The sequence below is a fragment of the Vitis riparia genome, chromosome 17, assembly GCF_004353265.1.
Source record: "Vitis riparia cultivar Riparia Gloire de Montpellier isolate 1030 chromosome 17, EGFV_Vit.rip_1.0, whole genome shotgun sequence".
In the NCBI taxonomy this organism is placed as follows: domain Eukaryota; kingdom Viridiplantae; phylum Streptophyta; class Magnoliopsida; order Vitales; family Vitaceae; genus Vitis; species Vitis riparia.
In genome coordinates, this window is record NC_048447.1 from 6,292,782 (window position 1) to 6,363,324 (window position 70,543).

The 70,543-nt window shown below is 34.0% G+C and overlaps 6 protein-coding genes across 10 annotated transcripts; 2 read left to right on the forward strand and 4 right to left on the reverse strand.

Moving 5' to 3' along the window:
• The first annotated feature begins 8,920 nt into the window (after positions 1-8,920).
• Positions 8,921-11,217, forward strand: LOC117903978 (nucleoside diphosphate kinase 2, chloroplastic). The gene is made up of 7 exons (XM_034816507.1): positions 8,921-9,180; positions 9,389-9,445; positions 9,758-9,844; positions 10,268-10,348; positions 10,465-10,577; positions 10,690-10,739; positions 10,946-11,217. The coding sequence occupies exons 1-7, from the start codon at positions 8,944-8,946 to the stop codon at positions 11,011-11,013; spliced, it is 693 nt and encodes a 230-aa protein (XP_034672398.1). The 5' UTR covers positions 8,921-8,943; the 3' UTR covers positions 11,014-11,217.
• Positions 11,218-11,443: 226 nt separating this feature from the next.
• LOC117904875 lies at positions 11,444-14,405 on the reverse strand. Its single transcript, XM_034817682.1, has 2 exons — positions 14,097-14,405; positions 11,444-12,154 (listed from the first exon to the last, which is right to left on the reverse strand). The coding sequence occupies exons 1-2, from the start codon at positions 14,200-14,202 to the stop codon at positions 11,754-11,756; spliced, it is 507 nt and encodes a 168-aa protein (XP_034673573.1). The 5' UTR covers positions 14,203-14,405; the 3' UTR covers positions 11,444-11,753.
• An 11,088-nt stretch (positions 14,406-25,493) lies between these two features.
• LOC117904984 (protein ACTIVITY OF BC1 COMPLEX KINASE 8, chloroplastic) lies at positions 25,494-33,590 on the reverse strand. 2 transcript variants are annotated; one of them, XM_034817830.1, is made up of 13 exons: positions 33,227-33,590; positions 32,994-33,122; positions 32,262-32,456; positions 31,217-31,264; positions 31,006-31,134; positions 29,941-30,065; positions 28,665-28,775; positions 28,129-28,237; positions 27,674-27,792; positions 27,146-27,299; positions 26,375-26,519; positions 26,024-26,105; positions 25,494-25,912 (listed from the first exon to the last, which is right to left on the reverse strand). In XM_034817830.1, exons 1-12 carry the CDS (start codon positions 33,338-33,340, stop codon positions 26,041-26,043), a joined length of 1,443 nt encoding a protein of 480 aa, XP_034673721.1. In that variant the 5' UTR covers positions 33,341-33,590; the 3' UTR covers positions 25,494-25,912; positions 26,024-26,040. The 2 variants fall into 2 exon arrangements, with proteins under 2 accessions (XP_034673721.1, XP_034673722.1); XM_034817831.1 differs by lacking the exon at positions 33,227-33,590 and having other exon boundaries at positions 33,011-33,115.
• Positions 33,591-34,874: 1,284 nt separating this feature from the next.
• Positions 34,875-40,258, reverse strand: LOC117905054 (26S proteasome non-ATPase regulatory subunit 6). Its single transcript, XM_034817930.1, has 8 exons — positions 40,026-40,258; positions 39,817-39,931; positions 36,788-36,878; positions 36,553-36,698; positions 36,006-36,225; positions 35,821-35,929; positions 35,455-35,623; positions 34,875-35,365 (listed from the first exon to the last, which is right to left on the reverse strand). The coding sequence occupies exons 1-8, from the start codon at positions 40,159-40,161 to the stop codon at positions 35,191-35,193; spliced, it is 1,161 nt and encodes a 386-aa protein (XP_034673821.1). The 5' UTR covers positions 40,162-40,258; the 3' UTR covers positions 34,875-35,190.
• A 3,174-nt stretch (positions 40,259-43,432) lies between these two features.
• Positions 43,433-47,083, forward strand: LOC117904275 (probable ubiquitin-like-specific protease 2A). 3 transcript variants are annotated; one of them, XM_034816798.1, is made up of 7 exons: positions 43,433-43,619; positions 44,900-45,137; positions 45,227-45,394; positions 45,485-45,616; positions 46,326-46,407; positions 46,492-46,605; positions 46,696-47,083. In XM_034816798.1, exons 1-7 carry the CDS (start codon positions 43,559-43,561, stop codon positions 46,774-46,776), a joined length of 876 nt encoding a protein of 291 aa, XP_034672689.1. In that variant the 5' UTR covers positions 43,433-43,558; the 3' UTR covers positions 46,777-47,083. The 3 variants fall into 3 exon arrangements, with proteins under 3 accessions (XP_034672689.1, XP_034672688.1, XP_034672690.1); XM_034816797.1 differs by having other exon boundaries at positions 43,435-43,619; positions 44,888-45,137; XM_034816799.1 differs by lacking the exon at positions 43,433-43,619 and adding an exon at positions 43,704-43,859 and having other exon boundaries at positions 44,888-45,137.
• A 390-nt stretch (positions 47,084-47,473) lies between these two features.
• LOC117904670 (telomere length regulation protein TEL2 homolog) lies at positions 47,474-57,419 on the reverse strand. 2 transcript variants are annotated; one of them, XM_034817394.1, is made up of 13 exons: positions 57,206-57,419; positions 56,802-56,830; positions 56,613-56,715; positions 55,984-56,155; positions 55,047-55,232; positions 53,609-53,769; positions 52,991-53,267; positions 52,170-52,384; positions 51,798-51,896; positions 51,186-51,715; positions 50,073-50,842; positions 49,598-49,796; positions 47,474-47,866 (listed from the first exon to the last, which is right to left on the reverse strand). In XM_034817394.1, exons 1-13 carry the CDS (start codon positions 57,372-57,374, stop codon positions 47,708-47,710), a joined length of 3,069 nt encoding a protein of 1,022 aa, XP_034673285.1. In that variant the 5' UTR covers positions 57,375-57,419; the 3' UTR covers positions 47,474-47,707. The 2 variants fall into 2 exon arrangements, with proteins under 2 accessions (XP_034673285.1, XP_034673286.1); XM_034817395.1 differs by lacking the exons at positions 51,798-51,896; positions 52,170-52,384 and having other exon boundaries at positions 51,186-51,711.
• Between the last annotated feature and the right edge of the window lie 13,124 nt (positions 57,420-70,543).

Consider the following 70,543-nt stretch of genomic DNA (forward strand, 5'->3'; position numbering starts at 1 on the left):
CTTAGGATTTTCCTACGTTTCATGCACCTTAGAAAACTCGTTTTATTCTTTAAAATGTCGATTTCATTAAAACCCGAGTTTTTAACTAATTTACCTTAGGCAAAATGTTTCAAAATTGGCTTAATAATTTACCTAAAGACCTTGCCTAAGTGTTAGAAAAGAAATGAATCAAAAAATAGGTTTTTCAGGGCCAAAAAAGGCTCAACCGGTTGAGGTCATCCGGTCGAGGACCGGTCGAGGAAGGTCAAAAACCTTCTCTCTCTCCCAGTAGCCTTCTCTTCCCAGTCGAGGTGATTCCTTTACCGATCGAGGTCTGGTCGAGGACCGGTCGAGGTCCGGTTGAGGCAACGGTAACCTGTCATGCATTAAATGCTCCAACGGCTAGTGAACCAGTCAACCCCTAGCTCGACCGGACGAAGTTGCCTTTTTCTGTTTTTCATTCCCGAGCTTAGAAACCTATAAATTGAGAGCTCCACTTCATTTATTAAAAAGAGAACACTTGAATTCAAAGTTCACCTACCTGTTCTTGATCAAAAAACTCTCATTTCTTTCATAAGTGCATTAAATCACCACTTGCATATCCATTAGTGTACTCTTGTTTGTCATCCTAGCTTTGTCTTGTATTTGAGCCATCTTTAAGCTAGGATTGAGTGATTATATCTTGTAACAATCTGAGTGTTAAAGCCTTTAAGAGGGTTAAATCTTGAAGAGGTTGTGTAAGAGCCCATTGGAGCCGGAATCCAAGTGTAAGGAGATTGGAAGCTTGGTTGAAGCTTCAAGTTAGTGGAACCCTCACTCGGTTAGAAGGTTGAGGAGAGTGGACGTAGGCAAGAAAGTGTCGAACCACTATAAACCCGAGTTTGAATTTTCTAAACTCTATCTCTTTACTTTGCTTATATTTTGTTTAATTTTTTTGTTATCGAAAAGATTTGAAAAACCCAATTCACTCCCCCTTTTGGGTGTTTTTCTTAACTAAACTTAGCCTTTGTTTTCTCAATATATATAAGAACAACTATAAAAACCTAATTCTAATAAAATCTAAAGTCCAAATATAATTGGGATTGAAAATTGCAGAAGAACCAAACTCAAATATTAATAATTTTAATACATTAAAGAAATACAAACTTGGCTTAATTAGGGTTTCTACATTGCCTCCCTTAAACTAAGCTCTTCAAATTTCATCATATCCACTATCTTCTTTGTTAGAAAAATTAAGCTAATCCAACCTATGGTAATCACCCTAAAGGGGGGGTGAATAGGGTGATGATCTCTTTTTGCAAATTTAAACTATGTGAATATAAGAGACAATTATATGCAAGTATATAATAAGCAATATAAATACAATTGCATATAAATTAAAATAGTAGGGAAGAGAGAATGCAAACACAAGATTTTATAGTGGTTCAGCGCAACTCGGCCTACATCCACTCTCCTCTAGCTTCAATCCCAAGCTTGAGGTTCCACTAATTCAAGGCTTCCAAACCAAGCCTTCAAGCAATACAAATGGATTATGGTTCCAATTCACCATCTTGGACTTTTGGCTCCAAGCACCCTTTACACTTCTCAAGAGATATCCCACTCTTGAACAACCCCTCAAGTGATATCCCACACTTGAGAAACTTCCACTCAAAGATTTACAAATAAATGATCTCACAAAATCCTAGTACAAAAACTTTAATCTCAAATGATACAAGAAAACTAGGATTGAAAGGTGCACTAAAGATATGCAAGTTTTAGAACAGGTGCACTCAAAAGCACTCTTCCAATGCTCAAATATATTCAAGAAATGTTTGGGAAGGTTAAGCTCTTTAAACAATGAAAATTGGAGCCTTTTTTATAGAAAATAAAAGTCAAATTAGCCGTTTGGGGGTTCGACTGGTCGAGCTAGGGGTCGACCAGTTGACTAGCCGTTAGCATTAAATGCTTGGCAGGTGATCGTTGGGCCTCAACCAGACCTCGACCGGTCCTCAACCGGACCTCGACCGGGAAGAGAATGACCTCGACCGAGAAGAGAATGCCACTGGGAAAGAGAGAAACTTTTTGGCATCCCTCGACCAGTCCTCAACCGATCAATCATTCCTCAACCAGTTGAGCCATCTTTTGGCTCAACAACCAACTTTTTTAACTTAAAACCTTTTAAAATAAGTTTGAAAAACATTTAACACAAGGTTTTAGTTGAAAAACATGAAATCATTCAATTCTTAAAATATTTAAAACAAAATAACTCTTGGATGATTTTGGTGCATAAGTAAATAATGTAATGCATGAAAATCCTAGTGCACCAACAACTTTGCAAAGAGATCTTATGAAACTTGGGTCTTGAAAAACACTTCTCTTTGAGGTAGTCTTCTTCTTCATGATTTCTCCTTGGCTTGATTTGTCTTTGTGATTGCCACTTTGGAAATCGTCTTGCCTAATCACACTTGAAATATAATCATTAGTTCTAAACCTTGTTTTGTTTTCATCAAAATCAAGATTAACCAAACCTTGGTTTCACATTCTTTAACTTGAGCAATGCTTCCACCTTGATTGGCTTTGTAAAAAATGTTTGCAACTTGATTTTTAGAAGAACAAAACTCAAGTAAAATTTCTGTCTTTCAACAAATCACAAATGTTGTGAAATTTGATATTAATATGTTTGCTTTTTCCATGAAAAACCGAATTCTTAGTCAATGCAATTGCTAATTTATTGTCACAAAAAAATTTTGTGGGAACTTCTTAAGCAAGCTTTAAGTTAAAAAGAATTTGATGCAACCATATTGCTTGAGTAGCACACTAGTACGTAGCTACAATATACTCAACTTTTGTTGCTAACAAAGCAACTACCTATTATTATTTTGATGGCCAAGAAAAAACTCCCGAACCAATAATAAATGCAAACTCGAAGTACTTTTTTGCTTCTCCGTAGTACTTGTCCAATCACTATCTATGTATCTAACAAACTCAATCATTTTACCATATGCATAAAAATTACCATCAATTTGTGTACTTTTAATGTATCATAAGATATGTTTTTCTACTTGTAAGTGAGACTACCATAGAGACTTCATGAATCTACTTATAAATCTAACTCTAAATACGATATTTGGTCTTTAATAGTCAAATATGAAAAATTCCAAACATTCTTCTAAAAATTGTAGGATCAACCAACTCAATTGAGTTGTATTTTCCTATTTCAATCTTTCTTAAACTGGAGTTAGAATAGGATTGCATGATTCCAACTTTATTTTTTTAAGAATTGTTGGGATAGAGCTTTTAAAAGCATGACATGATGTAACAATAAATAGAATTCGTTAATATTTATATTTCTCATTCTGATTCTTTCCTTTATCTCGTTTATGCATTGTATATATTAAGCATTCAAGTTGAAATTTCTTGCATTGTACATAACTTAGGTGTATTAGGAATTACAAAAAATATCCAAGTCATTGGTTTCTTGCAAGTATATGCATGATTTATTCATAACCGGTTCATGAACTTAGGCAATCCATTTGAGATTGTAGTGTACAATCTTCTAATTGAATAGATGATTGGTCTTAATCATCAAGATAGGTTTCCTATGGTGAGTGCACCAATGTGTATGGTTACAAACTAAACAAGACCTACAATTAATCATGACATTGACTATGAGGTAGACATGATTCAGCAAGCTACTATACTGCATGGACTCTCAACCTTAGAGGATATTAAGTCTGTGGTGAATTCATTACGAGGCTTTGATCTATGGGTGAGACCCTAAGGTGGTCATATATACCCTACGAATTAGGTCACTCTTGATAGAGATTAGTGACAATAAGTATTCTTAATAAAGGCATCACAATATCTCATGGGATAGAGACAATGTGTCCACTTAGGTGATTCTAAAGGCATGTGATCATGAAATATGTGATGGTAATAATTCCTTAAGTGAAATTTGACATATACTTTTATGAGTTAGAGTATGTTAATTGATCACATAATAAAAAAATTTGTAAATTAAGGACTAGAGATGTAATCTGAAGAGGTTGATAGCATATACCTCATTAGATAACAAACACTAATTCATAAGGAGTCTGCATGTGATAAATAGTAGGTCACAAACCCGTGTTTTATGTCATTATAATTTCATAGGATACTATAGTGTAGTTGCCTTTATATAATGGGATGTTGAGTCAACTTTGGGATTGTATTATGAGGAAGACAGTATTTTTTCTATGGGTCCCAATGGTCCTTATTCATTCTACTAATTCATGGTGGAAGGTTTTTAAGAGTATTTTTAGGTTTCTAATTCATATGTGTGCATAAGAACGTTTTTTTAAAAGTGTAAGGTTGCACTTAATCATATAAATGATCTTTTTGGACTAGGTTAATTAATTAATTAAGGCCCAAATAGGCTATTTTAAGTTACACAAGCCCAAGTGGACTCAAGTCACTTAAGCTTATAGGGAAGTCTATATAAACCCCCTTAAGGCTTCGATTTTTTACTCTTTACTTTGAGATTCCAAATAGAAACCCTAGTCTTCCCCTCTATAAAGAAGACCATTTTTTCTCTAATGCTTAGATCTATGAGAGAGGGTGATTAGGTGAAATGATGCTTGGTTGGCCAGGCTTTCAATTCACTCTTATGACTTCATCAAATTCAAATTGATTTGGAAACATTCAAATCTAAGGTAAGGCATCCCTAATTTCTAAATCTAGGTTTTTAAATGCCCATAGTTTCCACCGAAATTAGTTTTAGAGAGCCCCAAGAATAGATTTTATGTACCCTAAAAGATCCTAGGTTGGGAATGGAGATATCCAAGTTTCCCAACAAGAACATCACTTGCATACTTCTTATGAAAAACAAAGATATCATTATCTACTTGAATTACTTTAACCCCAAGAAAATAAGACATCCATCCCATATATGTCATCTCATACTAACCAATCTTCAATTCTTTGAATTCTACAATCATTTCCAAATTAGTACCAATCATAATTAAATCATCCACATGCAAACACACAATTAGAACATCACCTTGGAAATTAGATTTAACATTTAAAGTGTGTTTGTAAGGACATCTTTGAAATCCGTTCCTAACAAAATAGATATCAATACATGGGTACCATGCTTTTTGTGCATGTTTCAATCCACATAGACCTTTTGTAGCTTATAGACCTTTTCTTCATCCTCTTTTATCACATATCATTGAGGTTGTTCAACATATACCTCTTCTTCTAATTTGCCATTCAAGAAGGTAATTTACATGTATTTGAAATTTTTTCCAATTATTTTGTACAACACGAGAGATAATCATATGAACAATGTCAAGTCTAACAATAGGTGCAAAAATTCAACATGATCAATACTTGGATTTTGCTTATAACATTTTGCCACCAATCTTGCCTTGAAGCGATCAACTTCACCATTTTTTTATTTTTATTTTTTTGTACTTGGTTTTTATACAACCATTTGATACTAATTGGATTTTTAGAATTAGGGAGATTAATAAACTCCCTTGTATTATTTTTCTCAATTGCATAAATTTTTTCATCCATAACTTTAAGCCAACAATCATCTTGAGCAACTTCCTCAAAACTTAATGGATCACAATCTGCAAATAAAGCAAAATGCATCAATTGTTGACTTGTTGGGTCATTGTCATTACCAACCAAATAATTTTGCAAGCATGCAAGTAAAACATGTTAATGTTGTGAACATCTTAATGACTCTATTGAACATAGAGTCATAAATGGTGCAATAGTAAGTTGCATACTTTGATCTTCACTTACCCTTCAAGATAAATGTGAAAACTTGATGGTTCTTTCTTCATTCAAGGACCAATTCTATCCTACTTGCTTATCAAAATCACATCTCGACTTATAATAGCCTTCTTGGTTTGTGGATTGCATAATTTATAGTTGTTTTTCACTTATCTATAACTAATAAAAATTCACTTTTCACCTTTATCATAAAGTTTTTTTCCATAATGCATCAAACACATGAGCATATGATATGAAACCAAACATACTTAGATAATCAATGTTAGGCCTCCTATGACTCCAACCTTCTTGTAGGGTCTTTTCATAAACACTTTTAGTAGGGCACTTAATAAATAAGTTGTACAAGAAACTACTTCAACCCAAAAAAATTTAGGCAATTGTTTTAAGCGCAACATGCACCTCACCATATACATAATTGTTCTATTTTTTCTATCTTCAATGCTATTTTGTTATAGAGTGTACCTTACAGTAGTTGATATTCAAAACCACATTTTTTCAAAAATTCATCACAAAATAATATATTCAATACCCTTATATGTTTTCAAAAATTTGATAGTATGTCTACTTTATTTTTCCACATAAACTTTAAAAAAATTTAAATTTTTGCATCCATATGTCTTTTGCTTTAAAAAAAAATAAACCAAAGCCTTCAAACTAAAATCATCAATAAAAGGTATAAAATGCTTATGATCTCAATTTGAGGGAAGCTCCACTGAACATAGATATGAATGAATCAACTTGAGAGGCTTCCTAACTCTCCATGATTTGCCTATAGAAAAAAAAATAATCTTTATGTTTTTTCTCCAAGCACATGTTTCACAAACTTCATTTGAAGAATTAATAAAAAGCAACCTAAAAACCCTCTTCTTAGTAGCAAGTAATTTTAGATTTCTAAAATTTAAATGTCCAAAATGTGAGTTTCATAACCAATTTTTATCATCAATTATATAACTAAAACAATGTATAGATGCCCTTGTAGATCTACATATCATACCCTTTTCCTCAAAGTTAACACATACTTTATAGATTTTGATGAAGACTTTAAATATACAACACAGCAGAGATAAAATTTTGGGATTCATCCTTGAATTTAATGAAAATTTTATATCTACCCTTAATTGATACTATTGTGTCATTCCCAAATTTTACCTCTAAATTAAAAGCGTCATCCAACTCGAAAAACATCTCTTTCCTACCTCACATATGATTACTACAACATGTATCCAAAATCCATCTACTTTTATTTTCGTCCTTTCTAGCACTACAAGCTAATAACAAGGTCTCAGAATTTTCACCTTTACCTTCTATAACATTAGCCTAAAAATTCCTCTCACTTGGTCTCCTAACTCGACATTCTAACTTGTAATGGTTGTATTTTTCGTGATTATAAAATTGGATATGAGATTTATTATTTCTTTGAGTTGAAGTATTATCTCTTCTTCCTTTTTGGCTTGATCAAGAATTTCTTTATCCTATGTTTTGCTAATTTTGACCTTTCTTCATTTAGAATTATTTTGAGACTCCTCTCTTTTTCTTTTTTAAGACATAGTTAGCTTTATAAGGTCTCTTCCGCCTCAATTTGGGACCTTTCATCAAAGCTTTATTCATGAGCTTGCAAGGAACCTATCAATTCATCCAACGTCATGGTACTAAGGTCTTTCGATTCTTCAATTATTGTAATTACCTTGTACTAAAATCTCATGGTTAAAATTCAAAAAAAATTCTCCATAACTTGGAGATTTTAAATGTTTTTGCCATTAGATTTCATCTTATTAACAAGATTTTATGTCCACAAAAAATAGTCGAAGGCTCTTTTTTCTATTTCTCCATCTAAAGAAACTTGAATTATCATCTCAAAATCTATAATTGGACCTTCTACACATTCTCTACGCTTTTGTAAGTGTTCACAAGGATATCTCTACCTTTTTGTCATGGTTGCATTTGCAATCTTCTCAAAAATAGAACCTTCAATTTTTATTTTTTTTTTAATTCACCAAATTATCCTTTTGTACTTGTGTGAGTTGTACTTGATTTACTCATACCACAAATCCTTAACCTACTACTTAAATATCTTGATATTCAAACAATAATCGCATCTAGATCCTTTAAAATTCAAAATTATTTTTTTCATTGAACTTTGGAAACTGTGGTTGGATCATATTATTATTGGTTGTTTGTGTCTTTAATGGTGAGGCTCTGATACCAAATGGGAGCAATAAAAAATAAAAAATCATCCACATGAAAAGGGTGAAAAACAATGAAAAAAATGATAAATAATTATATAAAATTTTAATACATTATATTTTCTATATATTTATAGGATGAAGTATAACAGCCTACTTGTAATAAAAATTAAACTCCTAATAGAATTATGATTAAAAATCCTAAGAGAACCGAACTCAAATATTAATAATTCTAATATATTAAGGAAAATCAATCTTGGTTTTATTAAGATTCCTATATAACGCCCAAATTCATTCCCACTCCTACTTGAGAAGACATATTAAAGGAAATAATTAAAGAGATATACAAAATGATAGAATGAAAATAATGAGGTGATGAAATAGTAGAATGATATACAAACTTAAGCCAGGCTAAAGGTCTATCACCCCAACTCTCGCCAGTCACCAATCTGTGTTTGAGCTCTATAAACAAGGGTTCAAATTCATGGCATTCACATAACCACCACCATGTAATCTAAAAGTTTAGACTGTTGGGTAATAGGTCAATAATGAATATCAGTTCAACAGCTACTACATAAGTCAGGAAATCAAATATAGAAGCTTAGAGGGAATGTCAGAATCATAACTACAAATCTCAAAGTGCTTGAGAACAGTGACCAACTTCAAATGGAACAACAGCAACTTTTCATATGATTTTCCACTGAATTTTTCTCAGATTTCAGAGCAGAGTAGAATTGCAATTAGTGAAAATAATCATAGAGCTTTGCTGACCACTAATTACCTCTCCTTTGAGCACTTCTGCAACCCACAGAAAATTTTATGGATTCCAAAAGCATAATTAGCTGTTTTCAGTTGATTCCATTGTTTGGAATATGGCATCATACAGGAGGGAAAAAAAATGGAACAGAAAAAGAAAAAGAAAACGATAGATGGGTACTTTTGTAATTCACCCATATCCGGTAGCAATTTATAATCTCTAACTCTCAAGTAGAAAGCGCAAAACGAGAGAGGAGAGAAAATGGAGGCCGCTGCAGTGTTGGGAGCGAGACCATCTGTTTCATCATTTTATCTTCATTCACAAACTCAGAGGCATTGCAGCTTATACGTCGTCTCCCAGAAGCCTACCCTGCGCTCCGACTACCGCCGCCTAGCAGCTTTCCACTCACCGTCCAATCTTTTCTCATATTCGCCATTTCGTCCTCATGCTCGCAGCACCAAACCCCGCATCTTCCTTCCCCACTTGGTTGCTTCCATGGTTGTTGTTCTCTCACTTGCTCTTGCTCCAATTGCCTGCAAATTTTGGGAAACCCCGTTTGAAAAATCGTGAAAACCCATTTGAATTCACCCCTCGTTAACTTAATTTGTTGTGTATCTCTCGCTTTCTTTTCAATTTTCGAAACGGATTTGGAAATTTGTGAAAGTCCATTTGAGTTTGCCTCTTATTTTCTTCATTTGTTGTACAGGAGCAGGTTGAAGAAACTTACATCATGGTCAAACCCGACGGCGTTCAACGGGGCCTCGTGAGTAGCTTCTAGAACTGCTACATTCCGTTGGTTGCCGAGAAAATTTAGGAAAAGAAAATTTTAATACTAGATTTTTCATTATTAACGCACAAGGCTCACACTCAATTGAACCTCACACAACTTTAGCTTAATTGAGCTGTGTTTCTTTCAGAACCCCACTGTGTAGAAAACAAGATTCAAGATTCAAAATTTAATCTTCTTTTCGTTTTCAGAGCATTTTTTGGCAACCAAACGGTGGCTTAGTAGGGGAAAAAAGCATTGAAGTTTGGCCCTTTTGTTCTGAATTTATCTATCTTGTTGGGTTTTTAGGTTGGAGAGATCATTTCTAGGTTTGAGAAGAAGGGTTTCAAGTTAACTGGCTTGAAGCTATTCCAATGCCCCAAACAATTGGCTGAGGTTTGTATCAATATATGCCCAATTATTCACTATTTGTCTTTGTGAAAAAAAAAAAAATTCAGAATTTTGATATCTTGCTTGTAATCACATAGAATTTATGTGATTTTGATGTTTGATTAAAATAAAGGAAAATTATATCATGTCTGTGGTGTGGACAAGGCCATACTTTATTTTGTTTGATTGCAGAGAAATAGTAGGAAATGAAAATAAAACTTGAGATCTTGCAACATTCACTCCAAGTTGTTATAATATTGTTTCTGACAATCCACAAGGAACAAATGCATTTCACTTGATTCATGCCTCCTGCTTGGGAATTATTTTGATTTGATCTGTGTTTAGTACTGTCACCAAATCATAATCTTTTATATCCTCTTTCAGAGGCTTCAAATAATGTACTTGGGTTTTATTGTTTTACCGTTGCAGGAGCATTATAAGGATCTCAAGGAAAAGTCATTCTTCCCGAAACTAATTCAATACATTACTTCTGGTCCGGTTGTTTGTATGGTATGCTTTTGGGTTTTTATCTTTTCTATCCGAACTCTTAAGGGATTGCTGAATCTATGGTATTAGAAAATTCCAAGTTTTTCTCAAGATACCAATCATGATTTTACCTTTGCAAGGCTTGGGAAGGTGTTGGTGTTGTTGCTTCAGCACGTAAGCTAATAGGGTCAACAAATCCCCTTCAGGCAGAACCAGGCACAATCAGAGGAGATCTTGCAGTTCAAACAGGAAGGTTGGGCCCCTCAGACTTCGATGCTAATTGTCGATGTTGCATTTTATGTCATTTGAGCCCTTTAGTTTTAAACTGCTGAGAGCCATGGACTTATGCTGAACCTTTTTGGCAGGAATGTGGTTCACGGGAGTGATAGCCCTGAGAATGGAAAACGTGAAATATGTAAGCCCGTTTGTTCTCTGATTTCAATTATTTGTAGCAAATATGTTATACTTTCGGCTGCTTTGCAGTAGTCACCGTTTGTTTTGAGGTATCACTTCAAATTTTTATGGTGTTGTGGTTTGGACTGCTTGAGTCATGTCCAAAGGGATTTTACAAGGTTACCTTTTTCTCATGTTGATCCCACTGATAATTTGTTTTCTCTACAGCTCTCTGGTTTAAAGAAGGTGAATTATGTGAATGGGCACCTGTACAAGCACCATGGCTGAGGGAGTGACCTTTTGACAGGAACAGTTATCTTGAGCCTTCCAGTTTTGAATGAGTTCTCTCTTCCAATCACTTATATTTTATCAGATAAATTCTTCATTTGTGTGGCCCCTAACAATTCAATTGAGGCCATGTGAAATTGCCATTTTTCCATCAGTGATGTTGTATGAGAAATGTTTGGAAATTTTAAGCTTTAATGCTTTCTTGTCCTTGATTTCTTACTCTTACACCAATTCACATGATTATCTAACTACCCCGCAGGCCTCAGTTAATAAGGAAAAAAAGAGGATCATTCTATTATGTTTCTGTTAAGAAACCCCTTTTTGGGTCACTAAAACCAAAAATGAATCCTGCCAACCCAACTTGGCTTTTTGGAACATGAATGAAGGCCTCAAAAAGATGCAATGAAATAAAAACCAGAAACTAACGAAAAAGAAAAATGGAAAAGAAAAGAATTGACGTATTTCCATGGTCAAACCAAATGCTTATTTGTTTTATAAGCTGATGAACTTGAAATCAGGGGACAAACACCTACCAGTATGGTGGAAACTACAACAAAGAATAGGTGTCCCACTTTTCAGTGTTGTGGTCAGTGGGCAGTGCCCTCTGTTTTTATGACTAATTAAGATCACAGACACAAATTCTAATCTTACATTGCAAAAGCTGATAAAGAATTGATAAGACTCCTGGCTCCAGTTGTTGTCACACGCTGCCCATAGATGGACCATCATTAGAAGAACCACCGCTATCTTACATTGTCTCCTCATATGCTGAGCTTTGAGCATGTTGAGAACTCTTATACTTGGAAAACAGGTCTGCAATTGATAAATTCCTGTTTCTTTGCTGCTTCACCGAGTTGATCATAGACTGACAATCACTACAACCTGGTGAAAGGCCAGTTGCGTCTATTGTCATTGCCTCCTCATAGGATGAGCTTGGGTAGTGTTGATAACTCTTGGAGACACTAGCAGAACAATTTGTCTGCTTGCTTGTTTCCATTTCAATTGCCTCCATAGAGGGTAAGCTTAATTCATTCTGGGAACTTGCTGAAACACTTGCAGAAGTAGCATCAGTTTCGATTGTCATTGCCTCCTCCTGGATTGAGCTTATGTCACGCTGAGAAGCTAGTTTAAGCTTCATTATTGTAGCCTCTACAACAAAGAAAAAGGAACTTCATAAACACAACTCAATTCTTCTGCCTTCTAAAACTATAGGCTTGTCATAGACTCGTAGCAACAGTCATAGTTGTTAAAAATCTACAATAAAACACATTTTTTATGAAAAAAAATGGAGACATATCACAATTTGTATCATATCATAAGTACATCTTAAGATACATATATGATATTCGATTTGATACAAATATAACAACACAATGATACATACAACTTTAATTATTTTTTATAATTTTAGAACAAGAATCAAATTCAATTTTTTTAAATAATTGTTATATTAATTGTTTAAAATACATTATAAAAGTTAGAAATTGATCATAAAAGGAAAAGATAAGTAAAATAATCCTATATAAAAAAAAAACTACGTTCTTATTATCAAAGATCATGTTGGAAGCTAAATAAATTTATTCTTATGATGAATACAGGAGAATTTTCCATTTGAATTTTGACATTGAAAATGATAGTACCCAATGAATAAAAACTTTTATTTAATATATTTGTTCTGTAAATATAAAAAGTTGGAACTTCATAGATGACATATAATATCATAGATATCAATAATAAAAATCACGTACATATGTCTAGTAAAATTTAGATCTAAAAATTTAAAAACTTTGTTTTTGTGAGTTTTGTAATGGATTTATATATTAATCTCACATTTTGTTAAATTTAACTTTTCAAAATTCTAGTATTCAATGTTTTCATATCATACAATACAGTTTAAAGTCTTTAAATTCCAAAATGTGATTATAGATTGTTCTATATTTCATGCTTCTAATATATATGTAAACAAATACATATTTTCTTCTACTTAATTTTTCACCATATAAAAAACTTACGAGACTCGATATGAGATGATACATGATAAAAAAATAAAATTAAAATTAAAATAAAAATAAAAAACAACATATAGAAAAACAATACACAATACGTTCTATGAGTTAACAACTATGGCAATGATACCTTGACATTCTCTGTAATGGTGAAACAGAGAATATCAAAACACAATTAGCAAATAAAAGATGGCTACAAGATACCAAACAATCCCATGTCATAACCAAGATGTGGGATGGAAGATATGGAATTTAAGTGTAAGATCAAATATATAAGTGAAGGAACCCGACGAAATGAACTGATGTAACAACCAAGTGGTAGGCTATTAGTGAAGAAGCAACACCTAAGAAATAAAAACATCTTCATGGCATGAATTCAAGGAAGTTTTAATGAGCCACTTATACCATTTGGACAGGGCATCGATTGATCCTTCTGGGTAATAAATTTTCTTTCCCATTCTTTTCAACCGTCCAGGGCACGGTTCCTAACTAGTGTATTCATTATAGGTTCCGGTTAACTTGTGCGTATCAAGTATCAATCCATTCATTATTCCTCCTCCCTCCGCCCTTGTGATTCGAATGGATAAATCAGTAGAAATTATACAATTGCACCTTATTAAGGCCTTTTTTTTTCTCAACAAAAAGAGTGGCAAACATATGAAATTACATTTTAGGCAAATTATCAAATACGTGGTGAACAAAAAGAATGAGGTCTCAACAAGTCATGGGTTGGGACAATCAAAATCCTCACAACAACCCAACCAAGGAGGAAGTTGCAGATTTGTTGAACAATTCATGAATTATTACCAATAAATTATTATAATGATTCCATGTCCTACTGTTTTTCCCCTAACCTCCGTTTTTATGCCCCAATCCTAAAATTGTGGATGAATTTCAGTAATACAACAAGATCTCCAACTAGATCAACTCTCTATTTCCCATAATTTTGAACAGCACAAGGGAATCACAACAAACCCACATCCATTTTCAAGTTTCCGCACTAAAAACAAAAACCCCAGTTGAAGGAGAAAGCGAAGAAGCAAACAGTATAACACTATAAAATACAAGGAAAAGAAGAAGAATACCGTAAATAGAGAGAGAATCATGCTTGATTATCTTCGGAGATGGCCTCTCCAAGCTGTCCAAGGACGACGATGAAGAAGAAGATAAGGGTCTCACCCTCCCCAGCATCTCTCTTCCACCTCCACAGACTGGCAGAGAGAGATTGAGAGATTTTTAATTTTTTACGCGTGGTTCTCGGCGCGGGAACGATTGGAAAAAAGAGCGGGAACAGGGAGTGCAAATTGGGCAATTCAGCGTGCTTCGCATGTACACTTTTGAAAAGGATGCTCAAACGACGTGGTTTACCGGGTGACTTCGTTTTGAAAATCTCGGCGGCCTGGACAAATTACTATGTGTCGGACGTAAATTGTTATTATGGGTGGCTCTCCGGATCGCACGACGCCTAGGAAATCAACTTAATAACTTAATTTAAGTTATTAAATAAATTAAATATATTTGATAAAATAACTTAATGATATTGTAGATATAAAAAAATTAGTGGACTAAATTACCACTAATTTGGTCTTCAAAATGAATAAATTAAAAAAAAAATCCTTTTATGGATAAGTTTCCCTAATCTCCAACTATAAAAAAATGATAATAATAATAAATAAAATTATTATTATTATTATTATTATTATTATTATGTAAAACTTCCTTGGAAAATAAAATTTGCTAAAATTAAGAAACTAAATCCCTTGAATTAAGCAACTAAAATTCAGAAATTTGAAATTTAAATTCCCTATCTTCTCTTATAAATAGAGTTGTCTTCTATCAAAAAGGGGGAGAAAATCAGAAATCAGAAAAATCCAAAAGGAAATCTTAAGGAGAAAAACCCAAAGGCGACTTCATACAAAAGAAAAAGTATCATCAAATCTCCCTACAAGTTCGATAAACTACTACACATGTTCTTCGTCATTCAACGAGTTCATTCAAGAGTAAGCCAATTGTTGCCCTCGATTGATCTTTGAAATCCAGAAAACGTCATCGTCGTCTTCTAAATTGTTATCAAGGTAAAAGAATCAGAGAGAAAATATTCTTTTGGAAAGAATATTATTTTTGAGATTGTACCCATAATATTTTCAATTTTAATAAATATTTTGTTCATATTATTTTTCTATTTGTTTTACTAATTTTGCATGACCAAATTAACGAAATTTGTGCGTACAAATTTCTGACACGCCTGGTGGGACCTCTTTATCTTTCATCTATTTTCTTAGAAGATTGATCTCTACTACGTCGATGACACCCAAAAAAACTCAAGTTGTGCATGTCAACAAGGGCAATGACAAGATCGTCATTGCACGATCGACACATGACACCGCTACAGGCCCCATGACTCATAGCAAAGAAAAATCAACATCTTCAATCTCAACAAAACAAATAAGTGAGTCTGCTTGTTTGCTAAAACCGGTAAGAACACATGATGAGCACAAACCACTCATCACCTTGGTCTCTTTGGGGGTAAAGAACCATAGTCCTCGTAACGGGGGAAAACTCCCTTTAACACTACAGGACTTTGGGGATAAATCTCCTTACTCTGTTACCGATGCCAACTCTAGCACCGGCTCATGCTCTGGATCGCCAACTGGAATGTCAAATGAAGAAAACTATTCCAATCGCTCCAACTCTTTTACTTCTCCCTTTCGATGACTATGCCGGTAATGGAAACCAACACTACATCCATAGAGGAACAATTAGCAGAGATGGCTCGCGTCGTCGCCAAACTCACCAAGACAGTCGAGGAGAAGAATATGCAAATAGCCTCCCACATAAACAAGGTTGAGGCACAAGTACAAAATATGGGTGAGTCAAATCAAGGACTCAACCACCTTCCGAATGTTGCATTTTCTCTCGATGATGCACCACATATATATAGGACAATACAAGTTGAGAAACAAAACGGCGGAATCTGCATCAGTGGCATCATTATCTGTCCAACAACTTCAAGACATGATAACTAACACCATTAGAGCACGGTACAGTGGACCCTCATAGAGTACGCTCATGTACTCTAAACCTTACACTAAGAGGATTGATAACTTACGTATGCCTGTGGGTTATCAACCTTCAAAATTTCAATCATTTGAAGGGAAAGGAAATCCAAAACAACATGTTACCCATTTCGTTGAAACCTGTAATAATGCAGGTACAAATGGTGAGTTATTAGTTAAACAATTTGTTTGTTCTCTCCGAGGGAATGCTTTCGATTGGTACATAAACCTTACACTTGAGTGTATCGATAGTTAGGACTAAATGAAACGTGCATTCCTCAATCGTTTCTATAGCACCCGACGAACTGTAAGCATGATGGAGCTTACTAACACTAAGCAATGGAAAAACGAGCCGGTTGTAGACTATATCAACCGTTGGCATTCCTTAACCCTTGACTACAAAAATAGATTATCTGAGGTATCAGCCGTGGAAATGTGCATACAAGGAAGGCATTGGAGTCTCCTATACATCCTCCAAGGGATATGACCCTGTACATTTGAAGAATTAGCTACTTGAGCACATGACATGGAGCTCAACATAGCCAACCATGGTGCTAAAAAAGACCTTATCATTGACCAACAAAGAGAAATACACAATGGGAAAGCAAGTGATAAAAATTCAATAAAACCCATCCAGGACTCAATGATGGTAAATACGACTCCTATAAAAATCTCAGTGCGAGATAAAAATAAAGAAGTAAAAGAGGTTAGACCAACCCAGGAAAATAAGAGGTATTGGTTCACCTTGAAGGAATTAGAGGAGAAGAAGTATCATTTTCCTAACTCTAATGTGCCTAGCATGTTGGAAGACTTGCTCTAGAAAAAGGTTATTGAGCTACCTGAGTGAAAACGTCCAGAAAAAATGGGTCGTGTTAATGATCCGAACTATTGTCATTACCATTGAATTATCAGTCACCCGGTGGAGAAATGTTTCATCTTAAAAGATCTCATAATGAAACTTGCAAAACAAGGAAGAATTCATCTGGATCTAGATGAAGTAGTAGAGTCAAATCATGCTACAGTCACATTTGGGTCCCTCGATCCTGTTTCATAACATGTTCCACCTAAGACCCTGGAGGCATGAATCGGTACTATCCAATGTGAGTCATCGAAACCAAAGCAACCACAAGTGTCATGTCAAGACACCCTTCTTCACTTCTATTTTGATAATGAATCAATGTTATATAACAAAGAAGGTTGGACATTAGTGACACGGAGAAGACCTCACAAGAAGCAAGAATCTCATCTATACCCAAAGAAACAACATAAGCAAAATTTCATCGATATCCGAAAAAGAAAGAAGAAAAGAAACCCAAAAGAAAACAAGATATCGTACAGGTTGATAACCTTTTGGTATAGAAGCTCATCACCCTTGTCACCTTAGGAGAATACTTTCCTCTAGAGTTCCTCAATAGAAGGATAATGACATCAACCCATATAGTCTCTTGTCATGAAAATTTGGATGAAGATGAACTAAGTGAAGATGAAGAAAACACTCTTGGTATAGAGTAGAGCAAAACCAAGGAAGTGGATGAGGTAGTAGTAAATCTACAATGCTTACTCTCATTCTTTGGTATCTATGAAATGTTGCAACTTTCTAAGGAAACACAAATTGCATTGATCCAGATACATAGGAATCCATCACTCTATGCTACAAAAATAAAGGGGGCAAAACAATTTGAGAACAAATGCTACAATTGTGCAACATGTTGTGCAACCATCACTTTCACTAATGATGATGAAGAGAGCATGACATCAAATTTTACCACAATTGTTTTCAAACCTCAGTATTCCGGTGATGCTCCTTAAAGCATGAGCCTAAACTGCATATTACTCCTATCCTACAAAAGCTTAAACTATAGTAAAAAAATAAAAAATAATAATAATTATTATTATTGGCAAACTTCTTAAACTGGGGAACAAACTCTTTGTATTAAATAAGTCAAATTCGGAGATTCCAAACTAAAATCTTCAACTTCTCTACATACAAGTGTTCTTTTCTTTCAACATGACGCATTCTCAAAAGGGTGATGCAACCCAAAAGCTAAATCCAAAAATAAAGCTTTAAAAGTCAAAATCAAACTTCAAACATTCTTCAACAAGCTCATGGAAGAATATCAAACACAAACAAAAGTGTCATTCATCCACCTTCAAAGCTAAAGAAAACAAGGTTGGGTTTTTCAAAACACTTGAGGAAATTGTTGATAAGTTTACTTGAGATCAAGTCATCATTGACCCCCAATTAAATTTTGCTCCAAAAACACATGTTTACCACTCTTGGATTAAAACCAAGTCCAAGCTTGACACATTCTTCAACAAGCTCGTGGAAGAATATCAAACACAATACAAAAGTGTCATTCATCCACTTTTAAGGCTGAAAAAATCAAGACGAATTCAAAGGATTTCTTTTGTTCTCCAAAATGCTTAAGAAAGGTCTTCACAAGTTTGGTTGAGAATAAGTCGTCTTTGACCCTCAATTAAACTTTGTTCCAAGGACGTGAATTTATCCTTCTTCGATCAAACTCAAGACAAGTGACGCTCCTAACCCGTATGATGCATACGACATACAAAAAAAAAAAAAGTCCGCTAAGTTGAAAACCTGAAAAGGCGACTTAGGCAAAAGTTAGGACATATGCTCGCAAGATTAAATATTTCTTTGTCTTGGCAAAAGTTAAAGCGTAAAAAAAATAAAATAAAAATGGAACTACGTTTGACTTGATCCCCTCTCTTTGAAGGGTACATAGGCAATTTGGGGAAACCACTTGAGTTCAGTCACTACCAAAAAAAAAAGTCTCATTTTTATTAATAAATAAATCTGACTAACAAATGCTTGACTTTTTTACATCTTAATTAAAAAAATGAATGAAAGAAAAGAATGAGAGCTAAAACTAAGTAAAAAGTTACAACGATCACATCCACACCAAGTATGCAAGCTTGTGACATTGAGTCCTTAAATCTTCTTGAAGTGTCTCTAAAGTCTTGACATTGACATCAGAAAGCATGTGGGTTTGGGCGATAATGACATATTCTTTCCTCAAGCGAGAAACATCATTCTGTTTATTAGCTATAATCTCATCAATCTCCAAGATTGAGTTATGAAGGCGCTCTTTTTGTATACCTAATTGCTCCAATTCCTTCTTAAGTGCTTCATGTTTAGCATCGAGATTAGCTAAGTCAACCTTTAATGACTGACGACGGTTTGCCTATACACCCTCAGAGTTTAGAGCATTCACAATTTGAGACACAACAATAGCTAAACGTTCATTTTGTACTTCCAGAGATATCTTCATAGAATGGGTGCGTTGCACTGCATCGAGGTGATCTACACTTTCCATGTACTTCTCAATCTGAGACTTCAATGGTGAAGGGTCCACTCCACTCTTCGCAATAGCATTGAAAAGCTCATCAATTTTTCTTCCCAATAATGGCAGACACTCATTGGAAGTTTTGATAATTATCTCCTTAATGTCTTCTCCTATCATAAGTGTTGCTTAGCGTTGGGCATTAAGGATGATTTGTTCGACGTCGAATCTGTGAATGGAAATAGAAGGAGCAACCACAGTAGTGCACAGAGATTGTTGTTCAACAATTAAACCTGCAACTGCTAAAAGTGTCAATTCATCATATGTTGTATCTCCAATTGTGGTCTTTTGACCTTGAGATTCAATCAGAACATCACTTAAGATGTTAGTAAAACCTTCATCACCCAAACGAGAATGAGCCAAAGGTAATGGGATGATAGAGTGATTATCTCATTGCATAATCAAGGTAAAGGGCGCTGACTCCCTAGTAGCAACAACATTTTCAAACCAATCCTTAGGAGATGACTCATCCCCTTCATCGAAAAATTGGTTGTCACCCGCCACCTAAGGCAAATATTTATTTTTTCAGTATTAATGCAAAATAAATAAATAAATTACCTCTTCATCATCAAGTTCCATCGGTTGAATAGAAATTGTGACGACAGCAAAGAAGACATCTGCATCAAGAGGATGAGAGTTAGTCTCATCATAGTACATAGGGTTGGGTCTAATCTTTCGACATTTGAAATGACATTCACTTGTATTTTCAAAGTCGTCGTCTAATACACAAAGACCTTGTGCATTGTTATGTTGCTTAAAAGTCTTGTGACATGAGTACTACCACCATCGAAAATAGTTTCCTCATGCTCTGAGTGTGTGGAGGTATTAGTTTGATGTCCACCCATTGAGCGCTTAGAAGAAGCTCTTGAATCATCAGGTAAATCATCAAAATCATTCTCAACATTGTCTTTAACATTCTCCTTAGTAGAAACACTTGAGTCATCTTTGCGCGTTCTATTCTCTAAAGATTTTGAGGGTATTTACAGAGAAGAATCAGGAGGGGGCTCTATACAAGCAGCAGTAAGAATTTCCTTATTAGGATTACGCACTTTGACCCACCAATCCGCATAAGCCTTGGTGACTAAAAACTCTTCAAGACTATGATAATCTGGTATAATAACTTTGGAGTAGGTACCAAGCCTAGTGCATAACTCCCAATGTTGATACATCACCTCTAAAGTTCCAATGCAAAAAATCTCTGCCAAACCCCCTGGAAGGTCTTGAGGATACCTAAATTGCCTAGAAAACTGATGAAGATAATACGGTTGGATCACCCAATGGTTACCTTGTCGTAAAGATAAATAGTTAGAGCAAAGACTTATGAGATAAGAAAGTTTGGTAACACTAATAGATTCATTATCAGTCTGGGCACATGCTCCTTGTGGCGCAATGCCAAATGGTCCAACTTTACACCTTTGCAAGACATTATCAAAGCTTGAGCTTGCAAATTATCAAAACACTTAGCAGAAAACTCGCCGATGTAATAAGTCATTCATGGGGAATGGTTCCAAGAAGGAGAAATGAAATGGGTGTCGAAATATTCACCTAACCATCCGTATAAGTAATGAATAGGGAAAAAATATGCATTAATCCCAGGTTTTGAAGAACAAGAGATTTAATTTAAGCCATTGTAAATGTTTGCTAACACCGGAACAACAAGGCTAAATGTCTCACCTTGAGCCATTCTACTAGCTACCTTGAAGACTCCATGACGAATCAAATTAACACCCTCCCAAGGAAGAACAAACTTACATAACCAACATGCTAAGAAAGTGGCCAAGTAAGTCTCTTTAACATCTGCCTTGGCTATGCCAAGATTGTTAAAAACTTTCATCTCCAACTGAGTACGAAATTTAATAGGATCAATTTCCCCGGAGGGGTTATGAGTCTCATTAGGCTTCTACGCCTTATTCCTTGTACTTTTCTTTGGAGGTTTTGCATACTTCATGGAGCCTTTGTACCAAAATGACACCCAAGAGGCTAACTTGACTAAAGACTTTCCTTTCGCCTCAAAGCAAATTCAATGATATGCAAGGAATAAATTTCGACAACTTGGTGGGAGTGAGGACTTTGTTGCATCATTAGATAACTCTTCCGCGTTTGGTACCATCTCATCATAAAAAGATCCAATGATTGGTAGTACAGCAATACGATACTAGTCTCAAAGGGAGATGGAAATCTCCAATGGAAGTATACAAGGTGTTAGTGGTAGGACACCAACGTTCGCAAAAGGCCCCAATCACAGAGGCATGACGATCATAGCTGAATAAGGATGCAAAAATAGCTTCATAAAGCTTACATCCTTTAAGAAATGGTCCATGCCGACCCAATACCTCCTCAACCCATTCCCAATATCCTTCGATGAAGAAAGATTCCCCAAATACTTAGAATGAGCTTTCCCATTTGGCTTCTCCGTCACGAACACGAGAACTCAACAATCCAAATTCATCATGAACTTCAATAGTAGTTGGGTGAGAGGAATTCAGTAATAGAACATCAGAAACAGGTTTCACCTTATTAAGTTTTGAATTGCTGATATTTGTAAGCTTGCAAGATGCAACTCGAGACCAAGAAGAAATGTGTAATGGGTCTTTTGTCACTGACACTAACAAAGATTGAAGGTCAGTAAGTGACTTATGCACTGACAAGGTAGTTACTTCCTCAAAATCTTCACTATCATTCTCAAGAATGGTTACAATCTTTTCCTTGAAACATTTGAAGAACGTCATCCTACACACACACACAAAAAGGTAGAAAGAAAGATGAATAAAATATGGGTTTAAGTTTTTAGATGTCACTATGCATTTAAGTCATACCAATTTGCATGGGTGAAGACCTTAACACTCAAGTCGTATTAAGTGCTGAAAGAACAACACCATGTAGCATTAGGGTCATAACTTGTTTGCATAGATACCAAGTATTATTCTAATTTTAATTAAATGTTAAAACTTGAAACACCACTATACATTCAAGTCAAGCCAATTTACATAAGTGAAGACTTTAGCATATAAGTGCCGAAAATACAACAACGCGTAGTATCAGGGGTATAACTTGTTTGCATAGATACCAAGTATTATTCCGATTTTAATTCAATATTAAAACTTGAACACCACTATGCGTTCAAATCAAGCCAATTTGCATAGGTAAAGACTTTAGCACATAAGTGCTGAAAATACGATACCGCTTCACGTCAGGGCTACGACTTGATTACACGGGGGTCAAATTTTAAATATTCATATTTTTTTATGGATATTTAATTTTATTAAAAATTCCCCTCAAATATTGAGGTAATTAAAATATAATTAATTAATTAAATTAAATTAAATTACCTGAAATATCACGTGTCATTCATATATATATATATATATATATATATATATATATATATATATATATATATATATATATATATATATATATATATATATATCTGGTTTGGGTCCACGTGTCATTCATTCATATATATATATAAAATCCTCATCCATCCACTTTGGGTTCACGTGTCATTCATTATATATATATCCATCCACTTTTTAGGAGATCACGTGAATGGATTTTATATGTAAAATCCTCATCCTTACTTCAATATATAGACATATAGCCCAGTGATGACGTCTCCCAAGGCAACCAACACTGAGGGTCCGTCCCATTGACTTCGCCAGACACCCGCCAAGCTCCGATATATATATATATATATATATATATATATATATACACTTACAAGTTTGAAGAGGTGAAGATTTCTCGCGGTGAATTCAAATCAGGTTTTTCAAATTGGCAGAAAAAGTTCAAATCAAGTTTCTTAACTATTGTCCCCTTTATATAAAAAAAAAATGTATATAGGGATGATAAATCAGAAAAAGACTAAAAGTGTAAAGCAAGAAGGCAAACGAATTGGAGTTTGAAAAAAAGTGGAAAAAAATATTTAAAAAAAAAATAGGAAACTCCCTATTAAAATATTTCTTTGAAAAAAAAAATTACTTCAAGACTCACCTCATCCACGTGATAATGCATGTATGAAATGTCTTGAAGTGGGGGCATTTGTAGACATAAAAAAAATTAGTGATTAAATTACCACTAATTTGGTCTTCAAAATGAATAAATTTTTTTAAAAAAAGTATCCTCTTATGGATAAATTTCCATAATCTCCAACTATAAAAAAGGATAATAATAATAACAAGAAAATTATTATTATTATTATCTTGTTGGTAAGAAGAAAATTTGCTAAAATTAAGGAACTAAATCCCTTGAATTAAGAAACTAAAATTCGAAAATTTGAAATTCAAATTATCTATCTTCTCCTATAAATAAAGACATCTTTTATCAAGAAGGGAGAAAATTCATAAATCAGAAAAATCCAAAAAGGAAAATCTTAAGGAGAAAAATCCAAAGGCAACTTCGTACGGGTAAAGAGGTTTCACAATAAAAGAAAAAGTTTCATCAAATCTCTCTACAAGTTCGATAAACTACTACACACGTTATTTGTCATTCAACAAATTCATTCGAGAATAAGTCAATTGTGGCCCTCGATTGATCTTCGAAATCTAGAAAACGTCGTTATCGTCTTCCAAAGTGTGATCAAAGCAAAAGAATCAAAGGGAAAATATTCTTTTGGAAAGAATATTATTTTTGAGATTGTACCCACAATATTTTCAATTTTAATAAATATTCTATTTGCTTTATTTTTCTATTTGTTTTGCTTATTTCGTAGGATCAAATTTACAAAATTTGTGGGTACAGATATGACTTAAAATCAAAAAGAATTTTAAGTAATAAGTAAAAGCAATTAACTTATTTTTAAGTTCACATCTTTACTTCACCTTTTTATCTTTGTTTGTTCTAATTACCTCTATAATTTCTTTTATTAATCGAGGACCTTTATTATTAATCAATCTCTTTTGTTCTAATTATAATTTATAAGGATAAATATGTCAATTTGATAATTTAAAATAAATTTTAAGTTTATTTTATCAAATAATCTTAATACTTAAAGAAAGAATTAAATAATAATTTTAAAACAATTTAAATATAACTTAAAATAAATAAAGGATGTTCTCAATAAGGTGTATTATGTAGTTTTTATACCATCAAGTATAACCACTTTGTATAATGTGCAAAGTTGAAAAAAAATGAAATGATGTGTTTAATTAAAGTGTTTTTGAAAAAAATATTAAAAATGTGTTTGATAATGATTCTAAAAAACTTTTTGAACCATTTTAACACTTGAATAATGAATATTTTCAAACATTAAAAATATTAAAAGCATTTCCTATGATGACTATCAAATGAGCTCTAAGAGCATATTTGATAATGATTATAAGAAACGTTTCTAACTCTTCTAATGCTTGAAAGATAAAAAAATTTTAAGTACTAAAAAAATTAAAAACAATTCCTAAAATCATTAACAAACGAACTCAACATTTTCAAAAATTTGAGAAATCGATCTATAATTTTTTTTGGAAAAACACTTAAATAAGTTAAAATACGTTTAAGAATGATTTTAGAAAACGTTTCTAGTATTTCTAACACTTGAATGATAAAAATTTCAAGTGTTAGAAATATTAAAAGTACTTCCTAGAATCACAAACAAACATGCTTTTATTATCCTAAAAACATTTTAAAAAAAAAAAACACTTTAAATAAAATTACTGTCAAACGCATTTTTAATTTAAGTAATTTTAGATATTAATTATAAATACACCCAAACATATCAAATTTAAAAATCAACTATAGATAAAAAAAGTTTCAGACTTTATAACAAAAAAATTATCAAAAACATTCCAAGTAATTTTTCAGAAGAATTTAAACAATAGTAAAAAGAAACTCTCATATGATTTTTTTTCAATAGTCGTAGTAATATTTTTAGTAAAAAGAATTTTATAAAAGTCTCAAAGAATTCAATAATCTTTTAAAATAAATCTTAATTTTTTTTAAATAACTAAATATAAATTACAAGACTTTGGTAGTCTTTATCCCTATTATGATATATATCTATATATATATATATATGTATACGAAGGTATTAACAAAATAGTATTTCAACATAAAACAATGGAAAATAGGATGCAAAACAATGAATGGAGTAGGACCAGAATGCATAAATAAGCGTTCCTACATTTTGTATCCAAACAAATACTAATCAGTTGACATCAAGCAGTCAAAAGATTTCCATGGTAGGCAGCCATAAACTGAGTTCACACTTCAAACAGATGAGTTGAAGTGTGAACAAGCAGTTAAACCGCCTGGATTGCTGAGAATCCTTATTTCCATCATCATATGATTTCAGAGGAAAAGAATTGTCCAGTCAACAACTGGTGTTCAAAGGAATTACAAACCAGAAAACTGCTGTGTGCTTTTTTTTTTTTTTTTTTTTTTCTCGTCTCTCTTTTCTTTTGTTAAGTTAATGAGATGGGATGTGGATTTTGCTCAATCTACACTCCCTGAGTACTGTAGCTTTGTCTACAGTCGCCTCTTTCTCCAACCCTGAAAGATTACATTTGAAATAACTTATTAGAAGCATGTACCTTGATGTTTATATTACAACAATGCAGGATAACTACACATTATGCCAGCATTCAATTGATCGATGCCTACCCTTTGTAATGAGCCAATCATTGTTGCGAAAATATTCGTCTGAAGAAGCTGCTTTGACGTGCTCTGCTCTTGACATCCTTATCTGAAATGATATCAAGTCAAGCATGTTAATCATGGAGAGTAGTGGAAGGCAGAGCGGCAGAACAAAGGGTCGCTGCAGAGTACTAGAATCGTCAACAGAAATAATTGTGAGAAATGTAAATGATTCCAGTCTGGAAATCCTAAGAGAATTTTAATACTTGTTACAGGTGGGATGAGCTCAAATGGTACTCATCTGAAACACCATGAAAAATTCAATGCAGAGATAGTGTTATGCCACTCGTTCTTTAGTTGGGTATTTAGAAGGTTTACCTTTTAATCTACCTGCACGAACCAAGGCTTCTTCTGCAATGGGTCTCCACTGGTCTGCACATGAGTAGTTTATTCCAAGGCCAACACTAAGTCCTCTCAATAGATGAACCGTACGAAGGATAGAAAACAGTTCCTCTGGAAAAGCCTACCATACCCAACAACATAACAAGGAAATTTTTACACAGTTAAGGTCAACAAATTGTAGCAGAACATAGAGTCCATGCTTTAACTACTTTCTTGTTCCAGTATCTTTCTCCCAAGTTCAACACCACTCTTCAAGTTTACTTGATCAAATTTTAGAAGCTCTAAAGAGGCTTCTTTAAGCAATATGGAAATAAAATGATTTTTTTTTTTTGGTCTTTTTTGGTTCGTCCTTTTTAGTGTTCTTTTACCATAAATTTTTAGTGCACTACTGGTCATTGAAAATGGGGTTCATACAGAAACAAGCACTCATCCAAAATGATGATACCAAAATTTTGAAAGATACCAACTCTTGAATTCTAAAAGGAAGTTTTTCAAATAAGTAAATGATCACTAACAACCTATTCCAACTGCACCATAAACAATAATGCATGTTTCAAGGCTGTCAAATATCAATGAAATAATTTCCTTTCATGCAGAGTTGTTTAATAGCTCCAAGTGAATCAATCAATATGGGGAAAAAGAACAAAGTAATAACTCAACTAATAGATAATCATCAGTAATAATCAGCTACAAGCAGGGGGAAGATATTGGACAGCCCATGGTTAATACAAGAAATCTAATGCATACCTGAACAGCAACCTTTTTTATTGAAGAATCTTCTGCAAAAGGTTGTAGCATCACTACTCCAGGTGGTAGTTTTGTATCAAACATTGTCTGGGCCAACTTGAATAATTCATTTTGTTCATCCTTACAATTGCTTAAGGTCTCTATGCCAAGCTCCCTAAAAAATGGGAAAAACAATTGGGTATAGTAAATGGATATGACTATCAAAACCAAAAACACATCACACCATAGTTTCTCAGTTGTAACATCAAAATATGTCCATATACCATCAAATATGAATGGTCACTACACCAATATATTGTAATATATCCCATACATATGCATATAAAAATGTATAATATTAATATAGATTTCTATATCTATCAATGTTTAGGACTATCAAATCAGGTTCTTGTTCTCATTCAAGCCTGCATGTAATGCTGGGCAGTCTGTAGCTAATTATTTCCAGTCTCGGTTTCTATTCCAATCCTGGAAAACCAATTGTAAGTTAATTAGAGACAGAAGAAGCAATTTATAGGCAAAACTTAGTACCTGTAGCTTTCTGATGCCTTTACCGGGTCATTATCAGCAATAGCCAGAATCAAATTAGCATATCCAATCCTCAACTTGTCTGGGAGGTCCTTCACTTGCCCATAGTCTAGCAATGCAACCTGACTTGGTGGAAAAAGAAAATAGCAAGAATAAGCTTTAAGTTGCATCTCAAACATGAGAGTAAACGATAATTAACTTTGAAGTTCTAAGTTAAACATGGGAACAAATGACATATGAACTAAAAAGGTTTGAATACCTTTACAAAAAACCAAAACTATTATTTCATCAATTATTTGATGCTTTTTTTTTTTTAATCAAGAACATGGACTAATAACTGGAAACAAATGAGAGTACAGACTAGGCAATCATGAACACGAGTAAAAAGATTATGTAACAAGATTAAGATCAGGGGAAAAAAAGGTAAAAAACAAAACAAGTTTATATTGCCCACTTGCCTCTGAACCTTTGCAGATCAGAATATTTCCAGGATGGGGATCTGCATGGAAGAAACCACTCTTCAGTATCATTTGCCCATATGCTATAGTCAAACTTTCAAGGATCTTCCTGCAATTACAGAATTGAAGTGTATGGATTTACTGTTTTGAAAAAAAGGGCAACGGAAAGACCAATTATTGAGTAACTTGTCAAGAAATATAATAGAGCAAAATTTTCACCAATAAATCAGGAGATACTGGTAAAATGAAGCAAAAGACATGGATTTATACATTAGTTAGAAATCCAGGAAAGATGCTGCTTCAAAGAGGGAAATTTTTGAAGGAACCAATCTGTTAGAAAAGAGGCAGGCAATGATAAACCAACAAACAAGAGAGTGAGAGAAGGAGAAAGAAAATGGGAGAGAGGGGGAGAGAAGGGGATAGGGAGGGAGAGAGAGAGAGAGAGAGAGAGAGAGAGAGAGAGAGAGATGGAGGGAGGAGAGAAGGGTCAAGGTGATTGGGAACTTCATACTCTCAGAGAAAATCAAGGAGCTTACTGCTTTGCTGCTGCTGCGAGCTTACCACCCGGATTAATGCCCCTTTTTGCTATTTCATCACCGAGGTTCAGGATAGGAATTCCATCAATATATTCCATCACTAAGACCCTCCTAACCAAACAGAGAAACGCTTAATTACCAAAAGGTGAACAAAGCAAGCTTACAGAACCCGTATTGAAGCAGTGTAGAATCTCACACAGAAAAATTGTGAAACACAGCAGAAGTAAGAATTGACTTAATTTCATACATGTTGTGCAATTTCAAAAAGAAGATATTGTTCTGTGACCGATAATTGGATTATTGGAAAGAGTAGTAACATTCAAAAGAGTTGATAACCAGGTAGTAGAAACAGGTATAACAATACCTTACTGACCTGAGATAAACCTTGATTGTATTGTGGAAGGAAATTTCAAATATGATGGACCATTTAATGTACAAAAGGGAATGAAGAAGTAATACATAAAATAAAATAACAAGTATTTTTGAAGGTGAAGACAAGAGGGTAAAAATTAGGAGCCCTACTAACTCCATAAGGCCTCACTAACTTTTTTAAGCAAAAGCAAATTTAATTGCACATATTTTAAGAAAAATTAACAATCCATTGATCTACAGGTTTGTCCAACCTTTGTTCAGCAACATTAAAAATTGTCCTGACCATCATGAGTAATAGCCATATAATATTCCAAATTTTGGTTTGTTACATGAGCTTTACCCTGCAATGCAAAGCCATCAATAGTTGTTTTTTTCCGTTCAAAGCATGAGGACTTGAATCTCGACATTGATGATAGTCCAGTTCTTTCAGGGTTCTGCTATTGATTTTGTTTGTAACTTCTCTTATATCAACCACCATATAACCAACAATGAGCCAAAAAACTGTAGGACTTGCTAATTATTGTTACCATGTAAGCACTAAATCTAGTTCATCATCACAAACTAAATAGTAGATTAGAAATTCAAGCAAATTAAACACATTTCAAACTTATCAAGTCATATTGGTGGGACATTTTGGATTCGTTGTCAATCAGCAAAAATTTGCAAATAGAGAAAGCATGCCACAAGGTTGCGGGTGAATACACTGGAAGAAATCAATTCATGAAGTAAAGCATGAAATGATATCAAGTGACAAACAACTCTTCTTTATTTGATAACATTTAACTGTGGAACGTTAATAGTACCAAGAAATCTCAAATTATGGAGAGAGCTGAAAAAAGAGATCCTAGTTTAACTTTGCAAGTTTAGATTACAATAAGGAAAAAATTGCTGAATGATTACATACCTAGTCACCATATCACGTATTACCCGTGGCACCAAAACAGGACGCTTTTTGTTATTCTCATACAAAAAACGTTTTATTCTTTCCATTGCATCAGCCTCCCTAATGAAGTCAAATTCATATCCAATCTTGAATGAAGAAAAAGAAAATAAAATTATGTTCAAGAAATATATGAAAAGATCAAGAATAATGCAGATAGAAAATCTACGTATACTTAATCAACAAAATACCAGAGAATTACATCAAAATTTACAATTAAATAAAAAAGGGGAAAAAAACAGAGATCCATATTACAGAACACAGCACTATAGGTAGCATTTAGAAGTACTTTTCATGCTTTTGCATTGTAAAATGATCTGACTTGTGATCTCAGAGAGAAGAAAAGAAATTTCAAATGCAAACCAAATAATACTGAGAACAACAACCTAAAAGAAGACAAAACAAATGAAATCCTTTCAATACTTTTTTGATGAATATAAATTATATCAGGGCTTGATTTCCCATGACAAAAATTGACCAAAAACCAAGACCTGAGGAACATAATTGACATCACACCAGTCACCCATAAAAGGAATTTTAGAAAATAATTAAGCCAATTTGATGCAAATAACAGAAGTGTGCACATCCACTGATGTTTGACATGGCTGAAATAAGCATTATCTAGATATGTACCATAACTATTTTTCAAAAATATTGGATAGGAACAAAACTAGCTGAGACAGAATATACAGTTTATAAGGAACTACTAAATGAAATTCAGAAAATTTAAAAATAGGCCCGCTCTGATCTTTCTCTGCTTAATCTGGTTGAAGAATTTGCATATCATGGTCAATGGAGTTTATGCAAGATACAAGTAGGGATCATGGCAATGTAATAATATTTATGACTTAAACCAGGTTTGGCAATTATTCTCAAAAATTCTTCTTCATTGTTTCCTAGGCATAGTTATCCTAAGATTGCAATGGAAAAAATAACAAAATCACACACAAACTTTACATAAATAAATAAATATATAAATAAAATATACTATTAATCAACAACAACTGCCTAAACAAAAATAATGTATACCTGTTTTTCCATTTCTTTAGTCACAGAGTAAAGGTCAAATTTAATATCTGTCTTCTGCATGTATAAAGCAAAAGCTTGCAAGTTACGGATATCAGTCATCATAAGATCCTGAACTCCAGGATGTTGCACCTACAGTACGCTTGAAAGATCAGAACACATGAACATTCTGAGACAGCAAAATACCATGTCGAAAAACTCCAAGTTTCCTTACCTTGACAACAACATCATTTTTATCACCTCTCAATCTTGCTCGGTGAACCTAAATTAAGCATAAAACATATGTAGATCAGACAAAGTGCCTCAAGGATAAATGATATCACTACCATATTCCCTCAATTAAGTCATATATCCATTTCCAGCACCATTCACTCTCAATCTCAGAATGTTGGCCAAGCTCCTGGCTTGAAATATTAACACATACATTTGGCAATATCTTTCCCTCTCATTGGGTAATTTAGAGGGTGTTTGATGGTCAGGAAACTTGTGCATGCAAGGGGATTCTGGGAAAACAAAGTTAAATAAATAAATAAAAAATAAAGAAGAAAGTTGTGCCAAAGAAAAAAAAGGTTTTCCCTCAATTGCTTGGTTTACATCAAAATTCAAAAGAAAGAGTTTCAACACTCTCATGATACATTATCCTGTAAATAAATGGTGGAAGAGATTTTAAGGAAATAATTCCTTCCTGGAAAATAGTTATTCAGGCAAAGTCCATATTTTCCTTCAACCAAACCAAACAAGAGCAGCTGAAGGGTTTTATTCTCTTTTCTTCACTCTTCTTCTCGATCATTTGAACTCTGGAGCCTCAGTAATAAAACTTGACATAAACTTCTACAAATTCTTCTCACAGTGCCCAATTTTGTATTAAAAAAAAAACCAATAAATCCTTTATTTTAATTCCAGTTTTCTCAAAAACTGATTATTTTTAATCGCAATTTCATTCACTAGAACATGACTGATTTTTTAGACGTTTTTCCTAACAAGCAATCTTTGTTTTCAAAAAAAAAGAAAAAAAAAACGTAATCCCTTGGTAATTACTTGTTTCAATTTGTTAATTTGAGAATTAAAAATGGAAAAATTCATCAAGTAGTAAGCAATTTGAAATGGAACCCTTTCCCCCCCTCATAATTACATATGTATTTGTGCAATGATTCATGATTGCAGAGATATTTGGGCAGTTACTCATAATGTTGGAAATTGTAGCTTAAGCATGATTCATGTTATTTAAGGAGGCAAAGATTCCACATGGAGAGAAGCACCTGTGCAATTGAAGCAGAACCAATTGGATCCACATCAAATCTTTCAAATATTTCACCAATACTTTGACCCAACTCTTTCTCCAGCACAGGTTGGATTGCATCAAATGGGGTTGCAGGAGCTCGATCACACAGTGTAACAAGCCTTCTAACCCATGCAGCTGGGGCCAAGTCAGGCTTTCCAATAATTTGGGCAATCTGATTCACACCCCATCAAAGTAAGGTAAATTTGTCCAACAAAGGGAATACAAAACATAATCCATCAAAAATTGCAGTTTCTTCCAAACCAGATGCTGCTTTTTTATTTCTGAGAAAAGCTAGGAAATGTAAAAACAATTCTAAATCTTAGGGTTTTCAGGAAGAAAGAATAAGACAAAAACCTCCACTCAATGCTGACAGAAATAAAAAAAAAAACAATGAACGATTTAAATTTCAGTCACACAAAAGACCCAGAACCCATCTGAATTGAGCCATTTCCACTTCAGAATTCACGGCCAAGAAAAAAAAAAGGGATAAAAATACATTTTCAGTTCAAAAAGGGGGAGCAAAAAAATATAATAAACAGCCAAAAAATCAAGATACCCAATTGAAAAATAAACAACAATAACAAAAATGAATAAATAAATGACAATATCGGCCAAACCCCATTCGAATTACACCAATATCACCCCACAATTCCAGCTGAATAGCACAAAACCAAAAACCCATTTGAGGCAAAGTGAATCTTTCAAATACCTTAAGAAAAAACCCACCAAGGTCAGCGCACGTAGCATATATCTTCTCAGCTGCAAGTTCGTGTTGCACCTCCCACATTTCCTCCTGCTTCTTCACATCCTTCACGAAACTCACCCGAAGTTGAAACACCTAATCCAAAAAAACCCAAAAATACATGTATAAATAAATAAATAACCAATGCAATTCTCAGAGAGACAAATCAGATAAAAGAGTTGTTTTGCACAGAAAAGGACCTTGTAGCCAGTGTAGATATCAACCGCTCGCACCCAGAACTGGAAGGAGCGGTGAAAAGGCCTGAAATGGGTTGAGAGCTTTTCTTGGAAATCTTTGAAATCCAGAGGAGGCATAGCTCTCTATTGGTGACTGGGCTGAATCTTCGTCAAGCTCTCAAACTGCTTTTCATGTTGATAATTTGACTTTTCGTATCGATGGGATTTGTCGTACTGGACGAATTGTGGCTGAGAATTAAGAAATAAGATAGCCTTTAATGGATGCTTTCTGATTTGCTATGGACAGAGACCACACATGACTCACCCGCAGAGAGAGCCACTGGGAAGTGGGGTGGTGGAGTTAAAATCGAGTGTTGAATTTTGTACCAGGGGCGTGAGAGAGAGAAAAAGAAAAGAAAAGGATGGTTTGTCCATAGAGGCTTATCTTTTGCTTTTCATTTTTATTACCTTTTCCTTTTCAGTTTGTTCCATTTTTCGTCTCTTTTCAAAAAATATATTCTGAAGATTAATTATATGTCCCATCATCCTATTCGGTAGATGATTTAGTATTTGGTCCCATAAATGCGCCCAACCATAAATGAAATAATATTCCAAAATTATCTTTTGGGCACCCGATCATGATGACATATAGCAACATTCCACTCTCCAGAGCTGGAAATAAGATCCTATTTTATTAAATGTTTGAAGCAGTTAGACTGTTTGGCTTCAAATAATAAATTATTGTATATATTACTTGAAACTCATTTTACTTTTTTTTTTTATTAAATAATTTTAAAATATATAAATTTTTATCTGATTTTAATTACATCCGATATTCTTTGTATTATCCACATTGAAACGAGATATGAAAAAATAAACCAAACCAAGCATGTCTCTCCATCTCCCTCTTTACTTTTCTTCTTTCAATCTTGAACCTACTTTTATCAAATAAACAAATTTCATACTTGAGGTTCTTGCAAATTAACCATCTTATTTGTACAACGATAAGGTGAGTAAATGTTTTATATCATTCAACACCAGCAGCAAACCTTCCATATCATTCACTATCATAAGCCTTTTTTATCATTCAACATCACCAGGACCCCTAGCAAATTGAATCTTGAAACACCCTGGGCCTTGGGGACCGCGTCTCCATCCCTAAGCAGCTAAGCGTAGGGAATTATATGTGGTAAAGGATGTATCAGCCGCTGGTACAATGGAGATCACTAATCAAAACCTTGCCGCTTTTTCAGAGCACGGGAAAGGGGAGATCCATCATTTCCACCGCACCCTTACCCTCAAAAGACAATTAAATACTAAAATTTTCCATGTAACAGAGGCCCATTTTAAGCTGGTGTAGAGTATCATTAAGCAGTCTAATCCTGTCCTACATCATCCACAAGGTCGCATGCCAGCATTTTAATTTCTTTCAAGGAAACACTAACCACAAATAATAATAACAAAAAAAAAAAATATGCCGCCCCACCACCCTCCACAAAGCACGCGTCATAAACTTAATGCAGCAACCTCATACTATCATACCATCACAGCCATCATCATCACCATCTCATTACGGATATCAGACTAAGGATTCGGAATCATTCACCCCTAAGGATGCATCCACCTTTGCCAAAAAGATTATGTTTCAACCGAAATGTAATGAAACCTCAAAGAGCACAAGAAAACCAAGCTGGGCTGTTTGTTCATATTTTTTGGAGGTTTTAAAAATGATAATTGGAAGTTTGATTGGGACCCAGTTATGGGAATCAGACTGTTTTACAACGTAAACACCATGCAAACAACTCGCTCAACTTGATCTGAAAATCAACATGCGCAAAAAATTCTTTCATAAGGTCAGAGAACAAAGACAATAAACCTCAGTTGTAGTTGTGTTCTTCACATGAAAAGACATCTGGCAAGACGTTTTTCGTGATTCTTCAGTAATTTCAAACTGGGCATCACTTCAAATGGCTGAATGCTTACCAATTTCACAGATCAATAACACGAGACAGCTTCTGAATCCGGTTTAATAAGAAGTCTCCTTGCTTGATAGTTGCTTGGTAAAGAGCATTCTTTGCATCAGGTCGGTTGGTTTCTAGAACACCTGCAACTTTATCAATCTTGCAGTGAAGCTTCCCTGCTGCAATAAAACGTGATAACTCCCTGGAAACACAACGGATTTAAATTACTCTGCCATGAAAATGCTTAACCACTTGCAAATCAGAGTATCCATGAAATATAAAACCACTTACAAATCAATGAACTCCACTGTCACCCCAAAGGCCTTTGCCATGGCTTCAATGGTAACACTCTTATAAGATTCCAAAAATTGAGAATAAACTACAGTCCTGACTTCCCTCATGTAATACCGGAAGTGTGGATGCAGATAGCGGTCCAATTTTATTTGCTCCGCAAGGCCAGCTGAAATAATCCAAAATGGAACAAAGTATAAGACGCACATATTGGACCAATTTTTGCAAGTCTAGTGAGTATAGGTCATATTGGATCTTGTCACATAGAATAGAACTGCAAAGAAGACAATCCATTGCCCCTACTGAGAGCAAACACCTTATAATAATGGAAAGGGGATATAGGAGATAAATAAGATTTCCACGTACCAAATGCCGAGAAAAACGATTTGTATTGACAATCATACAGAGAGTTAAGAAACTCTGATAGATAAGGGATTTTTCCAATCACTGCCAGAATCTCAGGAGCATCCACTACCTGACACAAATTAAATAGGGCTGGTAATATATACAATGCAAATTCAAAGGACCACACAGCAGCAGAACCCTATTACCTTCTGTTTCAGGGAAACCCTATCCAGTGATATAATGCTTGTAAGGACAGTGTAGAATATGAAGGTGTCATAAGGGAAAAGTTCATAAGTTGTGAAGGTTGAGATCGAATCCAAAAATAAATTGGCTGCCTTCTTGAAGTTTCTAGTGGACATGCAGTACAGGCCTTCATACACCTTCAAACGGTTCTTCCTTTCCCAATCACCTCCCTCTTCAAACAAGCTGCATCCATGTTTAAACAATTAGAAAACAAGCAAATCAAAGGTGGTATTTTTTTTTTTTTATCAGAAACGAAGAAAAATATATTAAAAGAAGAAAAGATACAAGAGAAGGAAGAAATACAAGAGAAAGAGAAGAAACAAGAGAAGGATGAGAGGTCCTTCCCACAAAAACAAAAACTGAACAAAAGAGAAGACACCCAACTTTAAAAAACTAAATACAAAGAAAAACCCCAACACTCTCAAACCCCAACAATCAAAGGTGATATTTTGGACATCAGATAACGGCAGAAGTTTGCTAAAAAGGAAATAGATATATGGTTCTACTTACTTCTTTGCCTTATCAATGCTTTTGGAAATGAGATCAAAATCCATATAGAAAAAACCAAGCAGAAGCGTATAGAACACCAAGTCCATCTTTTGTCCAACTGCCACTGTCTTGCTTTCTGTTACTTTGAGTTGCTCCAATGCTTTCTCCTGGATTAAGGGAATACATCAAATGCAAAATTAGTTCAGTTATAAAGGTAAAAATAAAGTAGGCAAATGTCACATGATGGATCACCCACCTTGTCACCAATCCGAATGTAAAACAAGGATTTAGCTAGATGAGCTTCCCGAACTTCACTTTCGCCTAAGTTCTCTTCAGCATCAGCAATCCTGAATGATGCAACCCGATAGACTTGGGTAAGTACATAAAGAAAATTAACTACACAATGCACAATGCACAATACACACAGAGCATCAATAATTTTGAGTAAATGCAATCAGATGGGCTTGTGCAAATAAAAAGAAAATTAATTACTAATGATCCTTTCAGATACAAAGCCTATTACATGGTAAGGATTAATTTCACTCACCTCCCCATAGGTTTCAGCTAAATAGACTTAGCTACAATTAGTTTGAAATTTCATCACAAACAACTCCCTCTCTCCTTCCCTCCCTTCTCATTTGTTAATTTCACTCACCTTCCCTTTGACTGACTCAAAGTAAGGGAGGCATTTGAGGAAATTTCAAACTAATGGTAGCTAAGTGTATCTAGCCTAAACTTCAAGGGAGGTAAGTCAAATTAACCCTACATAGTAATTCTGCCATTCAGATTCAGAGCCTATTGTGAACTAGTTTATATCTTGAATTTTAAACCTCGATGATTCTTTCACAGAAGCAAACAAAGATAAATGTAAACCACCAAAAGATGTAGATCTTCCTAAACTAAACACTTGAGTGTGTGTACACATAGCAATGATGCAGAACTAGTGTCTATAGCCAAACTTGTTTAAATTCCACAAAATTTGATCATGCATGTTGCTCTGTCCAGATTTTAGTGAGGCCATATGATGCAGAACTTGTTAAACTCCAATTCTACTGTTGAATAAGAATTAGGGATGGTTAGAAGTATCACTAGAGTAACCCACTAAAATAGCAGCTACAACAACTAACTTTCTTCCAACTTTAAATATTAAAACTAAATTAAATTGAAACAGATAATGTATTCATAATAAAGCAACTAAAGGTCCAAGTAAATTACCAAGGTAGATTTTTTGTGGCAAAAAAAGAGGCTCAATAGTAGTGGGGGTTCCTCATCCCTAGTGTTGGGTTGCCAAGGATGACATTTCTCTTCTAAAGATTTATGAGCAATGCATTAATTCTCCACCTCCGATCTAAGCTCAATTCTTGAGTTAGAAGCTTGAACAGTGGAGTCAGAAATTCATCCCAGATGGGCAAAGAGTAAGAGATTGATTTCAGGGGTTACAAAATTTACTAAAACTATAAAGTTATCTAAATAGTAAGGACATTTTGCCTTACAAAAGAGGCCAAGGATTTGCCACTCCCCTTGGTAGTGTTCTATTATATTCGTCAGGTGAAAAAACATTTTCCGACACCAACAACCCCAACCCTCCCCTCAATCCTTATATGGTTCTGACACTCCATCCTTGAGAAGCTGAGCTAGAGCAAGGATGCATCTTCACTGTCATTATGCTTGAGGAAAGAGTCCATGGACCTCTTGAACTTTGATGGCTGCACATCACTTGGTAGCACATCCTTTACCATCTAGACTTGAAGGAGTGAATATTGTTGTAAAACATAATTCTACTTTCCTATCAAATAGCTATGCTAGGCTCATTAAGAAAACTCATCTTCATAGGTAACATATTGCATCACACACCATCAATTAACCTCCAGTTGAATATCACTAAACATCACTCATGGATGTTGAGAGTCGCATTGTTTTAGCTATGCTACTTTATGCAGACCAAGATTTGGAGTCTTCAAATAAAATTTATAAACAGCATCCTTGAAAACAACATTAGTGCCGTTATCACCATCAATCACCTTCCCATTGCATCAAATACCAATGTGAAAAAACGATATTCTTGCATCAATCTTCTTCTTACCCTAATGTGAAGGGAAAAAGGGCATATATCTAAACAAGGTTTCTGTTCACCATGACTGCTCCCTTCACTTTCATCATCACCACATGTTCTATTTACAACACAACTTCCTTGAGTTTCTGTTCATAGGTAGCAAAGGTAAAAATAAATAAATAAATAATAATAATAGCTGTAGAACTAGTACTGTTCACCACTGCACGGAGATTCCTCTTAATAAATTCTCCTTTCACAATCCATTAACAAGAGCAGCACTATATATCAGTTCTATTCATAGAACTAGTATTCATGCATCCTTGCTCTACCAATGATGAATATGAATGAGCAAATCAGCTCATGGAAAAAAAACAAACTGCTCGATTGTGATGTTTATCAACTTCCCTCAGATAATATCTATTATTGACCTTGCACTCTTAGCAATAGAAAGTTTAAGAAAATAACAGTCATAATAAAGCAACTGAAAGACCTAAAATACTTCAGAGAACGTGTCTCCTTATATCCAGAAGGACTGATATGCACAGATCCTTAGCATTGGATTTCCAAATAAGGTATTTCTTCTCTAACCAGTTAACCAACAAACGAAAAATCTGCCAACAATTCAATACACATTTCTGAGGAATAAGGATTTCTAGTCAATGAGAAATTCACACTTCTCCCCATATCTAGAAGGACCAATATGCAAAGATCCTTAGCCTTGGGTTTCCAAATAAGGTATTTCTTCTCTAACCAGTTAACGAATGAACGAAAAATCTGCCAACAATTCAAATACACATTTCTGGTGAATAAGGATTTCAAGCCAATGAGAAATTCACAAATCATACAAGACTAGTTTGAGAGACACGGAATATTTTCATAACCCTATTGAGGTCGACTAACTCAAATTCAATTGCTACAACCTCCTTGCTTTAGACAATTTAATTGGATTACTCTCAATCTGCATATCTCTAGTTGCATATTTACTACAAATTTTAAATTTGTTCTAAACTCATGAAATAGGACGCTTGTAGCTTGGCTCCATATATCTCAATTCATCATGCAAAATGAAACCATTCGCAATTCACATTCCACAGTTTCAATCTCTACATTAATTTGCACACAAATCAGCTCTTCTTACAAAACCCTAAGATGCAAATGTTTAATTTATTTACTTTACAATCCTTTCTCGGAAACCAAACATAGCAAAAGCAAAAGACAATTAAAACACTTACTTTTCATCAAGCTTCTTCAGCTCATCATCGATCTTCGCACGCATTGTATCCAAAACAGCCTGATCCATTTCCAGCACCGAATCGGCGGCTAGGGTTTCGTATAACGAAGCCATATCTGAACTAATACAAACAAAATAAAGATGAGATGGAATTAGAAGAGGAACTCAATGAAACTCGGTGAAAACTCGGTGGGAAACAGATAACTTTACCGTCGACTTTAACAGCGGCGAACACCTCTTCTTTCAGGCGAACTTTCTCGATGTCTTGAGCGTCAGGGTGGGTGAGAAGGAAAAGCTTGTGAGCGAGAACCAGGTGTGGTTGCTGAGTTCCATCTTGGCTTTCCATGGCAGCGACTCAGTTCACGCTCACTGAGTCGGTTATCCGAGTTGGATTTTTGGGGCTTTGCTTGAGGAAGGAGGAACTGAGTTGTTTTCAGAGACTGTTCCGCTTGAAATTTATTGTCCCCTTTGCGCTTATATAACTATATAAGAGCACGAGGATGGGCTACATGGGATGGGCTGGGGATGGATGGACCTGAACCCAACTCAGTGCTTTGATGGAAATTGGGCTTTGGGATGCTTAGCGCCTACGCCTCTTTATTTACTGTTTTTTAGAATACTTTTCTATTCGCTAAAGTAAAAAATATAGAAAACGTTTTTAATAACAAAAAAAAAATTATTTTCTATTTTCTATTCTTAAAAGTTAAAAAGGAGAAAACATGATATTTTTAAATAAAACATTTTAATTTTTTATTATTATTTTTACTTATTTTATAAGGATTGTTTTAAAAAAATAATTATACAAACATGTAAAATAATTAAAAATAAAATATTATATATAAAAATTATTTTAAAAAAATATTTAAAATAAGTTAAAAAAATTTTAGAGTTCCAAATAGAGATTTATTCTATAAAAATCAAAGAATAGTTTTCAAAACTATTTTTTTAAATTATTTTAAAATACAGTTATCAAGCAAACCTATAGTGATTTTGTATTATTTAACGTCAGAATAAGGAATGACTCAACTCATCTTGTGCTAATTGATGTGTTTATTAGAAATTGAGTGAGATTGTCTAAATTATGATGGACAAAAGTCCAATGCCCCACACTGATTGATCCCTAACGTTAATTGGTTTTATAGGTGATGTGGTCTCTACCTCCATCGGTTTAAGCTTTTGTAAAGTGTATATGATCCCTCAAAAAAAAGAAAATGGGAAATACTTTGAAGTATTAATAAGTGTTTTTAATATTTTCCGATACCACTTTCAAGTTTCAAATGACCTATAAGTTACTTCTAATAATACGATTGAACTAAATTGCTTACCCACAAATTTGGTTGAGTACATTAAACACCCCATGTCAAAGAATATTAGGGAATGAAGGTAGTCATGTAGGCTATACCTTGAAATCGACTCAATAGTAAGAAGCTTCCAAGTTGGTAAAAGAAGATGAAGATGGTACCAAGGTAGTTGGGGTATTCTTAAGAATTAAGAGATGGGATGAGAAAAATGGGAAAGAAATTAATTAACAATTGGATAATTGTTTTTCTTAATAACTACTTATGAGATTATTTATTGGGATGAGGAACCACCACCAAGTCCTTGTTTGGCATTTTTTTTTAAACGGTTCTGAAAAATAGCTTTTAAGAATAGTTTTTAAAAACTATTATATAATGTTTTATAAAATAAAAATTTACTTTATAACAGGAAATGTTTTTAACTTGTTTTAATATTTTTAAATATGTTTTAAAAATATATTTTTATATTTAGAATATTATTTTTAATCGTTATACATGTTTGTATAATTATTTTTTAAAACAACTCTTAAAAAATAAGTAAAAATAATTGAAAATAATTAAAATATGTTTTTTAAAAACACTCATGTTTATTGTTCTTAAGAACAAAAATAGAAAACAATTTTCTAATTATCAAATATATTTTTTAATTTTTTTTTGTTCTAAAAAACAAAAAACCATTAGTAAAAAAAATTTCCAAATAAACCCCAAACATTGCAATTTTAATGTTTTCGTACCCGAACATATGCATCTTTAAAGAAGTATGCATATGAGAGTTGATTATTTGGAATAAATTTTATTAACTTTATTAAATTTAAAAATCAAATAACAAGTTATAAGTTAATAATTTAAATTATTAAATAATAAGTATTTGGGTATATTAAAATAAAAATGCATCTAATAATACATGATATAATAAAAAAATGATTTTTGAAAAAGAAAACTCATCGAGAAGGTAGAATAATGTCTTGGAGTGGTTTTTCATGTTTTTAAAAAATATTTTTAATGATTTACAAAACATCGAGAAAACACTTTAAAACATTAAAAAGTGCTTTTAATTGATTACAAAATCACTCTAAATCATATTATTTAACTAAGGTTGATTTATAATAATAAGTATTGTCAAACATTAGAAAAGATTAACGGAATATTTGATAAATTTTAATATTTATTATTTAATAATTTAAGTTGATTTTAAATTAAATTATACTTAAGTGAGTGTTTGGTAATCAACCTGATAACTTAAAGAGACTTAATAACTTAATTTAAGTTATTAAATAAATTGATTTATGTGGTAAAATAACTTAATAATATAAGTTAAAGTAAAAAACAATTTTAAGTATTTTATTTTTTTATTCTCATTTATCTTAATTACTACCATAATATCTTTTGTTAATCTACGATTCTTTATTATTACTCAACCTCCTTTACCTTAGTTATAATTTATAAGGACAAATCTGTGTTATCAATTATTTATAATAAATTTTAAGTTAATTTTCTCAAATAACCTTAATACTTAAAATAATAATTTAGTAATAAGTTTTAAGTCAACAACTTAAGGATAATCTAATTTAAAGTCAATTTAAGTCATTAAGTAATACGTATTAAATTTTACCTCATAAGTTTGATTTAAAACTTATTACTTAATTTTTACTTTAACTATTAAAATTGTTTGATGAAAACAACCTAAATTTTATTTTAAATCATCAAGTTAACATATTTATCCTCATAAATTATAATTAGAAATCAAATAACAATGAATGTTATGAAGTAATAAAAAGATGGTGCAGGTAACTAAGATAAATGATAAGAAAAATGAAAGAATAAGTTAATTATTTTTATTTATTACTTAAAAGTTACTTTTTATTTTAAGTTATTTTATCAAATATATTTAATTTAATTAATTAATTAAATTAAATTATTAAATCACTTTAAAGTTGATTTACCAAACACTCAAAAAATTAAAGAAGATAATTTAATCATGGTTAATTTGTAACCGTGGGTAAGATAAGGAAGGAAAACAACTTAAAAGGAGCTATCATTAGTTATTAAAATTAGGATTAATTATCTTTGATTTGTTTGTTAATTTTTTATTTTCTTTTTGTATGATTGATGCGTGTGTTTTTATTTTTATTATTTATTTATTTTTATTTTTATTTTTATTTTTATTTTTATTTCTTGAGGGTTGAGTTCAGAACTTATGATTTACATTGCTATTTCAGTTAACGAGGGTCCATGTAGAAGTTTAAAAGAAAAAAGAATTATAGAAAAAGTGAAAAAAATGAAAATTTGAAGGAGGGCAGATGTCATTTTCCTGCCAACCAAACGGAGAATTAGAACGGTCAGTGACACCCATATATTTGTATTAATGACGCTCAAATAACTCATCGTTTGGAGCTCCGCGGGTTGCAGGGGATTCGAGAGAGACGAATGTGAAAAGTGAAAACCATGGTGAAGAAGAAACCCCGAAATTCAAATGCTCCAATCGATCTCGCCTCTGCAGACTCTGGTAAATTAAATTCTCAACTGTGCCATCATTCTCCTTTTCTTTTCTCTCCACTTCTTCTTGTTCTGATTACATTTTCTTGGGTGAGGGTGTTCGTCTTTTGTTTTTTTTTTTTTTGGTTCATTTCCCTCTGTTTGGTTGCTGAGAAAATGGACGAAACGAAATGAACGTTCCATATTTTCTTCAAACTAGTGCGAGAGGGAGACAGAAGCGCAGTCTGAATTTACTGTATAGTTTTATGAGGTTGGTTTCAGTGGAACTTTTACTGTGTTACTGATAGAAAATGCAAAAAATCGACTTTCAAGTTTACGTTGTTATCTCACATTTTCTTGGGAGCCAAACAGTGGGTGAAGTGTGGATTGTAATCTTATGCTTCAAGAGGTTCATTTTGGCCTTGAATTAGGGTTTGGCTATGCTAGTATTGTTTTGGTATTGAATTGATTGTTAAATAAGGGTTTGTTGCATATTAGGGTAATGTTTGTTTACAGTGTTCGTCAATGTGTTATCAATTGAATAAATGCTTTAGCCCTTCTCCCCAAACGTCTGTAAGCCAAAGGTGAAAGTTGAGGGAAGCGTCTATTACAGAAGAAAAACCTGGAAACAACTTATAATGTTGGAATGGCAGTGCTGAAATCAAGGGCATGATGTTGGCTTGAAATAAAGAGAACTGCTCAACAACCTTGTTTTGTTTGAATTGTTGATGCCATCATGCGCAGTTGGATCTTCCAGAGAGGTGCTAATCTTTTAGATTAAATGGGGAATATGGATTTGCAATGGTTTTTCGATCCTAGTACTACAGGGATTGCACATTTATTTTGACATGTCTGCAACTAATTGTAGTGTAGTGTTAATTGTAAAGAGTGTGCACCCTGTGTCTATTATGAACTCAGCAGTTGGAAAGTGTGTTTCACTAGCCCTGCCATTGGTTGAAAACAAAATGAAGAAAAAAGAAAGAATGTATTTTTGAGCATTTTCTTCGTAATTATCTTGGTTCCTGACAAGTGAAAGGCTCAACTTAACTACCCCGCTGAGTTTTGTGTGCTTCATTTGAGCATGAGTTTTGCCTTTTCGACCCCAAAGGGTAACAAAACTACATATAAGATTCAAAATCTTCATTGAATTTTTTTTTGTCATTTTCTTAGTAGCCAAACAGTTCAATAGCATTATTTTTAATCTGATGCTTATGTGGTTTCATCAAATCTATGGAATGTCCTATTGAGCAAGGCATTGAGTTTTAGAAATTTGATGTGCAATTAATTGCGTTCTGACAGAAAGCTATTTAGATTATTCAAAACATCGCTCATGTTGGCGACACATGGTGGCACATCTACAAGCTCAGAAAAAGAGGATGACTAAACATGAGATTGAAGAGATAAAGGAGATCTTTGAATTTACTACGCCATGTTTTTCAAATACCTTCCCTCACCATGAACGATCAAAGAGGCGCATAAATTGCAAGAACATAATCGTCCGTAAAGAAAAGAAGAAGCTTGACACCGCTGCATTTGAATGGTACTTCAGGTAGGGCCTAGATCCCGGTTATCCATGGCTGAAAAAGTAGCCTCTGATTTACTTTATATATTCTGATCAGATGTTTTTGAAACATGTAGGAACTTATGGAAGAGCTTCTCTGATGATAAAAAGAGTTCATTTGGCTACCTTGATTGTTTATGGTTTTCATTCTACCTGAAAACATCTTCTAGAGAAAAAGTGTTGAATTGGATAAAAAAGAAGAGAATTTTTTCAAGGAAATATGTTTTTGTTCCCATTGTTTGTTGGTAGGTATTTTCATTATCTTGACAACTGAAGTTGGTACTCTTGTTGTTGTTCTATGGTGTTAATTAAGTTGAAAGTTATCATTTTTTCAGGAATCACTGGAGCCTCCTGATCTTGTGCCATTTTGGTGAGAGTTTGGAGTCAAAAATTAGGGCGCCATGCATGTTATTGCTGGATTCACTTCAAATGGCAAACCCAAAGCGCCTTGAGCCAAATATACGGAAGTATGTTTTCTTCTTCCTTTTAAAGCCATTTTTGTAGCCTGAGTGCAATGCGCAATGACATCCCAACTGAGGTGCCTCACATGCCAAGGCACACATCATCTTGTTTATTTATTTATGTTAGTAAGCTTGGGGCAAAATGACGTTATCTTGATCCTTTCTAAAAATGCACAGGAAATGGTCCCTTTTTCAGAAGAATTAACAACAAAAATGGTTGTATTTGTGAAATTGTGTTGAAAAATGTTAGGGTCCAAAAAATGCTTATATTTTCCTTTGGTTTCTAAGTTTCTCTAACCCAAAACAGTTAAATATAGACTTGTTTATTTTTTTTAGAACACTTTTATTGTTAAAATTTCCGTAGTATATTGAATTTTTGTATTATTACATAATTTTTTGTTGAATGCTTATTTTAAATGCTTATAATCTTGACTTTTTTGTTACCTGGTTTGGGATTTTGGAATACTTGGCAATATATGAGTGTACATGACAAAGATTTTAATGTTCAAATTTACAATATTTTATAAAATTGCACAAGTACACTTAGATTGTTAAGCGCCCACCTTGAGTAGCTCATTCTGTCTTGTGCCTTTCAGAATTATAATTGTATCTTTTTTCTTAAAACAAAAAATTATTTTAAATCTTCTTCCCCGTTTCTTTATAGTTGCACAATTGAGGATTGGATTACAACATGTTACTTGTCTTTGTTTTTCAGATTTGTATTTGACATTTATAAAGAAGAAGGCAGGCCAGAGAGCAAACAGTTGATTTCTAAAATTCCCTTGTTGGTGCCCAAGGTGAATAAATGCACACTTGTGATGATTTTTATTGGCCAATTCTTGTCAATTTTCACTTTTAACGAGCAAAACTAATCCCTTCAGGTGCCACAGCAGAGGAATGGTGAGGAATGTGGCAATTTTGTTCTGTACTTCATCAATTTGTTTATGGATGGTGCTCCAGAAAATTTTAGTGTTTCCGAGGGCTACCCTTATTTTGTAAGTTCTTCCTCTGCATGTCATTTATGTTGTGAATCAAAGCTAAAGTGTTTTAGTGATGGAGAGTGACCTTATGTTGCCACATTGCAGATGAAAAAGAACTGGTTTGGCCCTGAAGCCTTGGAACATTTCTTCAGGAAACTTGATTCCATTCCAAAGCCTGATCTGTGAATTCTGATGGAGGATTGAGCGTACATATTTCCATATTTCGGATGGTCAAACTATGACCAGGAAAATAGCGACTATGCTTGTACATGCAGTGTATGTTGATCATATATTTGTGATTGCAATGACTTCTTGCCCATGTGGTAATTCAAGTTAGATTCAGGGATACATACAGAGATAATAGTTTCACCATTCATAGAGAGGAGCACCCTCTTTTTGGATAGCTATAAAGCCCATTTGATACATACAGAAGTTGTTTATAGCTTACCATTTGATGCTGATATCTAGCTTTTCTTTGCTGTTTTGTTGCAAATATCACGATTGAGCTCTCATTTAAGTATAGATATTGACCACTGCAAACAGGTACGATATCATAGGCTGAGAGGAGTTTTCTCAAGAAATTTCTCGTATCAGCTCCTCCATAGTTCCAAAGGCACTGAAACATAATTTATAGGTACATCCTTGGTGCTCTCCAAAGCTGCAGGGCAATGAGGCTACAGTTTCAACTTGGCCTACCCACTAGAGAAGATCCTTTGCTTTGGAAATTGCCCAAACAATACTTTACAGCTAATTGAAATATGGCAACATGGATTCATACATGGAAATAATTGACTTCTATCGTACACTTGGATCATACCCTATCAGCATGCAAGCTAGCCGATACGTTACCATTTTAAATGGTTTCTAAAATTTGGTTTTGCCCTTTTTTTCATAGAAGAAAAGGTATAAGGTTTATATTTATTTATTACAAGCTTTACACAGCATTTTCTCCTTTCTCACCTTGAAAGCAAACTCAATGTAGCTTCCATTCTTTCATGTAAAAATGCCATTCTTGTATGAGCTAACCCGGATTTGTAGATACACAATCAAACTGGTAAAAAAAGTCTTACGGCATAAAACAATACCAAAATGGCTTACAGAAACAAGATCATTCAATTTAGTATTGTACACTTGGGTGGGGAATTTTAATTTCCCCCTTCAACATATTAGAAGACAGACCGATGCTCTTTGTCTTGAATGTGCTTTCTGATGTCTCTAGTGCTCGGGAAGATTGGAGAGCCATCTCCGCATGGAGTTGGAGACATGCCATAGCCATCTGAAATAAAAATATCTCATCAGTTCTGTTGGATGCAGCATCAAAATATAAACGTTCAGGATTTCCAGAAAAAGATTGTTTTAACAGAAAACATACCAAAAAAAATAGCTATTAGAATATTTCTTTCTTTGATCAATAAACCCGGATAAATGTAATATTTTAAGTGCCTAACAAAAGAAGGGTATGCAGCCTGCATACACACTAGGTATACAGACAGCCCAAAAAAATAAAAATAAAAATAAAAATAAAGATATGTTATGTGCATCCTAAACAACACTTACATGTTGGTGTGGATCGGGTAATATTCTAAACCAAGTACTATATTTCCACAATGACATTTATAGTTCTATGCTATACATACATTCTTAGAGTTCAACCCTTTTGAGGCAGCATGGTTTCATAGGTACCGGTAACCATGTCTAGACTTGACTAGTTCAGATGACACTCAAGATGTGAAATGCCCTCTGGAAAAAACAATTCACTGAATAGCCAGTAGAATTCTTTTGCCCATCTATGAGCTCCTTTAGATCAAAGGTTGGGATCTATTGAACATATCTATCGAACGTACTATACTGCAATATCACTTTATGTATAGGCCTCTTATATGGGTTATCAGTAAAGCAGAACTGCTATCCCAGTGTGGAAAGACGAATCAACCCGTGTTCCACCTAATTTCTGTTCTACAGAGTATAAGTTAGTTTCTAAAAGTTCTTGATGTCAAAGAAAGGAAGCGCTGACCAATATTATGATTTCCAAGAAGCATTATGAGTATTATTTACAGTTTAGAAAATAATTGTTAATATTTAAACAGGTAAAACTCAGAGGTCCACAGGAACATAGCTCTTTTGAAAAGCTTTTCCATCCAAAAAGAAAAGGAAACTTGTGCAAAGGGTGGGGGTGCGAGGAGGCAGATCATTAGCAGCCGTAGCAAAGGATGATGCCAGAACCATAAGCAAAAACTTGAGGGTTATCTCCTATTAAACCTTGAAACGACGCATTATTGTGTTTCTTGCAATTCTCTCATGTGCATATTGCAACAGATGGGGGTTTTCCCTTTACAACCGATGATTATGACAATAATAAATCATGACAAAGATGGAGTTTTGATAGGAAAAAAAAATTGAAGAAATGGATGCTGGTGGGCATCTCCATCTCATCTGTATCCTGCTCATGGAAATTGGGAGAGACTCCTGTGGGCTTCTTGAAAAAGGCAGAAGGGCTTAGACAAGGTGACTCATTATCATAAATCTTAAATCTAAACTAGCATGAGAGCAACAGGAGCTCCCATGTAATGACATTTGTTGTGGGCAAACAGATTAGGCATATTTAGAAAGTGTGAAATTGTCAAACATATGTAAATTCTTCAATAAATATGGATACTAGATGTAGATTGAAGGAGATAGGAATGATGGTTGGAAAATACACAGGAGCGACTATTTTCAATAAGGGGAGAATGAAGAGGTGTTGCCAACATAATTAAGCATGATGAAGGGCTCTTAAATGTACTACATGATGAACATGGAGGCAGATGATGCTTAATTTGCAGTTCCATCAATCAATGCACTACAAACAAAACTAGGTTTTTTGTTGTTGTTTCATGAGCCCCAAAAGTTGGCATAGACTTTCAAAAACAGATTTAAATCATGCACTGTGAGTGACAAGCAGAAAACAACAAGACAGAAAAAGCAGGCTAGAAATCCTGGCCTCCATGGAACATAATTTTTTGCTTACAGTATAGCAGTCTTTATCAGTATCTGTATCAGCTACATTAAGAGCCCATGTGCGAACCCATTCAAGCCCTTTAGAAAGCTCAGGATTTCCTTCCACCAAGGCAGATGCTACATAAGAGGGATGAAGTGCCATCAACACGCATGAAGCTGCAAAAAGGACAGCTCTCCTGACATAAGCTTCTTTGTGATAGCATACCTCCCTGCATGTTAACAGCCATAATGTCAACCGCTGGATAAACAAATGGTTCCTGCCACCAGGAAGATCAGCACATGACTCACTGATGCAGGGATGAACCCACCATTTTTAATAAGTATACCTACCATTAATTCCCATGTTAGTGTCAGTTGTATATGGTATTGGTAGCCAGACCTGATGATAGGTTCTACCCTGATACTGAACATGTAAATTAACTCCATAAAGACTATACCTAAAGTAGTGCTTTATAGCTAAGCATCTATATACTGATGTTCAATACCTGGAGCTTAGCATATCCAGAAGTGGTGAAGCCAAAGCCGACGCTTCGGGATGCATACTTGCACATTTCATGCATACACCAAGCATATATATCAGTTTTCCCAGGACAATAAAGTCCCTAGCAAGCAAGTCAACACCATGCCTTCTCTTATCAAACCCCTGCATGGCTGGAAGCATAAATGCTGCTGCATACAAAGGAAACTTGTTCTGAGACCATTCTGTCTGGCTTTCTGGCATATTTTTCAATCTGAGGCTCCATCGGCGAGTCTTTCCTCTTTTTACCTGATTGGGTTTTGGGGGAAGTTCCCTCTCATAGCTATATGATAAATTCAACAAAGATCCTGTTCCTGACATCTCTTTCCATGAACCAGCTCCGGGAGGCCCTATGCTAGAGGGCAGGAACCATGGTTGAGTCTCCGAAATGGTTGATATGAGGGCTCCAGGCTGACGTTTCGGTTTCATGGTTCTAGTATCAGCGAGTTCCTGTGCAGCATCTGTCATGATGTCAAGTATAAGTATGCGTTGACTGACATCCACATTGGGTGAATATAATAATTTATGGAGAGCATCAAGAGACTCGAATGGACAGGTGACGAGCAAAGCAACCAGTGCTTTTTGCCTCTTTTCTTCAGCTGATTCTTCCTCCCCTTCTATGGTCAAATCAGAACAACGAACCTGTACAAGTGTTCTGACAAGGTCGCCTGTCAAATGCCGAAGCTCATCTGGCGAGGCACGAACAAGATTTTCGGCAACATCAAGAGCCCTTTCAACCTGAAAAATTAAGAAATTGTTTTCATTCTCATAGGGGATTTTTAGTTAAACACCTTTCCAAGTTACAGCTTTCTAAAAAATATATTTATAGATGTCAAATGAAAGTAAATAAGGCATAGATGGCTTCCACAAGTGATACCTAGGCATGAAAACAAACTGCAATGGGTAATTACAGCTGTTGGTTCCACTGATTTATCCTAGACATTTTGTTAGAGTTCATTAGGGAAATCCTACAGTTGGCAATATAAAATGTTGGACCTCACAAATAGCAAAAACTTGTTTTGAGGTTTACTTTCAAGATAACCTTAGGAGACAAAGATAGACAATTACTATAATGACTTACACCATCTGCATCGTCAGATTTCCGTAATGCTCCAACAACGTCAACCACCTGCGTGATTTTTTTTTTCAAATCTGTGTCATCATCTGACAAGTCATATGGCTGTAAAGATGAGTCATTTGAGCTTTCAGAATTGTCACTTGCATTATCATCATCACTGCCACCAGAAGTGGATTCATCATTTAACATTGCTGGATCAATAATCTCATCTGGATCAACTAACCTAAATTTAGATAATTTCTTGTCTCTATCCTTCAAATTATTGCCCGCTCCACCGTCAACTGCAGAGTCCAATTCCTTTCCTGCAACTGAAGCAGTAGAATTTTCTATTTCTTTTATACCCTTTTCCGTGGAAGATGAGGCAACTTGAATCCCTTTATCTGGGGTAACTAATCCAAATTCCCAGTCAATAGTCTCCCCACTGCAGCTATCATCCAGGTGCAAAGGATTTTTTGGGTCAACCACTTTAGAAAATACTAATGCGACACTGCTAGCCATTCTCCGAACCAGATGGTCAGGGCTCTCCAGCCTACCTGTCAGGAATTGGACAAGATATAAGAACAACAATATCAGCACCATAAGATGCCAAGTAGTATCAAAGTAACAAGATTCTACAGCTAACTCCTCGAAGGATTGAATGCATCACTTCTTTCGTTGCATCTAGTTCTTCTTTTGACATCTTCTCTAGAGAAATTCCTACAGCTGCGGTTATATCTGCATCTTAAGTCAAGGCACAGTGGAATCCAGGGGAAGAAAGGAAAATGTGACAAAAGAATGAAGCATGATCCCAAATATCATGAATAATAAGAGGAGGAGCACCTATGAGAAAATAACATTTCCTTTTTGTGACAAGAAAATTCATTAATTACAAAATATCTGATTTCTTTCTGGTAAATATCAAACTTCCTACAAACAATCTGGCCAATTACAGAAAGAATCTCTCAAGGGAATATTTCATTCAAGGGGGGAAGGAGAGAGGAAGGATACAAGTTTGCTGCTCTATTGGGGCTGACTGCACAAACTCCTGTTTGGACCACACTGCTACCAAGTGTTGCACTGTGTCTATAAGACCATGGGTATTGTGGCCCTTTGTTAGTGAATTGGCTCCAGGTGGGCATTCAAGAACGGCAAATTGAAGGATCCATCTCAAGCAACAAAGAGGAAATACTTTCCAGAGTAAAAATTTGTCAATAAACATAGACCTAAAAGAGAAAGAAAAATCAATGTTTCCCATAGGCAAGTAGACAAGACATATTAAAGCACACCAAATAAGGCCATTACCCAAGTACAAAAAACAATATCTAGTATTGTTGAAACACATCAACTTGAAATGATAAGGAACTTTGCCTTCTTCCCCCATAAGTAATGAAAATTATGAAATTGTAAAAATAATTTCACTTTCAGTCCACTAGAACCTGATTGCTATTCTGTTTGCTTTAAGCATCTGTATGATGATTGGGTCCAAGGAAAATGATAAATTAGTCAATTCTAGATTAGTGAGTCATTTTGTCAGCATTCACTCAAGAAATCAAAGACTGCTAGTCAGTGTACCAAAGATTAGAGGAAAATCAACAATATTCCTAATATGTTGGTAACATTACCTCAGAATCATGACACAATACTATTGATTTGCAGAAATTAATAACATTATGTCAAGAAAGAAATGGAGAAAATGCAAAAAACGGAAAGTCAACATTTCTATGGCCTGGATTCTAGAATTATAAATTTAATGATTAATCAAAATTTTGTGTTACAGAACATGTATTTCATAAGCAAAGAAGGCCCTTGTACGAGCCACGTACGCATACCTCACTGACTTTTGACGATAAAAAATTTGATGAAACAACATCCACAGAGTCCAGTAAGCTTCAGTATCACTTGCTTGTTCAGTTGCCAGATAATGCAGAATCTGTTCAGACATTCTTTCCACAGCATATGGATCTTTAATTGCTTCCATCATCTTTGACCAAAATAGAAAACCAGGATTTGTCTCAAATACATCTGCATCAATTAAATCAGTATTTGACTGCAAGAAGCTCCTTATATGTGCGAGAATCCGTGGGATGACCTCTCCTAATAGCACATCTGTGAAACAATAACAACTAACATTTAGGTAATAGTTTTAGTACTCTCATTCTTGACACAATGAATAAAAGAAAGTTACAAGAGGTTCTTAGTTAATAGTTTCAAGGAAAAGTATCAGTAGAGAAGAAAACAATAGCAGGTTCCATGGATCACAGAAATAACATGGGTCATGACAGGTTCAATTGCCACCTTTCTCCCAAAATGTCAATCACTAAGAGAAGCAAAAACAAAATTAGCAGGGAAGTGTGGCTCCTTTAAACAGGATGTCACACAAACAATGCCATTTTCCTCTTACTTAAGTGTAAATTTTCAATTGCACTAACTGAAAATTTCCTGATTACCTACAGACCCACGCCGACAAATGCGAGCAAATGTTTCTCCAACAAATAGGAAGGTACCATCCATGTCATTTTTATCCAAGCTAGCTGCTTCATCATGTAGTTTCATACTCTTTTCTTCAACTCCAGCAAGAAGTTGAATGGCAATCTGCTTGAAGAAGAAACTGAGATACTCTTGTGAAGAATAAACAATGAATCAAAAGGAATAAAAGAATGGAGTATGATTATGTATGAGTGGTGTGGGGATGAAACCTTAGCTAGTGCCTTTCCCTTCCCTGTTTGCCTTAGTTGCATCAAAGGAGGCTTGGGTGGCGGATGTTTGGGATGACATGGGTCAGGGGGGGCATTGGAATCGTCATTTCATTAGACATTTAAATGATTGGGAGCTAAACGATGTAAACGATTTTTTTCTTAAGAATTCGAAAGTCTGTGAAGAGGGGTGTGAAGGATAAAGTGGTGTGGATGGGTTCTAGAAAGGGGGTCTTCTCAGTTAAATCTTGTTATTCCATTCTGGAGCCAAGGTATGCGACTCCCTTTCCTATTGTCGTCATCTAGTATTCCTTAGTCTTTTTAAAAGTGTCATTTTTAGCTTGGGAAGCTAGTTGGGGCAAAGTGTTGATCTTCTATTAGATTCAAGAGAGAGATGGGCTTTGGCAAATAGATGTGTTCTTTGCAAATATGATGAGGAATCGGTTGATCACATTCTCATTCATTGTGATGTTGATCTTGTATTGGATTCAAGCTAGTTGGGGCAAATAGAGAATTTGCTTTGGCAACTTTTTATCTCTTCGTTTGGCATTGGTTGGGTCCTTCCTTCGTCAGTAAGGGACACTCTTTTAGAGTGGCATGATTCCTCGGTAGGAAGAAAACATAAGAAGCTCTGAGGAGTGATTCTCCTTTGCATTTTTTGGACAATTTGGAAGGAGAGAACCAAAGAGTGTTTGACAATAAGGAGCAACCGGTTCAAGCATTAAAACACTCATTCCTTGGTAATCTTTTGTCTTGGAGTAGCATGCACATAGAAGTGGGTTCATTGTCTCTTATTGATTTTGTAGATTGGGTGGGTTCTTGATAAGAGTGAGAGTGTTTGTTTTTTGGTTGTCCACTCCCTCTAGTGTTGTGCTTTTTGGAACCCTCTATATACCTTGATGTATAGCATCCTTGTTCACTTATAATATTTACCCTTTATTTATCAAAAAAAAAAAAAAAAAGGATTATGTATGAATCATGCATTATTAAATCATTCCTAAATGACTAGTGACATTAGAAGTTAAACATTCTATCTAAATATGTTCTAATCCAACACATGAACAGGGATTTGTGAAAGTGTCATGTTGATATAAACTGTTAAACAGAGTTCAACACTTCAACTTTCACAAATAGATCAAATTTATGTATATAGAAACCCAGAAAATTTCCACCAGAAGAAAAATAAGGATACTGTGATGAAAGTGAAGTTGGGGCTCCTAATGGCGCTTTGTCAGGTATAGACACCATGAGCTGTGCCACCCTAGATACAGCTGGCTTCATTCTTTCACTAATAGAATCTTCCGATTGAAAAGAACTGCCAAATTCTCTAGCCATCTGGAGTATTCCATCATTTTCAAACAAGCAAAGGACAAGTAATCTGTCACAATAAAAGAAAATATTAATAGATAGACTGCTAGTTTCTGATTATCTAGAACTCAGATGGATAAATGATAGTATCGTTAGATATCCCCTATGAATCTATGATCATTGACTATTCATGCAGACATGTCACCCACAGTCAGCATTTATTAATTACACATTGTAGCAGTAAATATCTAATAACACATATTATATGCTTGAATATGAACTCTAACTCTAACAATGCACTCAAACTAGATACACCAACACATAGGTCACATGAAACAAGAACATGTCCTCAAGACACTGATAACAAGAAGATAATAAGTGGCCAACAAAAAGTGAAGGCAGAAGGAGCAGGAGCAGGAGCAGGAGCAGGAGCAGGAGCAGGAGGAGGGGGTTTCAACACATAAGATTTATTTCAGGGGGGCAGAAATCATCTAAAAGCAGGAACTAAGCCTAGTGGTTAATGTATTTTTTTTTTTTTTCAAAATAGTGACTAGGCTCAAACCCAATTCTCATCATAGATGTTTTTCAATTTTTTTTAAGTGGGGCACATCACCCTCCTGGTCCTTTCTTCAAGTGGGGATCCAGAATTGTTGTGGAAGAGGTTGGGTGGAATCCTGTAGCTCAATTTTTAATTAGATGAATATGTTCAAAATATTATAGTAATAAGGATTCAACAGAGCTACTTTCATGTGCAACCTGAACTAGACTGAAAATGGAAAAATCAGAAACATAATATCAACACCTAAGTTTCACCTCTTTACCTTTCAGCATTTGAGCATACAGTGTTGACACGAAGACTATCCCTTCCATTATGCTGTAGACAAGGCACTAGAGTCTGAACAACCTCAGTGGCAAGTCCTTCGACAAAGAAAACATCATAGACATGTTTTTGTGCAGAAATAGGAAAACAAGCTAGCCAGTTGGAAGCAACCTCTGCATGTAACAACTTATATCAGCAACCATGGACTTGGATAATTAATTGGCATAAAATTTTCCAGCATTATATCTCTTCTTAAAAGACAGGGACCAGGATAAGAGAACTATCTATACAGAGAGAATTATGTGTCCCAACTAGGCAAACTATATGAATAAACCAAAACAAACATATCTTAACTTTCCATTAAACCAAAGACAGTGAGTTGAATGGCTTAAGAAGCAAACATGAATTTTAACTTTGGCTTTGATTTTTCCTCACTATCTGGATATAGAAGACAAGACAAAATGCTGCTTAAAAAAACAAATAAATTAAGTTCAAGGGTACTGTTTGGTTAACATATTGGAAGTACTTTTATTACTTCTAAGACAATATAAGCAATCTTAGATCCTTAAAGCAAGAATGTACTTGCAAAATCTAACCAAACAGTACCTACATATGTGGTAATCAACTTACCATACAACAAAACCCTCGCCAAAGTTGGAAATGCAGTTCCTTGGTAGAACACCCACCACCAATCACTCCTCTCATCTGAAGAAGGGACCTCAGTCCTAAGGACCTGAATGTATTAGGATGGAACTAAATTACATGAAATTGGAAATAAAATGCATGAGTTTCAAAATCAACTACATTAACAACACTCACTTGATCTCTGTACTGCTCATCGATGCTACCTAGAACTCAAATGTATACAAACTGATTAGTGATATTTCATGTCAATTTTTACAGCCAAGAAAATGAAAATCTCTGTTCATCGTTAATTTGCTAAGAAACAAACGAAATCAATCCACTGTTTGCTTCCCAAGAAAACGGAGGCAAAGAAAAGAGAATAAAATTTCGGATATAATAAATCTCATAAATTGGCGCAGAAAAAAACGAAAGAACCTCCATCAACTGTGCCTAATTTCAACTCCTTATTTCAATTGAGCCTGGCTGCTCAAATCTCACTAAACCAAAACGGAGTGACATGAAAGTTTCAAAATTCCGTTTCCTATTCTTTTCCTCAGTTCTCTCGGAAGCCAAACAGAAGGAATAGGAAATTTTCCGACCTGAGAAAGCAGATGAGTCGAGAGGGAATAGGCGGACAGCAAGGGAGTGAAGAGCACAAATGAGTTGGTCGACGTGTTTGGCTTCGTTAATGGCGGAGATTACATCTCCGACCTTGTGAAGAACTGTGGGCTCCAGTTCCCTTCTGCGCCTCTTTGGTCCGTTCTCCATGCCTTCCACTGCTATTTTGATTTCTCGCAGCTAATGTTATGTTTCGCGAAAACAAATTGATTTGGAAAAATACAGATGCAAATCAACAGGAGTGCAGCTTGGGTTGGGCTGGGTTGGGTTTAAGGCCACCTCGAAACCACTTTAACAAACACTCTGATCCAAGCCCAAGCCCAAGCCCAAGCCCACCGAAACTCCAACCCAAAACTCGAGTTGTCGGGTTCATAGATTTCATAAAACCTACTTGTAATGTTTTTTTCTTCAATTTTAATTTTCATACAATTATATCAAGATTTAAATCATAAATGAGAAAAATATTCAACATAATATTGAAAAAGAATAATATAATATGCAATACAACATTCTCTAAAGTATATAACATTGAAGTTATTGCATAGGATAATATAAATATAAATATTATAAAAAAAATTTAAATCAATGTTTGGTTTAGTAAGAGGTTATTTGATCCTTTGACTTAAGTTTAATTCAAATTAAGTTTGTGCCAATAAAAATTTAATTGCAACTTAGTAGGTGTTTGATAAATCAATTTAATAACTTAAAGTGGTTTAATAACTTAATTTAAATTATTAAATAAATAAAGTATGTTTGGTAAAATAACTTAATTATATGACTTAAAGTAAAAAACAACCTTAACTAATAAGTAAAAATAATTAATTTATTCTTAAGTCCACATTTTTATTTTACCTTTTTGTCTTTATTTACCCTAATTACCTCTATAATATCTTTTCCTACTCTACAACCTCCATTGTTATTTGATCTCTTTTGCCCTATTTATAATTCATGAGATTAAATATGTCAATTTGATGATTTAAAATAAATTTTAATTTAATTTTATCAAACAACTTTAATACTTAAAGTAAAAATTAAGTAATAAATTTTAAGTCAATAACATAAATATAATTTAACTTAAAGTCAACTTAAGTTATTAAGTAATGAGTATTATGTTTTACCAAATACCCACTTAATTTGAATATTAAAAATGATTGTTTAAGTCTATAGAAAAGATTAAATTGGATGTGAGTTGGGTTAAACCAACTCGTGAAAGTTATTCCTGTAGAATTAACAAAAGATATGACTAAAACCCATTTTTTTTTTTTTAAAAATCTAAAATTGAATAGATTTGAATTTGATTTAAATTTGAAAAGATTTTAACGTTATTAAGTGTTGAATTTGTTTGTTTTTCTTATTGATATGTGAAGGTTATTAAAAGTTAAGTAGTTAAGTAGTTAAGTGTTAACTTGTTTCTTTTTATAAATATTTGAATAGTATTAAATGTTTGATATATTGGTTTTTTCATGCTAAGATGATTTTAGCAATGAGATTAATTATTATGTTTCTCTTAAAATATTTGAAAACTAATAATTTCAACAAAAAAATTCATGCTTACATCTTATGAATTATGAAAGGAGATTGGCCTTGTGTTTCAGATTTAGGCATATATTGAAGGATTGAAGTATTTTTGGAATTTTAATCAATTTGTTTAAGTGTAGAGTATGCCCTCATTTCAATACTTTTCCCTTTCTATAGTTGTGCAAACATTGCTCTTTTGTCTTAGATGATGCTATACTTTGGATGTATTGACTTTATCTATTTTAGAAATTAGTTTTGGTTGAATTTCCTCTATGGCATCCATATCAGAGTAAAATTTTACATTAGCAAAGTCAAATTCATCTTCAGTAAAAAGGGCAACTATCTTTAACAATATTCTCCATAATCTTGAGGCCATGGTCTTCTTAATAGCATGTTATATCATGTTTTAGCTTTGATGACATGAAACAAAGGTTGTGAAGGAATGACTTCAATCATGAGGCTAAGTCTAATCACATCGATTCTCTTTTGACCTCCTTGATAGAGGCCTTGGATTATTAATGAACTCTTAGAGAGCTCGTCCATAGAGACCTCAAATTCTTTTGTTATGTAAGTGAGAAAACTATTAACACTTAGTCCTTCGTCAAGTAAGATCCAATTTATTTGATACACATACACACACAAATATAATAACAAATAGAAGTCGCTTAGGTGGCTTGGAGCTAAGGAGTTGGTCTTCAAATATAAATGCAATCGTTGGTAAACAAGTTGTGTGAACTCGGGGTATTGTCAAGATTTGTTTAGGCCTCTTAAAAGGCATGGAAAAACCAGAAAGAATATGTGATGATGCTTGAGAAATATTGCATATGAAGGCTGCTACTATAATTAGACAGTGGGTTGATCACAATATTTTTCATCATATTTTTGAAGAGACGAAAGTTGATGTTTTGTGGAAAAAAATTAAAAAGCTTTGTATGAGAAGAGCATTTATCGAAATAAAGCCATGATTATCAAAAGGTTTGTGAATTTGAAGTATAAAGAAGGGCATAGTATGACAGAGCACACGAGTAATTTTCAAGGCTTAGTGAACTGATTAAAAACCATGAAAGTGTTGCTTGATGATGAGTTACAAGCATTATTACTTCTTAGCTCCTTGCTTGGTAGCTTGGATACTTTGGTGGTTTCATTAAGCAATTTAATGCCAGATGGGAAGCTAACCATGGCGATAGTTAAGGACAATTTGCTTAATGAAGAAGCTAGAAGAAAAGAGAAAGTTAAATCTTCTTTTGAGGTACTTTGTTTAAGAAAATAATGAAAGGCATGGAAGGAGTAAAAATAGAAATTCTTAAGGACATGGTAAAAAGGATACATCTAGAGAAAAATTGAAGTCTAAAAAAAAATGTAACGTGTTGTCATTGCAATAAGCCAGACCACTTGAAGAAAGAGTGTAGGATGTTGAAAAATAACAAAATAAAGGGAAGAAAAATGAAAAAAAAAACGGATATAGTAGCAATAGTAGGTGATGTTGTCATTGTCTATGATGATAGTTGTGAGAATCTCGTATGCTAAGAGAGTGATTGGGTGATTGATTTAGGTGTTTCGTTCCATGTGACTTCTCATGGTGATTTCTTCACATGCTATTCCAGAGGTGATTTTGGTAATGTCAAAATAGGAAATAATGGTGCCTTTAAGATCATGAGTATTAGAGATATTTTCTTGGAGACTAATGTTAAGAGGAAATTTTTACTCAAGACATGTGCTAGATATTTATCTTAACCAGATCTTTACTAGCAGACTTGATAATGAGGACTTTACTAATTATTTTGGTGAAAGTAAATGGAAACTCACCAAAGGTTCTTTGGTAGTGGCAAGAGGAAAGAAAATGAACACATTGTATGTGATGCAAGTTAGTCTTCATAAGGGAAGAGTAAATGCAATTCACAAAGATATAAACAGTGATGTTTGGCATAAGAGGCTCAGGCACATCAGTGAGAAAGGGCTTCAACTTCTTGTTAGAAAGCAATTCCTACTAAGTTTGCAAGGTATGCCTCTTGGAGCTTGTGTTAATTGTTTAGTTGGAAAAGCACATAAAATTGCATTTCATTCATACCCTTAATTTAGGAGATCAAATGTTCTTGATTTGATTCAAATTGATGTATGTTCTATGTAAGATAAAACTCTTTGAGTTGCACACTATTTTGTGACATTTATTGATGACCATTCTAGAAAAGTTTGGGTTACTACTTTGAAAACTAATGACTAGGTGCTTGATGTCTTTAAAGAATTCCATGCTAAGGTTGAAAAAGAAACAATGATCTAGTTAAAGGCAATTCAAGCTAATAATGGTGCTGAGTATAGGGAACCATTTGAAAGCTATTGCAAGGTCTATGGTATCAAGCTTGAGAAAACTCCTTCCTAAACACCACAACTTAATAGTGTGGTAAAAAGAATGAACATAACAATTGGAGAAAGGATCAGGTGTATGCTTTCACATGCGAAGCTTCCTAAGTTTTCTTAGGGGGAGGTTATGAGGACCACCATTGATTTGATAAATCTTTCTTTAGCAACTGCATTGAACAACGATGTTCCAAACCGAGTTTGGATTGGAAAATACGTCTCTTATGATTATTTCATAGTCTTCAACTACAAAGTATTTGTTCACATCCCTAAAGATGAGAGGTCTAAGTTTGATGATAAGGGAAATCCAAGTATAGGGATACGATAAAAAGGAAGATTGTTAGTTTCTTGAAGACTAACTTTGTCTTGATAGTGACCAATTTGAGGAGTCTAGTCACTTTGTTGAGATTCCTATTAGTTTGGATTTAGTTTCTCCACCGGTAGTGGACAATGATAATGGGGGAGATGTATAGGAAGATGATAGTGATTATGTTAATGATGGTGGCCATGTTGATGATGATGAACATGTAGTTGATGATGTGGAACTTGCAGGACAAGTTGAGCTAGCATCATCGCTCCGAGTAATTGAGCCTCTATTGAGAAGATTTGCAAGAAAGCATCAACATTCCACAAGATACAACTCCATTGAGTATGTGATGCTTACAAAGGGGGAAGAGCTAGAAACTTAACAAGAAGTCATTTCACATGAGTAGAAGAAAGAATGGTTTGAGGCTATGCAAAAAGATATGAAATCCTTATGTGAGAACCACATCTATGACTTGGTGAAGTTACCTAAAGCCAAGAAAGCTCTCAAGAACAAATGGTCTTATAGATTGAAGATTGAAAATAATAGCTTACGACCAAGATACAACACATGATTTGTTGTTAAGGGATTTGGTTAGAAAAAAGACATTGACTTTGAAGAAATATTTTCTTTGGTAGTGAGAATGTCATCCATTAGAGTTGTTCTTGGTCTCGCTACTTGCTTGAATTTAGAGGAAAAGAAACTTGATGTGAAAACTACATTTCTTCATGGAGACTTAGAAGAAGAAATTTATATGGAGTAGCCGACATGGAAGTCAAGAAAAAAGAAAATCTAGTGTGTAAGTTCAGAAAAAGTTTGTATGAGCTCAAATTATTGAGATTGAACCTTATAAAGGATGACATGATGTAACAGATTGAGATTCATTTATAAATTTATTTATCTATGTTTCTTAGTTTTCCAATTATTATCTCATATACATTAATTGGCCATTTGTAATGTTTGAAAAATTGGTTTTTATCTCCAAAATATCGACGGAAAATCGGTTATTAGTGGTAATCAAAATGAAATCGGCCACCGATAATTGACCAGAGGAAAAATTGGTGGAATATTGGAAAAATCGCTAATCTATCAACAAAATTTCAGCAAAAAGTATGGTGGGGGCACGACGAGCAATGCACGCGTGGGCAAAGGCATGTTTAAAAAATTCGTCAAAAAATCGACGATAAATTGACGATTTTTTTGAAAACAATCACCAATTTTTTAAAAGCCATTTTTTTTTATATTTATCATTTTTTTTTTAAATTTTTAAATTTTGTATTTTTAATTTATCTTTTATTTTAAATTTATATTATCATTTTATTTTGTATTATCCTTTTATTTTTAACTACTTTTCATATTTATCTCATTAATCCTATTTTAAAAAATTACTATAACTTCACTTTTAATTTTTTTTAACTTATCATTTTAATTTTATTTATTTTAAATGTTTTTATTTTAAAATATTAAAAATATAATTTTACTCAAAAAAGGCTACAATAATAAAAAATTAATGAATTTCTAATATTTTATTAATTAAAATTAATTTGATAATATAAGTTATTAATAATTTTAATTATTTAAATAAATTAATATTAATAGAAAAAGTTGTCACCAAATTTGTAATTAAATTTTAGAAATTAAATCTTGAATACAATATTTTATATAAATCAATTTAATTTTTTTTTTATTTCAAATGTAATAAAGCATGTTTTAATAAAAGTATTTTTAATTTTGAAAATAAATGAATAAAAATATATTAAAGGAATGTAAGTTAATTTTTTTATAAAAATTTAATAAATATTATCTTTAATCGTACTTATATCAATTACACTTACAAAATAACTTTAATACGTGTATTCTTACTTATTTTATCATTTTTTAAAAAAGTTTTCTAAGCATTTTTATGAATTTTGAACTATTTTTGTTCGATTGATATTTTTGTCAAAATATTCATCAATATTTCTTCGATATTTTCGATATATTCATAAAATCCAAGTACCGATATATCTGTATTTATCGATATTTCAAACCTTTGTTATTTCAACATACATGCCCACATCACTTATATTGTACATGACTTAGGTGCATTAGGAGTTACATAGAAGATCTAAGTCATAGGTTCCTTGTAGAGTGATGAGTAGTTTATCGTTCATTCATGGATTTGGGCAATCCATATGAGATTGTAGTACATTACCTCATAATTAGAGGGATGTCTTGTCTTGGTCATCAAGATGGTTTTTCCATGGTGAGTGCACTAGTCTATGTGATGCACATTAGGTAGGACTTATGGTGAATCATGACATAAGGCTATTAGTTGTTATGATTCACCAAGCTATTATACTGCATGAACTCTCAACCTTGAGAGAATATAAAGCATATACCAAAGTTAATAGGATGCTTTGACATATGGGTAAGACCATAAGATGGTCACATATTCCTATGGATTGGGTCATTGTTGATGGAGACGGGTGACAATTGTTGGGAACCTTGAATTTCTCCGTTCCTAGACCTTGGGTTGAATAGGTACATGCTAACTATCCTAAGCCTCTGAATCCTATACAACGAAAGCGAAAAATATAATTTTTAACATTCTAGGATCTATATTAAAGACATTAGAAAAATTTACCTTTGATTTAGATATTTCCAAATCGATTCCACACAGTGAAGATGAAACCTGAAGAGTTCAGAGGTCTTGTACACCTAAGATCATTTTCCTGATGACTCGTACCATGATTTTGGCACCCCAAAGTGTGGGCTTTGGAAAGAAGGAATTCTAAACTTTCTCTCTTTATCTAGAGATGGAAGATGACTCTCACACCAAAAGTGATGAAAACCCTAACCCCTGGGGGGTTTTATGGGGTCCCTTACTAGGCTTAAGTGACTTGAGCCTATCAAGCCTTGAGCCACTTAATCTAACTCAAAATAGGTCCTAGTTGATTAATTAACCACACAGAGCCATCTAATTAATCAATTAATCTAATTCAACAAACTTTTTTACTATCCCTTGTGTAACCTTACATAATTACTCAAACGTTCTTATCCACAATAGTTAACTTAGAGCCAATCTAACCCTCATAAATTATACCATAATGGTATATGAGCTAAGAACGGGGATTATTAAGACTTATAGAATTACCGATTCCCTTATAATTCAATTTTGAAGTTGATTCAACATTCCATTAAAGGGAATTAACTGCACTCCAATACTTTATATAAATAACAACGAGACAAAGTTTAGGTTAGTGACTTACTATCCACTACATGGGACTCCCTATGAATTGGTGTCCTTATTCTAACAAGGTAGTACTATCACTTATCAAGATTACCTCTCCAATACTTGAGTTACAGATCTTACTTATCATGTGATTAATTAACATAATCTAGTTTTAGGGAGCATACGTCAAATTTTTACTAAAGAAAATGCTATGGTCATAGTGTTTAAGATCACATGTCCTTTGGATCACCCTATGGGACACATTGTCTTAATCTAATGAGATATCATGGTGCCTCTATTTAGAATACCACCAACCTTCATCAATAATGACCCAATCCATAGAGATATGTGACCACCTTAGGGTCTCACCCATAGGTCAAAACCTTCTGTTGACATTAATATAGGCTTAATATTGTCTCAAGGTTGAGAGTCTATGTAGTATAATAGCTTGGTGAATCATGACAATCGATAGCCTTAGAGTCCATGCAATATGGTAGGTTGGTAAATCATGAAAATTGATAACCTTATGTTATGATTCACTGTAGGTCTTGTATAGTGTGCATCACATATACTAGTGCACTCACCATGAGAAACTCATCTCGACAACCAAGACAAACCATCCCTCCAATTAAGAAGTAGTGCATTATAGTCTCTATTGAATTGCCCAAATCCATGAATTGATTGTGGATAACTTATCCACTTATAAGGAACCTATGATTTATGTCCTTTGTACAACTTCAAATGCATTTAAGTCATGTACAATGTAAGATATATGACCTTGTATGCTTAGATATCCAATTAATTCAAAAAGGGATAAAGGGAAACTAAGAAACATAAATAAATTCATAAATGTATCTCAATCTGTTACATAATGTCATGTTTTTTTAAGACTCAATCCTAACAACCTCTTACTAGCCCTAAAACATGTTGGAAACACATCTAACGCCTATCTTACTAGCCTTAAAACATGTTGGAAACACATCTAACACCTAAGCTATCCTTATAACCATTAAAGACTTTAGTAGACAAAGTCTTTATGAAATGATTTTTCTAGTTTCTCCACAAAAGCAATCTTCTCCACAACTAAATTTTCTCTCAATACTATATCACGTTTCAAGTTATACTTTCTCTCAATGTGCTTAATCTTTTGGTGGTTTCTTGATTCTTTAGATTGTGCCACCGCCTCATTGTTATTATAAAATAGTATCAGAGGCGATATAACCAAGGGAATTACCCCAAGTCCCATTAGAAACTTCCAAAGCCAAACAACTTTCTTCACTACTTCAGAAGCAACGACATACTCGACTTCCATAATGGGGTCAACAATACAAGTTGTTTCACACTTCTCCAACTAACAACCACACCACCTAAAGTGAACACAAACTTATAGATAGACTTATGAGAGTCTCTATTCGACTAAAAGTCTGGATCCATATATCCAAGGAGTAACAACTCATTGTAATGATTCACCAACATATAATCATCTCATTTTCTAAAGATAATTGAGAATATGCTTGACCACCATCCAATGTCTACTCACCATTCTTGCAAAAAAGCAAATGTTTGACCTAGTGTATAACATTGCATACATAAGGCTACCCACTATTAAAGCATAAGGTATTGCCTTCATGCTATATTTCTCCTTAGTTGTCTTAGGATACTCATCTTCACAAAGAGACACTCCATGCCTAAAGGATAGTAAACTCTTCTTGGAGTCTTGCATCACATACTTGAGCACCCTTCATAGCTCCTTACCGTAGAACAACATCATCACTACTCATTACTTCATTGTAATCTATGGCATTGGTCTCATGTCCCTCTGGAATTGCCTCAAAAGACTTTCCCAAATACATGAACCTATATGGCCATATAAAAACCCTCCCATTATGACAAGACACTAATGTACTAGAACTGACTAGAATGGTAGGGGTAGGAATATCTGGACCCATAGTTCCTCGTGTTAATATGGGAGTGTTTTCAAGTGTTTTCCAATCTATATCACATTTTACCCTATTACATATCATATACTTCTTTTCTAGAAATTTGGCATTTATGCTAACAAACACCTTCTAACTTGTTTATAAAAGTAATAACCTCTTGTCCTCTTTTGGATAACCTACAAACAAACAGCCTCAGACCTTGCTTCCAACTTGATTACCTTTGGTTTTAACACATGTGTTGGGCACCCCCAAATGTGAATGTGTTGCAAACTAGGTTTGTGACCTTTCCACATCTCTTTGGGAGTAAAAGGTGCCAACTTAGAAGACATTAGGTTGAGAATGTATTGATGCGACTCATGGTAGCTTAGCTTTAAAGGCGTATCAACAAAATTTATACCTTAAATACTATTACTAAAGTAGCTAAGCTACTATAGCATAGTGGTTCTAGGATTGTTCACTGGGAAGGGTTTTCGCAAACACAAGTGATATTCAAATTAGGAAAATAGGTGATTTTCTTATGGATGTTAGCTTTAAAAGAAGATGAAAATGTTTTAGAGAGATTTAAACTAATTTAAGCTAACATTAAAGACTAAAATGAAAGGGTGTAAAAACAAGTTTCTCAAAGATAGGATAGCTATGCTCTGGCTCTTATGCAAATTGGAAATCTCAGGATAGGCTCCTCGCGTTGGGGTTGCAACTATGGTGATGCCTGCTTCCCGAACCGGTATGGATTTAGCAAATCAAGTTTTAATCCTTTAAAATGGCAAAACAGATGGTAGTGAATTTCATCAATGGTTATTCACCTTAGACTTCCTTTGAATGGCTCGTAAGAGATAACTAATGGTCTAAAGCCAAAAGCTTACCAAATATTGGCAACTCAAAGTCATTCCAGGTGATAAACTCACCTTTCAATGGCCATTGAAATTGGTTCTAACGGATTAATGCAAAACTTGGAATTGAAAACCTCACCTTCCAATGGCTCGTAGGAGATAACTAATGGATAGAAATCCAAAAGCTTATCAAGTATTGGCCGTTGGAAGTTGTCCAAAGGAAATAAAAACCAAACTTTGCATTAATAAACCATTAATGAAAAATGACTACCTTACCTTCCAGGTGCGAGAAATTTCCATGGGATTGCATCCAAGCCATCACATAACATCCATACTTTGAGAAACTTAAAAGTTTTAGCCAACCATCCTCTGAGGAAAAGTCCTCAGAGGCTGTTTGGCTACTAAGAAAATAGAAATGGGGAAGAACAGGAGAAGAGAGAAAAAAAAGAGCTTTATATTTCTAAGTTAATGTACAGAGGATCGATCTCCCCAATCCATCATATTCTGGAGGTGTTGTGCACCTCTATATATAGCAAAATTACAAGATAAAGCCTTATGACGGCTGAATACAAGGTTACAAAAGGAATTTACATGAGAAAATATCAAGCTAAAAATATCTGGGAAGTCGGTGGTGCGTGCATGGAGAAACAGAGGAAATTTGGCATTTTCGCAAGGTGAATTTCTCCTTGCGAAATTTCGCAATGTTGCGAAATGGCAAAATTTCGCACCATGAGGAATATCCCCTTGCGAAATTTCGCAAGGAGAAATTCACCTTGCGAAATTTTCGCAAGGTTTGATGCAGTTGTCTTCCGAAGGCCATATCTTCCTCATTTCAGCTCCAAATTGTACACGGTTTGAAGCGTTGGATTCTTGACTTCCTGAGCTTTGAAATGGTATATAGTATGTAGAAAATGGACTTGGGGAAGTGCCCCAAAAGTGAGAAAGAAGACTGAAGCTGCTGTCCTCTGTTTTCCTCTTCTCCATTGTTCTTGTTTGTGCTCGTGTTTCCACTTGAAATTCAAGCCTGTAAACTTCCAAAATCCTTGCTTTAACTTGTCCAAGTAGCTCCTCCATCATTTGGCATGCTTGAATTGATTCATAAGCTGATAAAAACATGTAAACTTGCCACAAAATGGTTAAAACCAATTACTAAGGACCTTAATGAATTAATTGGGTTAAATGAATATGATTACTACTCAAAGGTGCTTAAAACCATTATAATTAGGTCTACAAAATAGCACTTTTTGGTAGTAATCATGTATGCAGCAGTTTTCAAGGCATATCCTTAAAATGATATAGGAAATGATAAGAAACTCATCATAGATCTCACCATGTCCATCTATGTCCGATTTCTTCTTTCTACTACTTCATTTTCCTGTGGTATACTAGATGCACTCAACTAGGATATAATCCTATGCTCCTTGAGGAAAGAATTGAACTGTAAAGACATGTATTCTCCACCTCGATCAGATCAAAGTGACTTGGTACATTTACCCAATCTATTTTTTGATTCCGTCTTAAATTCAATGAATTTTTTTAAGGCATTGGACATCTTATGCATCAGGTAAACATATCTGAACTTGGAGTAATCATTCATAAATGTGATGAAATGCTCATACCTTTCCTATGCATAGACATTAAAAGACCAATAAATTTAGTATGAACTAACTCCAAACACTCATTGGCTCTATATCCTTTAGTAGTAAAGGCCTTCTTGGCTATTTTACTTTATATATATAATTTCTTGACTAGAAGATCTTCTGGAATCAAATGAGGTAAATTTTTTGACTTGACTAGCCTTTTGATCCCTTTTAGATTAATATGACGTAGGTGTAAGTGCTAAAGTTGTGTTTGATTAATGCTATGTTCCTTCCTTTTATGCAAGATATGATAATTCTCATTACTTGGCAAAAAAATTAATGGAGTACACAATAAAGATTATCTACCAATGATCCCGAGCATATAAATGGATCATTCATGTTCATAAAAACCAATGAATAATTTAGTTTACATAAACTAGAAACCGAAATCAAATTCTTCCTAAAATTAGAAGCATAAAGACAATCTTTTAACTTTAGAAGACAACTATCATCTAAAATAAGGGTAACATCTCTCACTGCCTGCACAACAACTCTCGCTTCAAAAGCTAATCTCAACCTTCTCCTTAGCTAAAACCCTAGCAAAGAATTATAGATATGATCAGTGGCTTTAGAATCTCTATCCACCAAGGATTAGTAGAATCCAATACTAAACATGATTCAACTAGAAAATAATGATGCATACCCGACTCTTTCTTCAAGAACTTAGGGCATTGCTTCTTCCATTGGCCTTTCTAACAATAAAGGAAACACTTGCCCTGACCCTTAATCTTCTTCTTCTTACCCTTAAAATTTTCTTTCTTCTTTATGGATTTCGTAGTGTTCTTCTTCTCCTGGCTAAAAGAACTTGAAGAACCCTTGATTGCCATATGAATACCTATTTGATCCTTAACAATTTCCTTGACCATTTGAAGTTCTCTCATAAGTTCGTTTAAGCTCATTATCATGTTATTTATAGAATAATTGAGCTTGAACTACTTGAAAGAAATTGGTAAAGTCTCTGGAACTATGTCAATCAGGGTTTCCCTATTGATCTTAGCTCTAAGAATCTTCATTTCGTTAAAGAGTTTGAACATAAGAATCATATGATCTCTAATGGTAGTTCCTCATGACATCTTAGTATTCATAATAGCCTTAAAAGCAGCTTGCCTAATTGGCTTGCCCTTGCAACTAAACATCTTATAGAGACTGATAAGAATATCTTAAGTTGTTGGCGTAGACACATGCTAATTGATGCTGTAGCACATTATCCAAAGACCCAAGTATGACACACTTGGTCTTCTTATTCGCTCTTTACCAACTATGATAATTGTCTTTCTCTTCTTGAGTGAAATGTTTATTAAGGGTAGAAGGAGTAATTTCTTGAGTTACCTACTTTAGCTAATTTGAAGTGAATACTATGTTTAAATTTCTTTTTCAATGCACATAGTTTGGTTTGGTCAAGTATTAGTAGCAAGAATGACATTAATTGAATTATAAAACATGATATCTTTAATATAAATAAAAGCATGCATTAATAAAATAAGCATACACAACAAGTTGGTAATTAATTTAGCAAAA

What these genes read in the sequence shown, in the direction of transcription:
- LOC117903978 (XM_034816507.1), top strand. Translation starts at nt 8,944, where the DNA reads ATGGAGGCCGCTGCAGTGTTGGGAGCGAGACCATCTGTTTCATCATTT. An exon ending in GCCCCAAACAATTGGCTGAG is followed by an intron (nt 9,845 to 10,267) that starts GTTTGTATCAAT and finishes TTACCGTTGCAG; the next exon opens with GAGCATTATAAGGATCTCAA. An exon ending in GAATGGAAAACGTGAAATAT is followed by an intron (nt 10,740 to 10,945) that starts GTAAGCCCGTTT and finishes TTTTCTCTACAG; the next exon opens with CTCTCTGGTTTAAAGAAGGT.
- LOC117904984 (XM_034817830.1), bottom strand. Translation starts at nt 33,340, where the DNA reads ATGCCTCCTCTGGATTTCAAAGATTTCCAAGAAAAGCTCTCAACCCAT. An exon ending in AAAATGATGTTGTTGTCAAG is followed by an intron (nt 31,135 to 31,216) that starts GTAAGGAAACTT and finishes AGCGTACTGTAG; the next exon opens with GTGCAACATCCTGGAGTTCA. An exon ending in TAAAAAAGGTTGCTGTTCAG is followed by an intron (nt 26,520 to 27,145) that starts GTATGCATTAGA and finishes TGGGTATGGTAG; the next exon opens with GCTTTTCCAGAGGAACTGTT.
- LOC117904670 (XM_034817394.1), bottom strand. Translation starts at nt 57,374, where the DNA reads ATGGAGAACGGACCAAAGAGGCGCAGAAGGGAACTGGAGCCCACAGTT. An exon ending in TATCGTCAAAAGTCAGTGAG is followed by an intron (nt 52,385 to 52,990) that starts GTATGCGTACGT and finishes TTTCTCTTTTAG; the next exon opens with GTCTATGTTTATTGACAAAT. An exon ending in AATCTGACGATGCAGATGGT is followed by an intron (nt 50,843 to 51,185) that starts GTAAGTCATTAT and finishes TTAATTTTTCAG; the next exon opens with GTTGAAAGGGCTCTTGATGT.
- LOC117905054 (XM_034817930.1), bottom strand. Translation starts at nt 40,161, where the DNA reads ATGGAAAGCCAAGATGGAACTCAGCAACCACACCTGGTTCTCGCTCAC. An exon ending in AGCATTGATAAGGCAAAGAA is followed by an intron (nt 36,226 to 36,552) that starts GTAAGTAGAACC and finishes ACATGGATGCAG; the next exon opens with CTTGTTTGAAGAGGGAGGTG. An exon ending in ACAGTGGAGTTCATTGATTT is followed by an intron (nt 35,366 to 35,454) that starts GTAAGTGGTTTT and finishes TTGTGTTTCCAG; the next exon opens with GGAGTTATCACGTTTTATTG.
- LOC117904275 (XM_034816797.1), top strand. Translation starts at nt 43,559, where the DNA reads ATGGTGAAGAAGAAACCCCGAAATTCAAATGCTCCAATCGATCTCGCC. An exon ending in CTTGAGCCAAATATACGGAA is followed by an intron (nt 45,617 to 46,325) that starts GTATGTTTTCTT and finishes TTTGTTTTTCAG; the next exon opens with ATTTGTATTTGACATTTATA. An exon ending in TTCCCTTGTTGGTGCCCAAG is followed by an intron (nt 46,408 to 46,491) that starts GTGAATAAATGC and finishes TAATCCCTTCAG; the next exon opens with GTGCCACAGCAGAGGAATGG.
- LOC117904875 (XM_034817682.1), bottom strand. Translation starts at nt 14,202, where the DNA reads ATGCTGGGGAGGGTGAGACCCTTATCTTCTTCTTCATCGTCGTCCTTG. An exon ending in TGATTCTCTCTCTATTTACG is followed by an intron (nt 12,155 to 14,096) that starts GTATTCTTCTTC and finishes TCTTTGTTGTAG; the next exon opens with AGGCTACAATAATGAAGCTT.